Here is a 72,089-nt window from a genome sequence, read left to right on the forward strand (position 1 = left end):
AAGATTACATGACCTGTAAAACCAAATAAAGTATCCAAGAGGACTACGATTTTTTTTTTTTTTGAAAAAATAAACGAAACTTAAAAGGAAAAAAACTTGACCAGGAGCATTAGCCTACACCATGGTTGCCATGTACCTCTCTCCTCTCTTAAGATAGGGAGGACAGCAAACTGCTAACTTTTTCTGAAATTAAAGAGTGAAAATCGTTTGCAGTCACTGCAGCAGTGCAATGAGCATCGAGCAATTGGAAGCCCATTAAGATGTATGCCCAGATGCTTTTAACCATTGGATTCTCATTACACTTCGTCGCTCACTACAGACAATTTAAACCCAAAATTAAAAGGGGACTTGATGGAGGACAAAACGTAGGATAGGTGGTATTGAAATCTAGTACAGGAAAAATCGTCCTCACTCGCTTCCTATCTCCATGACCTTACTCCTTTACTGCCAATGTCGCACTCCCATCCCATGTGAGTATTGAGTATTCCATTTTACCAAAAAAAAAAATAATGAGTATTCCAGTGTTTGGATTTTGGGATTATAGATTCACAATATGAAGACAACCTAAACTATTTTCTAAATTTCTATTGTCTTTCTCAAGAGTGAGAAAAATATTAGAACTATACTAAAAACTGTTTTTTTTTTTTTTCTAATCTAGTTCACTTTGAAGTTGGATTGGAGTGAAGAGATCGGATCCAAATTCATTTTTTAAGCTTGAAAATTTCACTTCTCTTCCCTTTAATTACCACGTAAATATTACTTAATTTTCATTCTCTGAGGGATGAGAAATGATTTTTCCACTATTTCTACATAAACTTTATCTACTGCCTATAGTTGCAACCTCAATCAAAGAAATAGAAAGAATCTCAAAAGGTGCTGGATCTTAGGAGAATAGTATGAACCCAAAGAGAGTGAATTATTCTATTTCTCTTGCAGCTAAATTTTTTCTACAGTTTTTTTGGCTTTGACAAAGACATGAGAGGAAATGGAATTCACCTGGATGACATATGTCCCTAGGCTTTAAAACTTAAGCAAGTATAAAATGTGGTGATTCACCCACTCCCTTAGTTGTATAAATATCTCCAAGATTAACTTACACACTTGCCATTCCATCTCATGCATGCAAATCTCTCTCTCTCTCTCTCCAAATCCCTTCCCTTGTAGTTGTAGGTAACCATTCCACACCATCTCACACCTTCAATGGGGTGTGGGGAGAGCAACCTTTCTCAGTTCTTTCCATGTTTTTGATGTCTTTTATATCTATTTTTAGTTTTCCACATATTTGGGCCACCTTTGGCCTGATCCATTTTCGCTCTATCCAACTAATCCTTAAGGCATTGATTGTTTGATGAAGAAAAGAAAAAAAAATTTAAAAAAAAATAGTGGAAAACTTGTACATGTTGCCCATAAACTATTACAAATATGAGTTTTTATACGACGGGTTGAAAACTTACCAAACATTTATTCAAAAGCAACTATTATTGTCTACTAATATAATACTCAATTTTTTCTTAATACTCATTTCTAGGACTTCTACCAATACTTTGGCACTATTCATGGGAAAATTATTTTTTCCTCTCCTCTTATCCCTCTCATTTTCATAGAATTCTCCATTTTCCTTCTTTTTTCTTTTTTTTCACAAATCCTATTTTTTTAAAAGATTATATATTTCATTATTTTCTTTATAACCATTTTTTTGCCAATCTAACCCACAATATGAAAGATATTGATTTAGATGAATTTAAAATACATGGAGAATATCGAAAATGGGCACGAATAACTACTTATTGAGTGTATCGTTGCCACATGTCTAACATCAAAGAGCATTGAAAAAGACTTCATCTGGTCTGGAGTTGGGACTTGGGAGTAAAACAAACCCGACTAAGAAATCAATGGGTCCCACTGGTGGAAGACGATTTAATGTTAGAATTTAGAAACTTTGAGATGCATGCATGTGCATACACGGATGGACATTCATTTTTCCACCATACATCCTCTCTCTCTCTCTCTCTCTCTCTCTCTCTGCATGGATGCACTGATGGACAATATAGGACATTAATTTTCCACCATACTTTCTGTTTTAATTCATCTCTCTTTACATACATAGACGTATGGACATTCATTTTTGGCCATACATTCTTCTATTTTAATCCCCACCTCCCTCCCTCTCTCCCTATCTCTCCCTCTCCCTCCCTCTCCCCCTGTCTCCTCTTATATGGTTGCCATATTGTAGTCTCCCAATGATACCTTAATGGCCTCACTTTTCTATTTTCAGACCAAAAGAAATAAAAACATTTTTTTATTTTTTATTTTTTATTTTTTATGTTATCCTCCTTTTGGGAGAGGGTTCCTTGAACGCACACATTGAAGCATCTATAGGGTTGCACGAAAACAATAAAAAAAAAAAAAAAAAAACAGTAATAGGGCAGAATTTCCATTTTGAATGACGGTTAAAGCAGTCATTTCACCACTATGTCTTGGCACAAGATGGAATTGAGAAATTACCATTAACAATAACCCAAAAAGAACAAGATTCCGTAAACAACATAGAGGAAGAATGAAGAGAATATTTTATCAAGGCAATCGTATTTGTTCGATAGATATGCTCTCAGCACTTGAACCCACTTAGATCATATGTAGACAAATAGAAGCAGGCGACAGCAATGACACGATATGCACGTCGTCATGGAAAAATATGGGTACATATATTTTCAGACAAACCATTATATATAAAACCTGCAGAAAACGTATAGGTTCGGGGAAAGGATCCAGAATATTGGGTATCTGTCATTAAACCTGGTTGAATACTTTATAAATTGGGTGGAGTATCTAAAATTGTAACCAAAGAAGTTATTTCAGTAGTTGCGTCCAAAATGCACTGTCTTTTGGACTTCTTCTTTCTTTTTTCTTTTTTTTTTGTAGAAAAAATACTCCCCGATCACTTAGCTCCTACGCCAATGCGGGGACCAATAAAGAGGCACATATATAAACATAGGTGGTTTTTTAGGTCTCACATAGGTGGGGGTAATTTCGCCACCTTCTGTGTGGGCAATGCGACCCAAGCACTTTCATTGGTGGCCAAGATGAAGGCTTTATTGATTGCAATTGTTATATTGAGATGAACATTTGGGAAGACTAAAAGACATTTTTGGATTTAAAAAAATGATGTAATAATGACATAGGTTTGGTGCAAACCCTACTTAACTTGGGTGAAAGGAAAATTCTTCCAAAAACAGGAAGGGAAAATTACAAGACTAGTTAAAATCAAATTACCGATTCGAACTTTTCAATAAATTATCGAGAATAAAATGAGTATTACAAAACTACCTAAAATAGTGCCCTTAGTATACCAAATACCGTTTCTACCAAAAAAAAAAAATAAAAATATATATATATATATACCAAATAACGTAATAAATTATTGGTATCTAATCAAACCAAATTAAATTTGGTTAAATATCAATATGGTGTATGCATACCGAGCTGGTATTCGGTATGGATCAGTATAAGGTGTGGTATAAAAAAACATGTATATTGTACTAAATTGCTAATATTATACCAAACACCAGTAGCAAATATCAAATGGAATAGGTTTGATATAATATCAGTATAAGGATCTTGTACTAAGCCGAAATTCAATATGGTATTGGTATAGGGTATTTCCAATTTTCTCTACCAAAGCCTTCATATCCTTCTCTCTCAATTCCTTACAGGGATTACCACATACACGACCTCTGCCTAGCTCAGTTGGTGAGTTGTGGTGTGCAAAAAACCCATGCTCACTAGGAGGTCTCAAGTTTGAACCTCCTGACTGTTACCTATTTCCCTCCCTACCTACCAAAATAAATAAATTTATATCAGCTTCCATTGATATCTATATGACAGATTCTTTCCGACGATTGTGCCATGGTCATCGTTTCATTTGCATGAGAGGGATTAGGGGGAGCCCATAAACACATGGTAAATAAACACAAATATAGAATACACCTTAGCTGGTTGTGAGTTCGAGTCGACACATTCCACTATTGTTCATTAATCTTACAGAAGCACTGCTTATCGTATGGGAGCTTTGACCTGGATCTATGATCACTATCACAGATCACCCTTTTATATTCAAATAATTTGAGATTTCGGAGGATTTTGTTTATTTATTTATTCATTTTTTATTTTTATTGGTAAATGATTTGTATTAGAAAAGAAAAATACATAATATAGCAACCTAATAGACCCCTCTACAACAGGCCCTAAATTAGGATGGAAGGTCCAGACTAAGCAGTACAAACCTCTCCACAAACAAAAAATTGAAGAAAGGGAAAACAGAATCCCATTACATTCTATAATAAGTCCAAAATCTGAATCTCCTTTGACAAGAACCTGAAGATCATATGGGAAATAACCAAGTTGATTTATAGTTCACTCCAAACATTTCTTACCTCTTTTTTCACTAGAATCTCTCCCAACTGAATAATTTCCTTCTTCAACACCTGAACATGCCACGGTCCTCTGAACTCCCATTTATCAAATCTACAGCCAACTTAGAGTCAGACGGAACAGAAACTTCCAGAATTCCTTTGTCAATACACAAAGACAGCCCCCTGTTCCATAGATAAAATAGAAAGATCTTCGCTAATATGTGGGATGTCTTAGTTCTTTACAATACAGGGCTCCATAAGATGCCTTATCCTGAACAAGAGAACCATCACAATGTAAGGTAGCTATAATCAGAAATCAAACACATGCTTTCAGTACTTTCACAGTCCATAATCTATATGAGACATGGGACTAAATAATGTGGATGTCTTAGTTCATTACAACTCCACGAGTACTAAAGATAAAATAAAAAAGACATTTTTGAGGAGGAAAGCTAAATTCAAAAGATCATTGTGAAAAGACTATTTTGACCATAGTTCGAAACTTAGATAGTTAGACTCCGACAGATTGTTTCACAAAAAGCAAGTTTCACCACCTTAACTGCATCCTCATTAAACTCATGCCAAATCCAGTGAGCCTCATCACAGTTTGATTACACCTTCTATTTTGAGAGAATAATGAAACAATATCCTCCCAAATATGAACAGTAAAGGACATGCATAAACTAAGTGAGTTATGGCCTCCACACTTGCCTTTAAAGACGACAATTCAGATTCCAATTCAGAATCTGGGTAAATTAGTATAATAAAAGAAGTAATTTGGGAAATCCAAACTCAATACCGCGTACTTGTAATTTTCCCAAAAGAAAGTATTTGTAGATTATATATCATTCTTCTTAAGGATGGTGTTTGGGATCACGATCTTGGTATTTCCAATGCCTTGATTGAGGTGTGGGACAAATTACCAAGGATTCAGTTAAAACCAAGGGGAAGTGGAGATATGGTTCAGTGGACAACCAACTCCTCATGTTGCTTCACTTCATCTTCTGCTAGGAGCGTAGTTCATTCTATTGACCCGATTGTCTTGTGGTACAAAAATACTTTGATTTACCTTTGCTATTCAAAGACATTCTTTCAGAATCTGGAGAGTTATGATTAATTGCATTACCACCCAAGACATTCTTATACATAAGAATATTTCAATCCTTAATTTCTACTTTTATTAGAATTCTAGAAACTCACGAGTATTTTTTTCTGGATGTTCTTTTTCAAAGTTGGTTTGGGGAAGTATTCTTCGAAAGCTTTTGTTGACTCCCAGAACTATCCTTCCATTTGAAAAAGAATGAAGATGGATTTTGAATACTTTTAATGGTAAAACCTAACATGACTCTCTTGGTAAGTTGGCTTTTAGTGTGGCTTTATATCATATCGGATAGGAAAGAAACAAAATAAAATTGGTTACCACATCACGCACTTTGGAGCAAATTTGGGATGCTATTAGTATCTTTCTTTGACTCTTCCACTCCAGCTCCTCACTTCTAAGGCTTCACCCAATGTTCTATTGAGGCTTGAATATTTCTTAAAAGCTTTTCACAAAACCCTAGACTTGCTCTCAGCCTCAATCTCTTCTTCACTTCTCAACTCTTGATGATTTCACAAGGCTTGAAGAATCCCTCTAAAAAATGTTGCTTGATGGCTTTAATGAATGCTTCAAGGTTCTCTTCTTGGGTTCCTATTGTTGGAGGTTGTCTTATTCTCTCTTCTCTTTTGTAGGGTCTTCTCACCTTATTTTTGCACTCAGAAGACCTTATATGACACATGCATGAGACTTGAGAATAGAATTTTATGCAGCCATCTGAAAAGGGTTCCATCATTGTTATGTCTTTGAATAGTACCCAAATAAATTGACCATAACTTGCTAACTTGAATTCAGATTAACTTGGTTCTTGGGCTTAAAGAAAGGTGGGTCTTCTCGAGAAGGCTTTGCATGGTCTTAAATAATCTCCAAAGACCTGGTTTGATTCAGACAAGTCATTCTGAAAAATGGCTATTCCCAAAGTCAGGCTGACCACACTTTATTCACTAAGCGTGATAATGGTACCATTACAACCCTGATTGTTTATGCTGATGACATTGTGATAACTGGTGATAACAAAGCTAAGATAGCCAACCTGAAGACCTGTTTAGCCAAACAGTTTGAAATCAAAGACCTAGTACCCTTAAAGTACTTCATGGGGATTGAAGTGTCCACATCCAAGAAGGGTATAAATATATGCCAAAGGAAGTTTATCCTAAATCTATTGAAAAAAACAGTAATGTTAAGCTACAAACCTGCAAGTTCTCCTATTGTGCAGGATCACAAGCTGGAAAAAGATGTTGACCATTCTCTTGTTGATGCAGGAAAATATCAGAGGCTAGTTGGAAAGCTTATCTATTTATCTTTGACTTATTCATACATTATTTATGTAATGGGGGTGGTGAGTTAGTTCATGCATATTCTCAAGAGTGGGCACTTGGATGCAGTTTACCGCATTATTCGGTACTTGAAGTCCTCTCCAGGAAAAGGACTACTTTTGCCAAGCATACCTAAAGTCCTCTCTAGGAAAATGCTAGTTGGGAAGCTTATCTATTTGTCTTTGACTTATCCAGACATTACTTATGTAGTGGGGGTGGTGATTCAGTTTATGCATACTCCTAAGAGTGGGCACTTGGATGCAGTTTACCGCATTCTCCGGTACATGAAGTCCTCTCCAGGAAAATGACTACTTTTTGTCAAGCATACCCACATAAGGATAGAAGGCTTCATTGATACGGATTAGCCTGACTTAATATCTAACAAGAGATTTACATCAGGCTACTGTACATTTGTAGGTGAAAACCTTGTCACATGACGGAGTAAGAAACATGTGGTAGTTCGGTCTAGTGCAGAGGCAGAATTTAGAGCCATGGCTCATGGAGCGTATGAGCTTCTCTGATTGAGAAGGCTGGTCCAAGAGTTGAGATTTGATATTGAGACACCTATGAGGTTTTATTATGACAACAAGGCTGCCATAAGTATAGCCCACAACCCTATGCAATATGACAGAACAAAGCACATAGAGGTAGACAGACACTTCATTAAAGAGAAGATTGACTCTAGTTACATATGTACTCCTTTTGTGAGGACGAGAGATCAGCTGGCTGATATCTTCACAAATGGTCTTTTTCATCATTAGTGAGTACATTTTGCCTAGGTTAGAACTGAATTTTCATAGAGCTCACCTCCCTGTGATCAACCCATAGCTACACATGACCCGTGTGCTTGTGGTATTACTTTATTTCTCAATCAAGACCTTACACAATCCTTTAAGGATAATAAAATTTCACATAAGCCTAAATACAAGCTAGACAATGTGTAAACAATTAATCAAACCGGAGAGAATTTTGAGTTACCTCTTGTATGGTGCATGATATAAATACGCAATAAGAAATAGTATAAAAAGCATGCAAATTTAAAGTCACCACAATGAATGACCAATGATGTAGAAGACTTGTAGAAAATCTTAAGTTCTTCTTTGGAGATAATGCACAAAGACCAAACTTAAGTAATGATCACCCTTCCTCACCTTTTAGGTTTTGATAATAATACTCAATAGACAACTTAATTGTGTTTTTAATGAGCCATAATTGGGGTATTTATATGGGTGATTAAGGGTCGTAATTTATGTAAGAAGATAACCAAATTTGAGCAAAAGTGGTGTCTTAACAGACGCTTTTTATCTCTATTGGTAACTAGCAATAAGAGTTACCAGATCATATATCCATTGAGGCAATAGATCTATTGGAGTTTAAAAATATAACGGTTAAAAAACTCCTCAAACCATCTGGTAGGCATCCGATTAGCCGGAGAACTTACTAGGAGGCATCATGTAGGGTGCCAGTTGGGTCTGGTAGCTACCAATTGGCTAATGTTGCCAAGGACTGATGAGTGCTATATGTAAATCGAACTCTACTTGTAGTTACCAACATTCCTTTGATTTTTGCCTAACTGACTGTTGTTACTAAAACAATCATAGCTTTCTCATATAGAATCTGATTGACTTGATTCAAGTTGTGTTGGTTCTAGAACTCAAAGCTCTACATTTTTACAATATAAGGTGAATTTAAATTCTGTCATAAAAAATAAATAAAATGACCTTAAATAAGAACCTTGTTGTTAACTCAGTAAAGGGTGTGACTTGGCATTGCCAATATGCCTAGGGTCTTAAGATATTGTCAAAGGGCACCACTTAGGCACTGCTTGACAACGTTTCTATAGTTTATGTGCCTAGAAATGCCAGAAACATAAATTCACGTTCCTGGGAATAGAAATGGATTTTTAGGTGTTTGATAAACCTTGTTTCTAGAAATGTTTCTTATATATTTTTTATTTTATTTTTTTAAACAATATAATGCAAAAAATTTCTAATTTAATTTAAAAGGGATTTATAACTCTTTCCATTCCTCTATGCTTAATCTTCAGATGGCCATTGAAGTTGCTCGGGTTGCTCGAGCTCCTCTCCAAGCTCTGGAAGATGATTTTACCAGAAGAGTTCATATGAGGACTGTCGACGGAGACCCCTCTAGCAGGAATGGTGGTTAAATCAGGTGCTCTACGAATCAGACTCCGTTTGACCCTAAAGTTACAGGCTTGCAACTTTGAAATTTGAAGACGAAGACAATTCATGGATAGGAACCTATGAAGTTGAATATTTCCATTAATGGTGATGGAGTCCTTGTTCTGACTTCCAAGGGTTTAATCACTTGAACAATATTCATAAATGGTCTCCCAGGAAGATCGATTGAAAGCGCAAGCGTCAAATTGAGATTTCACAATGACGGGGAAGTCACCCTCCTATCTTCCGGCTCGCCTAGCTCTGTTTGCCCTTCTATCCACCTCCCCCTATTGCTTCTGGAAGTCCCGACGCCTCCACCGCCAAAGACTCTCCCTCTCCTCCTCCTCTCAAAGCACCAACACCCTTCACCCTACCCCTTCTAGAGGCAAGATCTTCTTCATCTCTCAAACCGAGACTTCTAAAACCCTAGCCCATCATCTCTTTGAATCAGAATCTCTAAGAGAAGAAGAAAGCGAAAGGCAGGAAGAAATCGAAATAGACTCCGAATTAGAATCTATACACAACAGAAGGCTCAACGAGCTCACGGGAGCTCCGACATGTTAACGATGGTCGGCTGGGAACGAAGGGAGACGGGTTGCAGAGGAGTAGCGTATGTTTGCTTCTTTTCTTACAATTAAGAAGAGTAGAAGGATGTACAAAGGGGTTGAGGGAATATTATTGGGCAAGGGCTAATTATTTTGGCCACAAGTCGTTTATGGAAATGCCGAAACGACTACAACTTGTTTCGTTTCTTTTGTTTCTTGAACAATAAATTGAAAAAAAAAATCTATTTCTACTTATAAAATAGGTGAAATGAAACGATTTTACCAAACGCTTTTTACCCCATTTCTCCATTTCTAAGAACCGAAAAATGTAGAAACATGTTCCTGGGAACGTTGTCAAACGGTACCTTAGAGTCATACTAGGTTACCTCATAATGCATGTATGCAAAATGTAATGCCTTGTGCAGTGCATGCAATGTGTGTGCTATTACATTAGGTTCATAATAGTGCAAGATTAGGGAAGAGAAAACCTCTGAGGCCAAACTATTAGGATTTGAACTTCTAGATTTTTTGGTAAAAAAAAATAAGGGTGCTCCATTGTAGTTATCATAGCCCCAAGGTCAAAGCCCCCATATAGCAAGCAATGTTTCTGTAAGACCAATGAGCAACAGTGGAGCGTGGCAACTAGAATCCATAACCTGTCGAATCGAGCGGTGATGGGGTAAGGGCTTCCTTCCACTAAGCTACTAACCATATTGGCATTTGAACTTCTAGATTTGGAAGAAACAAATTTGTACAAAATATGATAGTAGGTCCAACTCACTCAATATTGACTGAATAATGGCTTTTGATACTGACGCTTGAAGGTTTTACAAGAGTTCACTTATGGTAAACTGAGCAAGATTGAGTTCAAAGAAGTGCTTTTAGACATTCCACTAGGAATGGCTGCTGGGTTGAAGCGAGAATGAGTTGTGATCCTCGGGATCAATGGTGAGGACCTTAAAGAATTCATCAATAGCCGAAGATTTGAACCAGAGATAGTCTCTATATTCTCATAGATTGAAACAGTTGATGGATCAGTCTGTGATTATACTATCAAGGCATTGGAGCTGATCACAATTGATTATGGAATGCCACCTTCCATAGATTCTTAGGTACACTCTTTATCTTCATAACAGTTTCTATTCTAGTAATTGTTAGTTTAATTGATTATGTTATTCTCATATATATCTAGAAAGAGTGATGGGTGAACTTCGGAGACCAGCCCAAAAGTTCAGGAACTTCATATTATAGGAGATTGTTTCATGGGGATCGTAAAGGGTCTTCCCACATTTCATTCAAACCCGGTCATCACATTTACACTAAGCCATTTGAGAGTTACACTGAATAAGCCATTTGGGAGTTACGCCGAATAAATGGTCGAAACCCTAACTTTCTTATTTGGATCAAAATGACCTTGTAGCTTGGAAAATCTTTGGTCTATTGCCTACCCAAAACCAAAATGGAGAAGAAATGGGGTTAGGGAAGGTGTCTCCTTACCTTCAAAGGTAACCGAAAACAGTTGGGCAACTAAGAACCTTCCCACCTTACTTCCTCTTCTTCTCCTTTTTCTCCGCTTTTCTCTCCCTCTCCCACGTTTGCTTAGGTGAGAAATGAGCTTGGGAGCTCATTTCCACCTTGTATAGGTAGTGGCCTTAAGATTTAAGCCAATAGACAGATCTCGTGGACTCACTACCTTTGATCCACAAAGTGTGTAAGTCAAGAGGGTAGGTTCCATGTGGTGTGGGAGCATAGGTGGAATTTGCCACAACATGCATAGTGGGTCCCATCAATAATTAAAGCAGTTCAGTTCAGTATGACCCACCAGTTGATGCAACCGATAGGTGACTATCCAACTGGTGAGGTGCTGCTTGTGGTCTGTACAGTTGCTGCACTTATTGGTTTGCATCCTCTTGTGCCAATCCTTAGGGGTTTCCTAGGGATTTGTGCAAAATCTTTCTATATCATTTTTATTATACAAGGGGGTTGAGCGAGGAGGTGTTAGGTCACTCACCGCTTAGGCTTGGAAGGTTTAAATCACTTCCAGTTCGATCGGAAAGTCCTACACTAATGAGTAGGATCATTCTTTCCCTCCAAATAGTAGATTACTGTGATCTATAAATTATTGGTGTTGTCAAGATCTAGCACGAGATTTATTACAAAAGTTCAAATTTGATTGGATTAGGGCACAAGTGTAATATGTATACACATTGCATGTGGTTTTATCATGGTTTTTAACACAATGTAGTATGAGTCAATAGAGCAGTATAGCTGGCAGAGTGCTATGGTAGTGGTTATAGATGATTTAGTAATGATCAGGTAGAGTTAATAGTAACAGACAACAATTTAGCAGTACAGATTTTTTAATGGTAGGTTGACAATACTAAAGATATTTTAGGACTCAAGTACAAGTGTCTGTAGGGTCATTACTGAGTTATATAGTGGTTGGTAGAAGGTGGCAATATAAGGAATATTCTACATACATATTACATGGTGCACTCATAGGTTCATCCTAATATGGATATGTCCACTTCACATCCCAATTGAGCAGGCCAAGTGGTAGAATTGGAAAAGTATATAAATTGAGAATTTGTAGTGCTTCAAGTCTTCTGTCTAATGAAACTAGAATCATACTATTCCAAGTTCATATGAGGTAGATATGGGTTGTTCTGTATTAGTGCGCAAAAAAGAAGAAAATAGGTTATTTGAAGTGTTTGTGATTAGTCCAGGCGTTTACTAATGATGTGGAAGCATATGGTAGTATGTGGCAGCCTATTGGATAGTGCACAATGGACAATGTACAAGTGGTAAAATAGGCAGATGTGGCAGTTGTAGTTAAGCCAGTTTTAGAGGAATATTGTACAGACCAAATTGTAAATTTGGCAGTGGATGGTTGTAGAGCGTCAAGTCTACTTTCCAACGCAATTGTAGTTGCATCGAACCAACTCCATATGAGAGATTTATGATAATTGTCATACAATCACTTCAGAATACCAAAGTGTTCGATGAAATGTCTCAAAGAGTAGTTATGCATGTTTGAAAACAACTGGGCCACATATGATGTTGTGGCCGTAGTGGTGATGTGCACTTGATGTTTGGTGATGTCACGATATTCCATATGGCATGGTAACGATGGTCGAGGTGGCTTGGTGCTATAGTATGAGCTGGCCAAAAGGCATAACATATAGGGAAGGTGTCACGCCCTGTTCACATTGAACCAGACCTGTGATCAGGTTTCCTTCGGGTAATCCAAAACCACCAAGATCCTCTGATATAGTAACCACAACATAGTATGCCATGTATAATCATGGAATTATAATTAGGTAATTCAGCGGAAGTCTTGTCTTATATAAATATCTGTAAATCCCCATATACTCTTGATACCCAAATTGTTATACATAGTATATTCACATGTGGGCCCCTAGGCATGATAATTACACAAGAAATAACAATTTAACTATCGATAGCACAAAAGGGGGAATATACCAAAAGAATAAAAAAGAAGAACTATGTTTGGTGATAACTAATGTTGCCCCGTAACACAACTCTCGCACGAGCATCCAACTTCATAATCAAATCCTTCTAGGACCCACCAATCCCCCACTGGAGGTACGTCGATGGACCCTGGCACTTGTTCCTCTACTAGGTATCTTGCAAAATCATCTAAAAATGTGTGTACATGAGGGATGAGCTCACTAGCTCAGTAAATAGAAAAAAAAGACTCACACAAGCAATTGCAATTCAATGATACTATATACATGAGATTCATTTTAGTCATATCCACCTAAGAAACATTATTAGGTCATATGTTACATGCTACTCACAATCACAATGCGTGTATGCCTAGGTTTGAGATACGTGTTTTATCCCATGATACCCCCATAGGGTTGTCAGAGAAAGCCAGCCATGAGTACTTGAAAAAGTAAATCATACCCAAACCACAACAGAAAAGTAGATCGTGACCAAACCACAGCAGAAAATAAATGTAGTATGATTGGCCCTCTGAATGTATCACCAAGGTTACCGATTGTCCTAGTGATTACCCAAGCGTACTTCTAACTACCACGGCGGTCTGCGACTGATGCTTTCCCTCGGTGACAACCCAACACCTAAACCCCTGTTGGGAATGGTCATAACACTAGGGAATGTTAAATCCTAACCATGTGCTCTTATATGAGATAGTACGACTGAATAATACTTTCGTGTCATATTCCACGGTGCACCAATGCATTTGTTTCCAAACCGACTACAACATCTAGTTTAACAATTCAATAAATCCATGTAACTCCAGGTGAGAAACACTTATTTAAAATTCAAGGTAACACATTTCAATGCATAAATGCATCCTATAGTAGACAAGCAAATGTATGAAGATAGCATTCATAGATCCCATGATGATATATATAAGATGAGGATGATGAAATAAACATTCCCAAAATTAAGATCAATGTCCTCTCCCACTTACCTATTATTGTACAAGAATACACGCACACGATACGGGTAAGATCCGGCGTGTGAAGAAGAATGTCTCGAAACCTAACACAGATAAGAAATTTAGAATACGTCAATTTTAGAATTAAAAAAAGATGTAAGACATGGTCATGATGTGTTTAATAATGTGAAGAAACTTGTCGATGAGTTTGAGTTTAAACGGAGCTCTTTTAGACTACAGGTGGATCATACAGGTGGGTAGAGGATCCACCTGTGCAAACTGCCTAGGCAGACATCACCCAGACACAAACCAGCGGGTTTGGTACTCGCTGATCCTACCCACCGGTAGGACCATAGGGCTAACCCAAAACTGATGGGTGCTATCAACTGGTCTTGGTACCCGTCGATAGGTCCCCGAAGCCCAGGTAAGACCCGTGGGTTGTACCGACAGGTTTAGGTACCCACTGGTCTTACTCGCCTGTAGGCTCAAAAGCCCATGTAAGACTGGGGGGTCACACTTGTGGGTCTGGCTACCCGTCAGTGCTACCCACCATTGTTCAGTGGGTTTTGCAGAACTTCTTTTCTTCTTCATCCCACCTCTTGGGAATTCAATAGGGTTGTTTCAACCTCATGTCTCACATATTTTTTGCTTCATCCACTTGATTATACCATAGGTCTAAGTCCAATCAAGGTTTTTGGGAACAAAATCATACATTGGCTCAAGAAACCCCAAAAACTTAGGATCCTCTTTCCCAATTCAAAATGTCACCACAATACCTTCAAATCTTGGTTTCTTTTCTTAAACCTTTAAAGAAATCACATAAGATTTCTATTAACCCTTTGATTTGACCATACATAAGAGGGTTTCATCATATTCCAAGGGTTTATAGCATTACTTACCTCAATACGTTGATCTCAAGGCACCGATCACTATTCCGATGATGAAGAGACAAGATACGGCCTCGGAAATCAAGGGAGAACACTTTTTCCCTCTTCTTTACTCCTCTCACCAAACTCTTGCTGAAATCATAAATGGGAGAGAGAGAGAGAGAGAGAGAGAGAGAGAGAGAGAGATAAATGCTATTTATTCATTGGATTGTAAGTATCTACTAAGGTTTGTTTGGTTTTGTCCTTTTATAGACCAAAACACATTAAATTGCGATACCCGGCGAAATAGATGGCCTTATTGGGCCCGCGTGACTTCATTAACACGGGAAACCCGAAATACGCGTGCTCACCCAAGTTCAACTTGCTAGGGCCCACATTTCCCCTATATGTGGGTCACACTGGGGGGTTCACACCCACCAGTGACCACCCACCAGTTGGCCAAAACAAGACCAAATCTTACTGTATTTTGGTGAGAAATGGGTTCTTAGCGCGTATCTCACTCCCACCATCTGTCGTGGACCAAGTTCTCATCATCCAACAAGATATCATACATTTTTATTCGTACATGGCTTTATGATACGTGCAAGGGCACGGCTTAGGTTTGCGAATCACTTTGGGTACTGACTCAATCTTATTTGACCACCCCGCATTTGACGTCACCCTTGCTGTTATACACCATAGGGCACCCGATTCAATCCTTTTCGATCGGACCTTACATGACCAACCGAACCAACTGGTCAATAAGCCAGGCTTAGGGAGCAGGTCTCTATAGAAGGTATGAACGAGAGCTGTAGTATGCATGTTGCAAACAACAGCACATGATTGTGTGTACAATAGCATATGGCCTCTTGCACAACAAAACATGGCCAAGAACACAACATCATATAGTCCATGCATTAGAGGTTCAAAGGGGCCATAGACCCTTGGGCGTAGGCCATGAGGACAAGGCTATGGTATCATGATGTTGCAACATAAGACCAAGGGCAATATGTAGCAATGAGTGTCACTGCAACCATCCGAGGTTGGCTTGCTAGGAAGATAAGCCATATGCTACAATAAGAATGACAATGGGATATACCACATATATAGCAGCCATAACCCAACATCCAACCGTAACTAGCTTGTAGCACACCCAACGCATGCGCAAGGAGGGATCGAAGGCAACATATGGTGCACTTGACCTTTAACACGAAAAAATTGTTAAGTATTTGGGTGCTTGTAAGATATTCACTGTTTTGTCTCAGTAAAGGGGGCCAAACCATAGCTCTCAGTGAATAGGTTTATTTGTCAAGGGCTAATCAATAATTAACTAAAAGTTGGAGGACTAAGAATTTAATCTCAAGTTGTAGAGGGGTTTAGCTAGAATTAAAAAAGAGTTGAGAAGATGTCAGATCAATGGCGTAGGAAGAATTCGTGCGTCCAAGATGCTCTATCGATGGATTATGAAGAAGCACACTGACTAAGGCAAGGGGGATTCCTTTGGTCGGCTTGTAGTTGGTGCAGTGCAAATATGTCGTCGTGTGCGGCACTATAGGCTAGTGTAAGAAAAATCTAGTGTGGCATGTATAAAAAATGCAACAAAGATTTTGATTGATGTAATCTTGTGCTTCATGCTCCCGTTTTGATCCAAATTGCACAGCATTCGCTGGTTGTGCTCTCAATATGACTCAATGATCTAGATCAAACAGCCAAAAACCTAACCCACCCACCTTTTGTAGAAGGTCGAATGGTTGGGAGTCGGTCTGTGTGGGAAGACCCACCATAGGCTGAAACGCGGCCTAATATATTATCTCATGCCACGTGGTTCCATCATGAGATCTGCATCTAACGAAGGAGATGTGTCGTATCGTCAGTCGACCCCTGACATAAATTAATAGGTAGGTCAAACCCATGTTTCAAGAGGCCGATCTGATGGCTCTTGTGCATGCCATGATCCTGTGTTGTGCGGGTGGACCATAGAACCCCCCAAAGATTCCCTTTCTTTGTTTCTGATTACCTTAGACAAATATGAACATAAATTACTAATTAAGAGTCCGATTGGCTTGGTTCAAATTGTAGTTTTCTCAGAATTTTGTGCTTTGCATGACCAGAAGTTGAGAGAGCTTTAGAGTACCCTCGAGCCCAATGGAGGCTTGTGCAAGGGTGGTGAAGTATTGAAATCTTCCAACCACCCATATGGACATTCTTGAAGCGTAATTAAAGAATGAAGAATGTGTGGTGAGCTCCATTGAAGAAGTGAGTAGGTTTAAAGAGCGGGAGGAAGGAAAGAAGGAAGGAAGGAAAGAAGAGGGGAGGAAGGAAGGAGATTCCCCCCCCCTACTGGTAGAGCATCTCAAATGAACCTACATTGTCCTTTCAGAGCAGCTCTAAGGTAGTAGAGACTGAGATAGAGCATGGTTGTGAGAATTCTTAAACATCTGGTTTTTTCAATGATTTCCTATATGTATGTATATGCTAGAAATATGGGTATATTTTATTGACCTATTCTAGCCTGTGCGACATTGTAGGGCATCATTGTAAGCCTCTTAGTTCTATGCTAGAAAAATCTGAGTGTGGCTACTATCTGTTATAAGTGCAACTAAAGTATTGTATTGAGTAAATACAAAGCCCCAATGGAATTGCTTTGTGGATGTAGGCAATTTTTCGAACTATGTTATATGTTATGTTGTAGATGTGCCTTTGTGGATCGTACTTATATATTGCATATGGATTGTTTCATTTGTAGGATGGGTGTGTACACCGGTAGACCTTACCATAAAATTATATGCATGCTTGTGGTTGAGAGGCTAGGTGCATCACATGTTTGTGTGTATATTGGGATGTGAACTGTAAGTAGTGAATGGGAGCGTGTTAATAGTGAAGGCTTACATCACTTTCAGTGGGAGTGTGGTTGTGAAGAGTTGTAGGAAAACAGTACTGAGTGACAATGGTTTAAGACACCATAATTGGTCTCGATCCTAATAGGCCTGTTCTGGATAGAAACACCCTGGTTGTCATTAAAATATCATTTTTTTCTCATATTACTCTTCGTAGTTAATTGATCCAACGATACAGTATCAACCAAGAATAGAGATCAAATAGGGCCAATCTGATATGATTCCCCAAAGTACATAAGAGGGGATATTTTTGCAAATTATGTGCTGCATAACAAGGACATCAAGAGGTGAGCTAGAAAGTGAACATTGAGGAAAATGTGTTTGGAGTCCACTGATTCACCCCTCCTAGTGCCCATCCTTGATCAACAATATAAATGGAAAAGATAGCATACGTTACCAGGGTGCCCAATATGTGTAACCCTCTCTCCCTCCCCTTTTGAAAATGACTCGCACGCCCCTTGTACATCACCCCATTGTTTGAGCAGCTAACTACTAAGCAGCATGCCCAACCACCCTATTTTGTGTTGCTCTCTCTCCCTCCCCTTTGGAAATGATCACATTCCTAGGTGTTAAGACCTAGTCCGAACTGAAAAAAATTAAACTGAAAATAATATGTTTCAAGCTGGGGTTTTGTGAGATCGGAACCAAGTGGACCACACCGAAATCGATAAGACACAAAGTTGAACTTAAAAAACCGTACCAAAATGGATATAACTTGATAAGAAATTGATACCAACCCAAAATTCATAAGAAATCACATTTTTTTTTTTTCATACTTTTGAATATATGTACATGATAAGCTGTAATCAAATAGAGACCAAACTGATTAGAGAAACCGATAAGAAACCAAAATCGATGCACCCTTATTGGTTCATGTTTTGTTTTCATCATTCTCACATCGTAACCAAACCAAAATTGAGCCAAAGCTGATCTAAACCAAACGATTGACACCCTTATCCATGTCTCTTACATTAAGCCGCTAGCTCCAAAAAGCTAGCAGCATGCCCAATCCCTTTCCCTATATATATGGGGATAATGTTTTTCATGGGAGAGCTAACCTCCACCATCATTTGTCTCTCTCCTGTCCCATTTCATATGACCTATATGGGCAGCAGAGAGATTGTCAGGGGTGTTGGTGGAGGCTGCGCTCCTCCATAGAGAAAACTCATCCATCTATATGGGGAAAGTGTGCGGCCTACACCTACACTATTTGTGTCTATATACCTCCTCCCCAATAAGGGATAAATATGCTATTAGAAATGCAGGAGAGAGATAGACATTCTACCAAAAAAATAAGAAAGATGAGAGATATAGACACAAAGGGGCAAATATATATAGACCCACTCTTGGACATAAAACATTTCCCCATATGTATGCGAAAAAAAAGCTTGCTAAGGATGATACGCCTAACCCAACACACATGTCTATACTTCCCCATATATAAGGAACCTTTTCGTCAATTCTCTCGAATTGCACTAGTTTAAATGCTGAAATTAGCCTCGAATACTTTCTCTATTGCATAATTATTTACCAGGAAAAGATTCCTAAAAGACTGTATAACCTTTTACATAAGCGCAAGGACTAATGAGAGTAGTATTAAAAACATCAAAAAAAGTAAGATTTTCATCATACATGAGGGTCAAAGTAGCCATTTTCCCTTATCTTTTACATTAAAAAGGAAAAGATTTTACACCTATTATAGACTCTAGGGGTGTGGACTCGTCGTCGGAATCGACACGGAAAGCCGTCGACTTTCTGTCACCACCGGACGCGTTTCTTTTTCTTTTTCTGTTTCTGTTTCTGTTCACTCAACATGATACCACTCATCTCTCTATCTCTCTCTCTCATATTTCAATAACTCGATCGACCGTTATTACAAGCGGCACCGTTAACCCCAACCTTACGTCGCAGCCGACAGTCAAACGGAGCCTTTGGACCTAAAGAGAGCACAGGGAACCCTAATTAATTGACAGGTGTCTAAGATCATATCCCTCATTAATTCCATCTCGACAGCTAAGATCCGTCATAACTGATAAGATAGTCGATATCTTCGTATCCAAATTATCGCGTTATATTGTTAGCCAATTCTATAGATTCGGGAATTTCGATCATAACTGCCTAATCTAACGGCGAACTTGATAGGTCCAATCTCCGTCAGAGATTCGGTCCAGAGTCTTCATCGGATGCCACGTTGTATGATCTCACTGGTTGATTCTTTTTAAAACGTGTGAGTAAGACGTGGAAATTGTGTAGGACCCGGTAGCTTCACTGGCATTATCAAACCATAGGCGATAGGTTCGCGAGGGGAGATCGCTAACCATGGTTAGGGAGAGTGGAGAGATGATCGAGTGGTGTACGGCTTCTCTGTCTTTCTTATTCCGTGCGTTTATACTATATACAGCACCGACGCTGTGGAAATAAGAGTCGATCGTCTTCTCTCTCTTTTCTCAGAGGATCTGAAACCGACTCTCCGGTGGATTTTCGCCGGATCTGGTCGGAAACTTACTGCAAATCCATCGAACCCAAGTTGCCAGTGGTGGTTTCTGTTTGGAGATCATAGGTACCTCTTTGTCTGGTTCTTTCTCTCAGTTTCTTCGTCGACGGACGGTTGTAATTTTAGGTTCGGTTTCGCGTCCAAGATCGAAACGAGGATTGGTTTCGTGAGGGAATGTATGAAGAATGCTTAGCATTTTAGAGGTCCTAAGTGAGTAAAGGATAACTGTTGAGTTATTCTTTTATTTTTTTTGTTATCGTTTGTTGGAAAGAAGTTGGATTCAGTAGGGAAGTGTAGGGGTAGGATTCTTGTTCTCTCTTTCCTTTCACCTTTTCCTATCGTTCCACAGTATAGAATTCTTTGGGTAGGGTGATTCGTATGGTCTGGGATTTTGCTTTGTTTTTGCGTCTAGGATTTGAGCATTTTTGTGAGATAAGATTTGAGAGGAAAGGAGTTGAGCTGCAGAGAATAGCGATTTGAAGGGAGTTTTAAACTTAATTAAAGAGTGTTTGAGGGTTTTCGATCATTTTTTCAATAATGCATTGATAGAAATCGAAGAAGTTTCTGCAGTTTCGAGGCGATTCGGCTTATGTTTATTTATAGGAGTTTGAGAATCGTCGTCTTGTTTTGTGAGAAGAGTGGCAGCTATTAACAGTAGATTGATCAATTTTTCACCTACTCAGTAGTTGCTTTCGTCTTTATTTAAGACATTTAGTCATTTAGATCACACATCGGCGAAGGGGTGATCGGCCGAATCGAATCTGCAGTTTCTTCTTCTTTTTGCTTAAAGACGACATTGTTGTCTTCCACCTACCCTTTCGTCGATTACGATATTTGTGCTGGATACGGCAGTGGAAGTCATATCGCAATAGAGAGGTTTCTAATGGATTAGGAGGGCTGAGTTCAAGCTTCTATATGGGGTTGAAGAATTGTGAAGATCGATTTCACGATGTGCAGATTTGAGGAATCTGAGAACAAATCGGATTACGGGGTGGAGAAGAAGGAGGAAGGGAGACGGTGGCAGATGGGCTTCAAGTATCTAGGAGAGAGTAAAGTTGAGAAAACGAAGAGTTCTGTGATGCCTCGTTCGTGCATGAAGCTATGGATGATCCGGGCGACCACTACATTATTGCTCTGGACTTGCGTTGTTCAGTTGACGGCACTGGGGGAAATGTGGGGGCCGAGGGTTTTGAAGGGTTGGCCGTCTTGCTTTACCCCGGGTTCTCGTTTGGCCGCAGAAATATCTTCAGCTCCTGCAAAAATTTTATTGCCGCCCAAAAGTGAGTTCTTACTTTCCACTTCCCACTTAATCTTCTTCTTCTTCTTTTACTACTTATCAATGATCCTTTGATGTCCACAAGGATCAGCATTTTGAAATTTAGGTAAAACAGATCTTCAGTATTCTTGATGAAATCTCGCATACGCATCCTTTAGATACTATGATAAGGATTTCACAAATTTTCATTGAAATCCTCATGTCCACAAGGATCACCATCTTGAAATTTTGCGTTGGTGTCTTCTATTTATTATTTTATAATCGATAGATTTGGTAATTTCTCTGGTTCTTTTGAGTTTTATTTTTCTCAAATTTTAATTCTCCCTAATATGGCAACTTAGCCATGTGAGTATTGGCGATTTCTTCTTTGTTTTTTCCTTCCCCTCCCTTGAAATACAGTTGGGAGGTTGTTTCGTTCTGTCTTCTTATGTACTGCGATTGTTCACAGGATCCGAACTTAATCACTCTTTCCTCTGAAGGAATCATGAATAGGACGTCTGCCTTTTTCTCTTTTGTGAATTATGGTTTTATATTATTGAATTGGCCTATGGTTATTTCCATTTGTATTGTTCGGTCTGTCTATGAAAACATTTGTGTACGTACTTATTTTTCATCTGAAAGAAATTTTAATCTTGTATTTGACTGGTAGGACTTGTGTGGTCTTTATCGATCCTTTGTTTGGTCCATCATTTATGTTTATTCTCTAGTTTTTTCCCCTCTCGATTGGGGTTCACAAATTTTTCAGTTAATCTGATAGTTGGTAACTGCGGCAGGGTTTTACAAGAACAATGGTTATCTGATGGTTTCATGCAATGGAGGACTTAATCAGATGCGGTCAGCGGTGAGTACTATTTGTGGCACAATTATCATGCTTGGGCACTGCATGGTGAGACTACCTCTTATTTGTATATCTTGAATTTTGTATGCAGATATGTGACATGGTTGCAATTGCAAGATATTTGAATGTTACACTTATTGTGCCTGAGTTGGATAAAGCCTCCTTCTGGAATGATCCCAGGTCAGTTGACCATCTTCATTCTCTACTTTAAAGTTCTTGAACGCTTTGAGCCTTGGATATCTTTCAAAGTACAAATGAAGTTTTCACCCTCAATGATTGAATTACTGAATTTTTATGATGTTCAACATATTAACAGCATCCATCGTTTTATTCTGCAGTGAATTCCAGGACATATTTGATGTGGATCATTTCATTACATCCTTGAGAGGTGAGGTTCGGATTTTGAAAGAACTTCCGCCTAGGCTTAAGAGAAGAGTGGAGCTAGGAAGGGTACACTCAATGCCACCCATTAGTTGGTCTAACATTTCATACTATCTGTATCAGGTTTGTCTGCTCTGCTGTCTCCCTCATATCCTCAACACTTCAACTAGATGCTTTATGCATTTGTTTTTTGTTGGAAGATGTAACTAATGCTCTTAGTTGTTTGTCAACAGATTCTTCCTCTGATACAGAAGTACAAGGTTTTGCATTTAAACAAAACTGATTCTCGACTTGCTAATAATGGTCTACCAATAGATATTCAGAAGTTGCGTTGCCGAGTAAATTTCAATGCTTTGCGATTCACTCCTCAGATAGAGGAATTGGGTAGAAGAGTTATAAGGCTTCTGAGGCAAAGGGGTGCTTTCTTAGTCCTACATCTACGATATGAAATGGATATGCTAGCTTTCTCTGGATGTACTCAGGGTTGCAACGATGATGAGGTAGAAGAGTTGACAAGAATGAGGTAAGCCTTTTTCTTTAGCTTTGCAAACCAATTGTCAGGTTAAAGCTATATCTAGTATCCTTCTGAAACCTTTGGCCCTTGTCAGATATGCTTATCCTTGGTGGAAAGAAAAAGTGATAAACTCTGACCTGAAAAGGAAAGATGGTTTGTGCCCTCTTACTCCCGAGGAAACTGGTCTTATACTGAGGGCATTGGATGTTGATCGAGATATTCAGATTTATATTGCTGCTGGAGAAATATATGGTGGAGAAAGGAGGATGGCAAGTCTCAGGGCAGCATATCCAAATTTGGTCAGTAGTGGAAGCTAAGCAATTCCTTCACGTTAATGTTTGAATGTCTCCTGAGTCCAAGTTGTTACAGCTAGTTAAGTTTTGAATCACAGGTCAGGAAAGAGACGTTGTTGGAATCTTCGGATCTTAGGTTTTTTCAGAACCACTCCTCTCAAATGGCTGCATTGGACTATCTGGTTTCTCTTCAAAGTGATATCTTTGTTCCTACTTACGATGGAAATATGGCAAAAGTTGTTGAAGGCCATCGCAGGTACTGTGCTACTCGTCTTTTAATTGACACCTCCGGGTACTAGTATTCCCACTACTTTGAACATATTACTACATCTCTTCTTTCCTTATATTAGTGAAAAGCCTTCCTTCCTAACATAATGGATCTTCACAGAATGGTGATTATTTAATACTTTGACATCTAAGGTTCCTTGGTTTGTGTAATCAAGGGGTAGCCAAAGCATTAACTTTCTTCTCAGCATGGGGATTCTTTAATATCTTTGACATTTAATGTTCCTCAATTTGCGTAATCAAGGTGGTAGCCAAATCATTCACTTTTTTCGGTTGAGGGTAAAATCATTTTGAAGATTTAACTTTTATTTGATTTACTAGTGATTGCATTTGATTCAGGGTGTTGGGGGGTGGGGGATTGGTGGAGGAGTTTGAGTGATGTTGTAAATAAATCAACCTCAATGCTGAAGCCAACCAACATAATAACCTAACCTTAAGTTGGACTAGGTTTGAATGATAAATAACATGCAGTATCAGTATTATTGATTTTTTTCTTCACATCCAGTATTGCTTTCTTACCATGACCTAATGGTCTTTATTGATATTGGTGAGCAAATATATGTCATTCCCTAAGCACAAACTTGGATTGGATTGTTGAAACCTTGCCCTGAGCCCCATTGAGACCTTGAGTTGTGGTGTGATCCCCCTGGTTAAATAATGTTAGAGGTCTAACATCAAATGTAACTTTGGGCCTTGACCTGTCCCAAGTCCAACCTATTTTGGGAGACTGCTATAACTACTTCGGGAGTTGGCCATTGTGCCTTTTGTTTTGAAATTGCGAATCTTCTTTGATGATTTAAGAAGTTCTTCTTTCAGCTTATTGCATTAGAAATAAATCATGATGTCCGGATGACATTTGTTATTTTCTGTACTTTTCAGATTCTTGGGGTTCAAGAAGACAATTCTATTGGACAGGAAGCTTTTAGTTGATTTGATAGACCAATACAATGATGGATTACTGGGGTGGGAGAAATTCTCTTCTTTAGTGAAAGAAGTTCATTTAAATCGAATGGGGAACCCAACTAAAAGAGTTGTGATTCCTGATAGACCCAAAGAAGAGGATTATTTCTATGCGAATCCAGAAGAGTGTTTTCAAAGTGTTGAACCATTGGATAGCATTTGATCTTTACCTTGAGCAGGAGATTGTCACATTCAATTGTCATCCCCGCCTTTCTGGCCATTCTTTCAAGATTAATGATTCAGTTCCTTGTGCGAGAGAGGTATAAAAGTGGAGATGGTTTATCATTCATGGAAGCACGAAAGATAATGTAGGGGGCAATAGGTGCTTCGATGAAGTTCTTTACAGAAGCAGCTGCTTGATATTTATATATATATATATATATATATATTTCATATTCACAAATAATACAATTCTTGTATAGACATCACCCTTCCATTGCAGGGTAATAGCCAGATCAGCTGCAGTGTACAACAAATGGCTGAACTTTTTAGTGAGACTCGGGGGATCCATTCAAGCTCAGCCAATCTTCCTTTACGGCTTGTATTCTTTTTGGACTTAAAAGTCGTTGCAGGTTCTTGTTTTCATCTCATTCTGAATTTTCTCAGTTTGGTGATGGCTGAATTTTTTGCACCAGAGGGATTATGAAAGTTGTACATGCTTTGATACTCTTGGCAATAGAGGGAATGATACTGTTTCAACGATGAATTGTGGTCTAGTGAGTAGTCCCTTCTAATTATTAAAATGGTGTGGAAGAAGTCATGCTAATACAGGGTGGTGTATGGTTGAGAGAACCACAATAAAGCTAGAATTCTTTTGTGAAACTGATCCACTCAAACCCAAATGAGATTTAGAGAGGAATCTACTATTCTCAAATGTGATCAACGATGGTCCGTGGAATGGAGAAACTGCCAGAGACTTGTGTTCATCTACGGTAGCACTTGATACATCTTCTCATGGCCTTTTAAGTCCTTAAATTCTCCATATGTATTCTCCATCCATTATTACCTGCTTCAAAATCCAAATAGTCGGTCTGTTCTCAGCCACTAATCACTCCCACTTCCCACTCCCACGCATTGACGTTTGGATGCAGCACTAAATATTTGAATATTAATAAACAAGTGTCTTGGTCACACACGCAAATCAGCCTCATAAGTATACCCAAAAAATCCTTTGTTTTTCTTAGGGCCGTTTGATAATGTTTCAAGAAACACGTTATGTGTCAAAAAATGATAGAAATGGAATAAAAAATGTTTGATAAAACTGTTTTGTTTTACTTGTTTTCAGAAATAGAAATCGAAATTTTTTACCTATTTATGGTTTAAGAAACGACCCAAGCGAAACTAGTTTTTCACCGTTTCAAGAAACGACTTGTGGCCATTCTTTTCGTTGGTTAGGGGCCGTTTGATAACACTTCTATTCTTGGAGAGTGTTCTTTTACAGAAGTGTTCTTTTTCGATTCCATGCTGTGAAGACACTCTGGCGGAAGAGAAACAGCGTTTGGTAAAACTATTTCAGAAATGTCCTTAGAACAGGAAAAGAACAGAAACAACGTTTGACAAACACTTCTATTCCTTAAAGGACAATAATGAAAATTCACTTTTGAACAATGAAATCAATAATTACAAACATGCTATTATGGTCAAATTTAACTTAAATAAGGAAATAATTTGTTTATGAAATTATCTTTTAAAATACTATTACTTGAAGGAAATAATAAAATATAAGCATAAAGAGTTTCTACATTTATCTTAATAAAAAAACAAAAGTCTACTATTCAAGTTTATAGGAATTACAAAATAAAAATCATAGTTGCAAATCAGGGGTAACCCTTATCTACTGCCATCTGATTTGTAATTTGTATCCTTAGCTCATTCATCTGTCTTCCTTGTACACGTTGACTGGCCTGATGAATTGTAGTAGAAGTACCAGCAACATCACCATCTTCTTGTTCTCCGTGAACATTGACTACCCTGACTATTTCTTCATTAGGATCATAGTAGTCATCTTCCCCAAATTGTTGAAAAAGTGCATCTACTATTTGTTTAGATTTGATATAGTTATGAAGTCCACAACAAGCTATCACAATATAACTTTGGTAATTAAGTGAGAATTGAGGCATGCTTTATTAAAATAGGGAATCTTGATTTTAAAATCCCGAAACAACGCTCAATATGATTCCTTAAAGAAGAATGTCTATAATTAAACAATTCCTTAGTACTTCTGGGTTGTCTTCTTCCTCCATTATAATATGGTATATGATATCTCTCTCCTTTGAATGGTGTCAAATATCCATTCCTACTCTCATATCCTAAGTCTACAACGCAATACTTCCCTACAATATGATAAAGCAAGATATTAAAAGCATACACAATAATCATTTGCATACATGATAATTTGGGAATTGATATACCTTGGGGAGGATGAGGAAATTGCAAGGTAGGATCCTATAGGGCTCTATTGAATACACGACAATCATTTGCACTGCTTTTCCAACCCGCATATACAAAAGTGAATTTCATGTCAAACGAGCAGGCACACATCACATTTTGGGTTGTTATCCCCTTCCGTCCTCGATATGGGATCTGTTTTCCCTTGAGAACTATAGCAGTAACATGTGTACCATCTATGGCACCAATGCAATCCTAATTAAAATAATAAAAAAAAAAAACCAAAAACACTATTATGTGAAACAAACAACGATCATAAGTTAAAAATTGATGTAAACTTATTAGAAAGAAAATTTTCATTTTACCTTAAAATATGGCCACCATTTGTTGTTTGCAATTATTTCCATAGGAATCTCATCAAACGATGGGGCTTTGATATACTCCTTAGAAAGCTTAAGCACTCCTTGCAATACTTTGCCAAAGTAATAGCTGACAGTCTGTCCTGAATGTTGGAATCTCTCCTCAACTGCTCTATTAGTAGGACCTACACCTATTATTCTGAACATGAACATTGCCAATTGCTCATCTACCCTAATTTTTCAACTGTCTTGTAACCAACCACAACAGCGGTTTGCATGCCCATGCAACACCTCATGTACCCATGCTGCCCCTGTGAATGCACTATCCCTGCGTGGTTCTCTAGTGTATAAATCGCTGGAATAATGATATTGTACTATCAACAATGTTGCGAGAATCAATTCTTCTCCATCGTCGTCAGTAGAGGAGATTATTGGAGTATTATTGATATTTGCCATAACTGATTCAATATAAATTTTAAACTTGTTAGTATCATACAAATGTTTATCCCTAATAAATGTACCAAAAGATCTATAAAACCATAATCATCCAACATGCATAATTATCAGATGATGTAATAAGTATTTAAAACAAAAGACATCCAACAGAATTTTTGCTACAATAATAGTAAAATTTAACTAGCATATTTAGAAAAGTAGCATAAAGTGTAAATATCCATATTACACTTTTACATCAAGTGTACCTAACAAAATATATCGATCCTACTACAAAAGGTCTTAAATGTATTTCATTACAATCATCCATATTAAAAAAAAAATGTTAGATTATCATCCATCAATCTAACACATCAAAAGCCAATTGTTTCGTTTCATCCTTGAGAGTAATGAATAATTCTCTCCATTCCCGATCCACCAATATCCTCTTGCACGCCTTAATATGCAACTCTCTTGGGATATCATTCATGGTTTCCAATAATCTAACACAAGTAGAAGTGCTGAAATCTGTGGTATTTGGAGTGAGACCCATTGGAGTTGAGCTAGGGGTTGTAGTATTCTTGTTTGCTACTGATTCAACTAGGGTATGTATGGCACGTTCAATACTAGTTGTCTTACTCTTCTTCCTATATCCTGTAGTGTCCTATCAAGTCTTCTATTGACTCTAGGACGATCAGTTCCTAGATCTTGGCTTTCATAATAACCTGTTGGCAAGGTATTAGCCAATGGAGTAGTTGGAATTACATCTACATCTGCATCCACATCATCATCAACACCTCTTGATTCCTCTTCAAACCTGAAATCAGATTCATTCCCGAATCCTCCTCTCCCACTAGCATATGAATCCCCAAAAATTATACATAGTTCAGGCCAATGTCGTAGCCCATTCCTCCTAAACTTTGACCAATTAGGATTTGCCTGAAAATTTTACAAACTAACTATTAGATAAAATTACACCCAAGATTAAAAAATCATATAAAAATACAGTATACCTTGATTTATACATCTCAAACACTCTCATCTTCAACTGTACAGGTCCTCGTCATAGAATTCCAACCAAAACCTGTAGTATCCAGTAGTTTCTTGAAAGCGCTGTAATCGAATCGCATTTTATTCATCTTATTCCTTAATTGAACCATCGTAAATGGCCGATTAGTTTTTTCCTCAAGCCCTTTCTTGATATTGTTCCATCCACCTTTATTGAAAGTGCTGGAACTCTTGTTACCAACTTTCACTTGTTCAACCATTAATTTCAGGAGATAATCTTGTTCTCTTTGAGTCCATTTTGCTGCCTCGTTATTAGCTCTCGAAGTAGATGCCATTACTCTAAAAATAGAAACACATCTCGTTTGAGCCTAAAAATAGAAATACATGCCTTTGCTTACTCCTACCATATTATTCATTTCTCTCTCTCTCTCTCTCTCTCTCTCTCTCTCTCTCTTTGAAAATATGTTGACATTTTCTTATAGACAAACATATATTTAAAAAAATCCCCATCATACTGCCATTGAACAAAAAACAACTCATATTCCCTAAAGACATATCAAGTAGAGTTAAAATTTACAAGTAACTATGAGACCTAGCCACAGAACTTGCTTCAAAGTTAAAAAGAAGGCATGTTTAACTGAGAATTCTTGAATAGAAGAAAGTGTGTGCAATACATGCTAAAGCATAAAATCTGATGATTCCAAACAAAGAAAGAAAGAAACGAGAATTTTCTGGTATTTGTTTACATCAAGCTCAAGAACTTTAAATTGATCTTCATTGCTGCCCATCAAAATATAATACTCTAATCCTAATAAAAGCCCTCTTCCAGCTCCAAAATATCAATCTCATTAAGCACTGAAATTTACACAACCAACCTTCATCCAAACCACCCTTGCTAATTGCAACTTTACACTCTCAAAACCCTAAAGCTTTCAAGAAAATCAACACCATCAACACAGCACAACTTAAACAGTAAACATTCAACGAAAGTAACCCTCTTAGTCAAACCATAATTCAACCTTACAAGTTTTAGTTAGTAAGTACTGTAACACATTTACTTGGCAAAGGCAAAGAAAGAGGAGTTGAGAGAGAAGATTTTTCTTCCTTGCCACAATAATATAAATGGACAATCTTTCTTGATGATAAAATTTAACAGATAAATAAATAAGAATCTTAAGTTGGGCATCAGAACTACATTTTATCCCCAACTAATTATAAAGAACCAAATAGGAAGAACACATTGTGAAAAAAAATAAGTTGAATAGAATTTTATCTAGAAAGCAAATGTCTCATCTGTACTTATGACCCCATTAGTTGCATAAAATCACTGTATGATTTCTTTTCTTGATTCATACCTTGATCGAAGATGAGAATGATGAAATATGCTCAAATGGGTATTTTTCAGAAACCCATCACGATCAAAGTAAGTAACTACGAAACTTGAACAGTCAAGAACAGAGATCACCATAACCAGAAAGAAATAAAAAATTTACCAAACACATTTTCAGACTTACAAAAATCGCAATATTAGAGCAAGAAAATCTCCCAAATCACTGCAATTTACAGATGTCCCAAAATCCAAGCAAGAAACGAGAGTGAAATAAGAAACCCATATCAAGAAAAGAAGAAATGCTCAAAGATTTTAGCTCTATTAATTACTTGGAATATAAAGATGAAAAAATTAATCTTCTCTTCAAGCAACAAACCAGAGCATCAATGGTTGAAAACCCAGAAAGAAAAAAAAAGCAAATCCCCACCTTTTTTTTTTATTTGGGGTTGAACAAGATAGCAGGAAGAAAGAACGACATAGCGAGAGAGCGAGAGAGTGAGAAAACGAGAGAGAGAGAGAGAGAGAGAGAGAGAGAGAGAGAGAGAGAGAGAGAGAGAGAGAGAGAGAGAGAGAGAGCCTGTTGTAGGGAAGCGGCGACCCTTTTCTGGCTTCTTGCAAGGGAAGCAGCGGATTTGGGGATCTTTGATCAGGAATTGTTGGAAAAACAGTAAAGGGGTTTGTGAGGTTTTGGAGGGTTTTTGTTCTTTTAAGTTAGTAGAAGAATAGACAAAGTAACTTTTTTGTATTCTTGCAATGTACTCTTTAGTCATTCTTTTTCATTGGTTCATTCCGCAAAAATACAAAAATGAACCGGACGTGCCAAACATATATCTGTTCTATTTGCATTCCCGCAGAATAGAAGAACAACATAAACATTCTCCCAGAGTGTTATCAAACGGCCCCTTACTATCAACTTCCAGAAACATGATTATCAAACACCTTCAATTATGTTTCTGTTTCTAGAAATGGAAATTTATGTTTCTACTGTTTCTTGAAATAGAAATGGCAGAAACGTCATCAAACAGGCCCTTAGTCTTGCACTTCTTTGTTTATCCCCTGTGGAAGACGACATGTGGACTACTTTAAGTGAATGGCCAAGATGTGTTGTTGGTTGAAATTCTGGTGAAATCGTGGAATACTAGTGAACTGGTCCGTTCGAAGAACCAAACCGGACCAGGTGCTGTAGTGCATTAGGTTATTCAAACTCCCGCTTGACTCCCATTCTCACATGACACTCTCTCTCTCTCTCTCTCACCCCTCTCTCTCTCTCTCACACCTCTCTCTACTAAACGAAGAACCAGAATACTCGCATGAAGTATTCACCTTTGATTCAACAACTACAAACTCCCATTCTCGCACGACACACTCTCTCTCTCTCTCTCACCCAGGCCGATCAGATCAGATGGTGGGTTTTTTACATCATAGGGTAAGATAACAAGTTAACTTGTCATTTAAAAAATACCAACAGTGACACGTCTTCACTTGATGCTTGTGAGCTAACGGAATAGATTTAAGAGTCATTATTTTTTCAAAACAGGGTATGCAAGTATATTTGAGAATTTAGGGTGGTATCTCATTTAAGGTTTGAAAATAGGGGTGGTACAAGATAATTTTCCTTTTAAGTATATATAGGGACATGGATCGTTACAACTTCAGAGTAGTTTTCAACAAATGAAGGGGATTGTGCACAAATTGTCCAGACTCCAGTAGAGGAAGGGCTTTAATGAGGAGAGAGAGAGAGAGAGAGAGAGAGAGAGAGAGAGAGAGAGTTTGGTCCATAGGTGAAATGTGAGAGTACATATGAAGAAATTTGTATAACAGTGTGGTAGATAAATTTATGGACGAAAGAACCTTGCCAGTCAGGCGCAGAAAACACCAATGCGTAGGGTCAATGGGAGATATGTTGAAACGTGCACTGGACGAAAGTGGGCATTGGAATGGTCTTAGTTCCTGAATATTTAGGCAATAAAAAGAAAAAGAAGAAAAAAACAGACATTGAGATAGTTATGAAATCCATTGAGTTTCTATTACTTGACTGGACAACCCAAAATTCAATTATTTCAACTATTGCTTCTCTATGGTGCCAGTTTTTGCTTTATTGAATTTGCTTTATTAATAGGCTCACGATTCGACTTTGATTGTTATGAACTGATACCAGAACAAGTAGACAAGAGATCTCATTTTAACAACATAAAGATAACAACGAAAATGGCCCCCTCTTTAGTGAGATTATATGAGCAAATGCCTGCCAAAATATGTTATTGCTATGGGAGCCTGGACTATTACGGGAGGATATATATGGGCGAGAGAACCTTACTGATTAGGCATAGGAAACACCAGTGCACACCCTATCAAACATTAGTGTACTTCCTACCGGTCAGGCGTAGGAAACACCAATGCACAAGGTCAATGGGAGAGCACGCAGGAGCATCTCTAGCACACACACAGGAGTGGGGGTAGTGCAGTCATTTCACACTTGTTGTATTTGAGTGCTTCCTATGCACTTCTTTTTTTCATTTTTTTCTTACTTTTACTTATTGGGTCCATGTAGCAGACCCCATTAAGTTGGGCTAATGTTATGGTGGTTGTGGTCGTTGTTGTTCTCTCTCTCGTATATGTATTGTTGAAGGAAGATTTCTTACAAGGCCAAAAGAGACACCTGAAAAACACCTTCCTATCTTCAGTTCTTGCCATTGTTTTTATGCCAATGCAGAAGTGATGTGCTTCCAAAGTTCCATGACGTCTTTAATTCCCGATTTTGGCAGTATTCTGACTGCATATACTCCTTATGATCTCCCATCCCTTGGCAGGGACCTTCACCAAGAAGAGATCATATCCTTGGCTTGGACCCCTTCAATCTAAGACATGTTATTCTTCCTAAGAACAGAGAAAGGGGAGGGATTTTGACATCTCTTCGACTAGGGGTGTGAGATATACCTCCTCATCAACAGGTACAGTGGCTATTAGTATTTGAACATATTTATTAATTTCTTTTCGATCTATCTCTCTCTTTCTCTCTCTCTCTCTCTTCCCCCACACTGCTACAAAATCGTAGGCAATAATACTCTGATGATCGCAGAAGGAATATGTGGTGTTATATGTTTTGGTTTTATATGTACTTGTCTTGAGTATCCAAAATTTTGTCTCCCTATGTACGTAGCTAGCTAGCAAGATATCACAGGTGAGGGCTGTCGTTACCTGAAACCCACTTTCTAAGTCAGATTCAGCGCGGAATAGATTGCCCTCTCTACTCCTGATACTTTGATCACCCTCATTGAAACGTTTGTATAATCTTATGAACACCCTCGCCAGATCTATCATTGGTTTATTTGGGGTTGAAGATTCAAATTCCTTTACATTTTATCTTGAGCAATAATGACGTAGTAACACATACAATATTAGTTATTTTTCCAGCATCCAGCATGAGTAATTTCTTATTATCACGTGTTTGGATTAATGATGTGGCAATCCATGTATCATGTCATATGAAGCCCAGCGAATGCGATCTAATAGAAATGAATCATCATGATCTGTTAATTATAGCATTCATGGGTTGTGTTATTTGGTATTTTGAACTATGATTCAGAAAAAGAGGGAGGGTGAGGGGACATAACTTTTGAAGCCTATCAAAATAGATAGGAATTCTTGATACAATACAATGTATCATCTAGCACTCACAGATGTCTCCATTATCTTCCCTAAGAAATTTGGGGGAGCTTCTTAAAAGCCCGTGGTAGAAACCTTGGCTATGCGCAATTTTAAATGCCAATAATAATTGCCACATGACATTTTTGATGGGAGACAACTTTAGTGGAAAAGTATATATTTAGTCACCCCGCACATTGTTGAGTTTAAGATATATTGCAAATAGATATTTGAAAATAAAGGTTATAGAGATGTGCATAGTAGTGGTTGGAGTAATGTAAGCGTGCTAATCTAGATTCTAGACTCTGCTCTATTTAATAATTAGAATTGAGTGGTAAAACAATAATAATCATTCAAAAAATAAGAGATGAAAAATCAAGATCACATAGCATGGACGTGAATTAACCACTTAAGTCGTTTTATTTCCTAAATCAAAAATCACGACCACATATCAGACTTATAGGGTATTAGATCAACCCTTTGTGCAGTTGAAATATGATCATTGGTCGGTCACATAAATAACAATTTTCTACCTAATCTGGTGATATGAAACCAATATTTGAATGTAATTACTAAGAAATAATTGAATTTTGTATCTAAATATTTAACCACACATGCAAGTTTACTAGTATATATATATATAGAGGGTAAAGTGTTCTCTATGGGGAGGAAGTGTGGACCCTGCGTCTAGACACAGAGAGGCGAAATGACTAGCCTACTACTCCCCATGAAATAGAAAATGATACTTCCTCGTCTACTCCCATTGGCCTTCGCACACATGTAGAAACCACACTCACCCATAGGAAACACTACCCCCTTATTTTGGTAGAACTCTCTCTCTCTCTCTCTCTCTCTCTCTCTCTATCTATATATATATATATATATATATATATGTTCGAGAGTGGCCCTTGTGCCACAGACATAGGGGGCTTGCAATGAAGATAGTTCCCATCCTGGGGGCGCACGCCCCGATGTTTGGGTGTAGGGTGCTCTCGGATAGGAAACACTTGTCCATATATGGGGGAAGTGAATAAACCTAAAAGGCAGCGTGAGCCCAATGTCTAGACACAAGGGAGGGCGAAATGATCGGCCCACCCTCATGAAAAGGTGAAAATTTCGTCATTGTTGGTGCTTTCGCACGTGGTCCCATTGGCCCATTGTGCTAGTATAGAGGGCCACAATGCCTTTTTTTTGGAGAACCCTCTCCATATATATATATATAAGAGAGAGAGAGAGAGAGAGAGAGAGAGAGAGAGAGAACACTACTTGCACGGCCATTGCACCAGGATGTAGACCAATGGGAGGCCGCGTGGAGGCATCTTCAATGCATGGCGTGGGGGAGGCAATGTAATCTTTTTAGGCACACCTATGTCTAAGCATAGACAGATGCAAGTGGATAGCTTTATTTTTCTATATATATATATATATATATATTCATCCACCTCCTCACATTTGCAAATAAATTATATAAATAGTTAAAAAAAAAATTGAAAACTACTTAAAAGATTATAAATATGAATGGTGAAGAATTGAGTGTTGATGAGGGTGATTGCCCACTTTGAAAATTTGGGAGTTTGGAGAATCATTTGCAAGATGAAGTGCCACATCATGGGCCAGAATCTGAGCTCTCCCCCCTCCAAATTGTCTTTTCTATAGTCAAAATCAATATATGAGATATTTTCCTTGGACCTAACTTTTTTATTTCTATTTCGTGTCTAGTTCTAATGACTAATCAACAAATAAATGTAATCCGACACTTTGGTTTTGGTAAAAAGGATCTGTGGTCCCTTACATATCGCTGGTTGCAAAAATGTCTCCCCTCCTCAGCCATGGAGATTGCTTCTCTCCACTGGTCACAGTTTTATGTCATGTGGAAGATTGGTTGGTGAGAGTTTGTGTGCATAAGATTCATTATCTTTTGGATTTAGCTTTTATTCACTTCGACAATGATTTGACGTTATACTTAGTACTTGGCATAGAAAGCCGAAGATACGCTTCTCCAGTCCAATCATAAGCTTAGATATCTTATGGATGAAGAGATTTTCTTTTCACCATGTACGGAGTTAAGAGTAACTGGGTCCGAACATTTTTCTATCAGTATCTATTCATATATTTTCACTCAAAAAGATACCATGATGTGGTGAAATAAAACTTTAGATGAGACCTAAAGAAGTAATTAACCTTGATTACAGCTTCTATCCTTTTGATCGCAGCAAGTGCATTCAGCATTCTTAGGTTTTAGTCTTGTTTGTCACATTCAAAGATGATGGGAAATCAATCAAAAAGCATTATAGAGTTGTAAGAGTTGTTTTGGTCAAATTGATAATCTGAATACCGTTGACCTTTAAATACCATTTTTTTATATTTCTTTTCCTCACCATTGATGATGGTCCCATATTGGATGATCCTAAACTAACCCCAAAGTCAAAGTGCTCATCGAAGTTTCAAGCATCATCTTCAACACATCACTGGAAAATGATTCCAAAAAATCAATCAGAAATTAATGTGAATCAGAAACCAAGTATGTGAGCTCTGAGGTGGCACACAATAGAATGAATAGTTAATCAGAGTACGAGATCCAAGAGAGGAGTTAATGAACCATCCAAGACCTACAGCTTCTCCTTCCGATCCAATAAGTTGTTGTCTGGCCCTCTAAGCCTCCTCGGTGTAAGTGGTACTTGTCCACCAATCTCATGGGTTTTGGGTGTATGGATAATTATTGAGTGATTACTCTATGCAGTTAGTGCGGTAGTGTGGTGAACATTAGATAGCTAAGAGTATCTGGGCATGCACCTCGAGGTCCTCTCGATATCACTGCATTCATTGTAAAGGATGTTTTTGTTAATATTGTATCGGGTTCTTCTCTAGCACGTTACATTGTGTAGTGCAGATTCAAGAGCTGGGAGTCCTTAGATATGCAACCGAAGGCCTGGACACATAGTTCAAGGTGTTCACAGTCCTTAGATTTGCGTTACATGGCTTGTTGCACGACAAGGATCTGAAGGTGTGGAAACGATTTGGATTGTCCCACTGGTAGGGTCAAACATTCATACATTCATTAATGGAGAGGCGTAGATCATTACTTGAAACTCCACAAGTGCAAAGCCTCCACGCGATCTTAACCCTTTTACTGTGAGTCCTTCTTACATGTATAACTTTGCGTTCCCTTTGAGTTCAAGCTCCTCCTCAATCATTAGGGTTTTCACAAAACCCTAATTACCACTCAATTACTAGTATAGAGATTAAACCGTTATTGAGAGGGAGAGAAGCACGACTATATATAAGATGAGAGAATTAGAATCCTATATCGCTTTAGTTTTTTGAGTCCATGTCTATCTTCAACCAAAATCCCTATTAGTTTAGAATTGTAGATAAACCCAACTTTGTCTTAGAGATTTCTTACTTGGAGTCAAGCACTCATAAAACCAATCTTATAATTATTAATAAGATATTAAATAATAAGTAATATAATAATTCATTCTTCCTAACAGGATCTCCATGACTCCTCACGATAACTAATTGACTATCTCAACCCACAAAATTAGTTATTGGTTTTAAGGGATGGTGTTCTCTATCTGAGAGCGTGTCTCCCAATGCCTGTACAAGACAGTCAGTATTTTTGTTTTGATCTAATTTAAGGGGATCATTTTACAAAAAAAAAAAAAGAGAGAAACAGACACAAGAGTGTAGACACGGGTACACAACATCAGTGCCCAAGTCTCAAGATAGGATGAGAGCCTAATGATCAATCCAAGTTTAAATTAGTAACCATAAGCAGCGCAACCCAAAAAGGGGGAGGAGGAGGAGGAGCTATTGATCTAATATATTATATTATACAACTAATTAACTTTACACGGCTTCTTGACTTCCAAGTATATAACTATTTTCAAGCATAGACAGACGATCCTATTAGGTACATGACAACTAATTCAAAATGTTATTCTAAGCATGTGTGCCTCTTGTGTTCCAAGGCCGGATGGCTTCTATGGCCATTTTTATCACAAGGTATGGCCTCAAATTTCCCAAGAAGTTATTGATGTGGTCCATTCCTCACAACATTAACCAAACATATATCTCTTTAATTCTTAAAAGTCCAAAACCCATCTTCGGTGAATGAATTTCGTCCAAGAAACCTTTGTTACTACATATACAAAGTTATCTCTAAACTCTTTGTCTCTCGTCTCATTCATTTTTGTGATAAAAATGTCTCAGATAATGAAGTATAAGACCACTGTTTGGATGGAAAGTATTCTTGAATTGCAGAAGACAAACTGTTGGAGCAAATCGACACTGATGTTGAAGCAAACGAACCAAAATAGGTTGAGTCGTATCAAAAGATGATACTCTCCTTAAAGTCTGAAACGCCCTCTACAGAAGTACAATTGGAGATTCATGTGTTTTACCTCTAAGATAAAACAACCTCTGAATTTTGTCTGATTGTACACAGACTTTGATCTCACTAAGTATGCAACGGTAAAAAATGATAAGAATCTTTTGACCCACACCTACACCCCACGGTTAGGCTTGGCACCCACACGATTCAAAAGCACCCTTGAAAACCCCCACACACATGAAAAGTGGGAGAGTTCCTCTCCAAAAAGCTTGCACCCTTAAGTAACAAGTCTATATATATGCCCATATTTCCACTCCTTTCAAACCAATGGGGGACTAAACACCTTGGCCTTTAGGACAAGACTTTGGCTTTTGTTTATGAGTTTTGAATTTTTTTTATTGAAAACTTCACTCCAACACTTATGAGCTCAAAACCCAAAAATTAAAGTAAAAGTAAGAAGATAAAACTTAAACAAGGGGATATATCACAATTTTGAAACTTTGTATTTTATTATATAAAGTAAATACTTAAATATATAAATACAACAATTTTCTTGAGAATCTCATCTCTCTCAATCAGAATGGTTTCAAAGGCTGTTAATTACATCCATGACGGTGTCCTATTTAGCCATGACCTTTTGCATTGTATTCTCAATAAATGGAGAGGCCGCTTTGATTGGAGTTAAACTAGATATAAGCAAGGCATATGACCACCTTGAATGGAATTTTCTTCGGTAGGTACTTAAAGCCTACGATTTCCACTCTCAATGAATCTAAAGTGTTTATGTTTTGTATGGAGACCTCACAACTCACAATACTCCTCAATGGCTCTCTTTAATTTTTCTTTCCATTTAAGGGCCTTCATCAAAGTGATCCGTATTGTAATTATTTATTTTTTGTAGCTTTTGTCGTATTATCTCACCATGGTTAAGCCTGATTTTCTTTTGAGTGTTGCTTGGATTGCTCCACCCCCTAATTTCATTAAAACTAAAGTGGATGGCTCTTGTTTAGGAACTCAAGGACCTACTAGGATTGGTGCAATATTTCATGATAAGGTTGGATTTTCTGAGTATGTTGTCAATGCGTACATTCTCTTATTTGGCTGAAGCATTGGCAGTTTTCTTCAAGCGATGCAAATTGCTATCTCTTTTGGTTTCTTGAACCTTATTATTAATGGTGATAATTTGATGTCACACACTTGCTTAATGGTTCCTATCATGATGCTTTTGGCGTATTTCTCATATTATCTAGGACTACTATCATCTTAAAATCCGCCTCAGGCACTCAAGTAAATAGTTAAAAATTTAAAAACTACTTAAAAGATTATGAGTATGACTGGGTATGAAGATTTTATTGTGCAAACGCCTCCCACCTCCTCTCTCTCAAAAAAAAAAAAGTGTTGACATAGATGATTGCCATCTTCGACAATTTGGTCCCCCCTTCAATTTGGAGGATCATTTGTAAGCTAAAGTGTCACCTCATCTCCCTCTCACCCCCCCTCCCCTGTCAATTTGGAGAATCATTTGAAGGTTTAAGTGTCACCTCATCTCTCCGACCCCCTAGAAAAAAATTTTGTCTACTCTCCAATGCCATGGAGATTTCTTCCCTCCATGGGCCAAGGTTTCGAGTGGCTCATTAGTTGGTTTGTGTGTATAGCATTCATTATCTTTTGAGTTCAGTTTTTTATTCGCCATAGATGAAAATAGATCTCTTCACTTCAATGATAATTTGACGTTAAGCTTAGTTTCTAGAAAGAATAAATATCATTTATTATTAACTCTCGTTCTCTGTTACATAAAGAAGGTCGTAGATAAACTTCTTCAGTCCAATAATAGGGTTAGAGATCTTATGAACGAAGAAGTTCTCTTCTCACTATAGGGTTAGATTAATTGGGTCCTTATATTTTTCATCAATATATATATATATATTTATATGTTTTTGTTTATTTTTCATCCAAAAAGATAGTGTGATGTGGTGAAATAAGTCTTTTGATAAAAAAGTAACTTTAATTAGAGCTTGCATCCTTTTAGTCGCAGTTAGGTCATTCTTTAAGTTGTAGCACTGAGCGTCACATTCAGAGAAGAGAAGAGGGAATCAATCAAAAAGCAGTATAGAGGTAGAGGTGTTGTGGTCAAATCTATAAGGGAAGAGGTTAGGAAATTAGCGGCTCAATCAATGGGCGGGCTGGAAGGAAAGGGTTAGGAAAATTTTCCATCGGAGGGAAAAGAGGCTGACACAGTGCTGGACACAATGCTAGTTTGCCCAACCTTTTTGACGATATTCCTTTTTCTCACCACTGAAGATGGCAATATGTATGCATAAGCTGCCTCTGTTGGATGATATATTCTAAAACACAATAATCATAATTTCTTAAAAGCAAGTGCTTATTGACGTTTCAAGCATCATCATTGTCATCATTACATACATGTTCTTCTTCTATAAATCAATATTTCTTTAATTATATTAAAAAATTAATTTTTAAGAATAAAGAATTCTATCCACTAGTGTGTACCTACATTTTAATACAATAATTACAAAAAGATTATGGCACTAATAGTGTTTGCTCACACTCTCCCATTAGCCACGCCTGCTAGCATGTACATACTAGGGATCTTAGTAAGAGAGTAGCATTAATGATCTATCTAAGAGGTAGAGCTACTCTTACAGATCCAAGAAGTTATTGTCTGGGCCTTTGACCTTTTAGTTGGGAGCATAGTTAACAAATTTGGATTCGGGAATTATTCGGACGGAGAATTATTCGGAATAATTCGGATGATTAATTGAAGGATTTGGTCAAAAAAGCGGTCAAAAAAGCTTATTGGGTTTTTTTTTTTTTAAATTGTTTTTTATTGTTTTTTGTTTTTTTTTTAAATAATGTTTACATAAACCGAATAATTCGGTTTAATTCGGATTCGGTCCGAATTATTCGCGATTTATATTCAGTTTTGAAAAAGTCACGAATTTTAAAGAATTTTATTTTTAATTCGGATTCGGTCCGAATTTTTGATAAAATTCAGAAAAATTCGGTTCGACCGAATAATTCGCGAATTATTCGGCCGAATTGATAACTCTGGTTGGGAGTGTACTTGTCAACTAGTCTCACGCAGGGTCTTTGGCTGTATGGATTAACCCAATTGACTACCTCCACCCACATAAATAGTTTATTTATCCCCAAGGGACCTTTTTTTTCCCATTTATTAATTACTTCAGTTGGCGAACTAGTACTACTCCAAAAGCCAAATAAGAGAAGAAAAATTTTATAAGAATCATCCACGACACCACAATAGCTTTTCCGGCCGCCAAACAAACATTAGTGCTCAAGTCTCAAGATAAGATGAGAGCTTGAATGATGATCAATCCAAGTTTCTATAATTAATAAAGATGAGCAGCGTAACCCACAGAGGAGGAGCTATTGGTCTAATATATTATACTATACAACTAAGCTTGGCTTCTAATTATCTAACTATTTTCAAGTCCTGAATCAGTTTCCTTATTAGTGTTTTAGGTGATTTCGAGAGACGGAATGATGATCGTATTAGATAAATATGATAGATGATGGATGACCATGAAAACCACCATCACATTATGTGACCCTCCCTCTCTATCCACTTCTTCCCCCCTCTCCCTAACTATTGTTTGGGGTCATGAGGGGCCACGGTGAAAAGATTCTCATTCACCATGGCCTTAAGGAAAGGACATGAAAACAAACGCCTGGGGTGTTTGTGCAGCATTATTATTATTCGGGAAAAGGAGTCTATTCCCAGAGAAGAAGAAATAAATAAGCTACCATCAAAACACACTATCTCAAGGTTTGGGGAAGCCAACAACGTTAGATGGGAGTATGCTTTAGGCCAGGGCTAACGACTTTCACCCCCAGGCGCCGCTAAGGGAAGGGCTGCACCAAGGTGCATAGCCCCCGAGCCTAAACATAGACCCCTGCAAAATTATTGGTCTGCTCTTAACAAAAGATAAAAATTCCACCCCTGGCGATGTTTTCATGTGTACTCTCATTGGACCCTATGTTGGTGTAGAAGTCTTAAAGGCAGTGTAACCTTTGTACTTAAATATAGTAAGGGACGAAAAAATTGTCCTACCTCTTATGAAAGACAAAAATCCTACTCATGCCGATGTATCCACTAGTGCTCCCATTGATCCCTGCTAATGTAAGGACCACACACCATTTAGGAACCCTCTCCCTTATTTATTTTCTACCTTTCTGATTAATGTTCTAGGTGAGTGTCAGAAGATCATGTATGTTTGTTGGTGACTACTTATCTTCTAACTACTAAGTAATGTTTGCCATAACCATGTAATATTATAGGTTTTATATATAGCGACAGATGATCATGAGATCACAATCCCCTTAATTCTTATTACGTTATCCGTGTCATATCAGTCTTTCCTCTTCCTCTTATATAGAAAACCAATGAGTACGGAAAAATGGGATATAATTTATGCGCATCTCGCTACCAAAGATGTAAGTCCTTAATGATAATTAAGAATCATATTTATGTTTAAATCTTTGAATCCATGTAGTCAATCCCATTTATTTAGGATAATGCTAAGTTATTGTTGTATCGAAGTTTAACCCTTTCCCTTTAAATAGGGAACCCTATCACTGACAACTATGGATTGCTACCCTCAAGGCAACGAGAAATGGTGAAGAGAAGATGGAGTTAGAGAGAACTCTAATATTATAATACCTCTAGAAGTAGTCACTAGATTTATCACAAAAATAAATAAACATATAAATGCTATTTGTATGTGTATAAAGATACTTGTCCACATATGGAAATCTCCCTATACGTGTCCAGATGTGCCTGTCTACGTATAGACATCTGTAAATAGAGCTATATCATGTGTACATTATAAAAGATGTCTTTTCATGTAGGTGGGTATGTACGAATAGGTGTCTAATGTTAATTAGTTGTATGTGAAGCAGAACTCAAGAGGTGCAAAAAAGGTAAGTACCCCTTGACCACACCATAACAACTTCGGCCATGGTTTAGTTTAGCGTCATTCAAAAGCATCCTAAGAAACCTTACACACATGAGAAGGAGGAGAGTTCCTCTCCAAAGGGTTTACACCTTTAAAAAACTAGACTATATATGCTCTCAATTATACTCCTTTCAAACTAACGTTGGATTAAACACCTTGATTTTTTAGCACAAAACTTTGACTTTTGTTCAAAATTTATGAATAAAAATTCAAAAATTTTTCCCTCCAACACTTCTAAGTTCAAAACTCAAATTCAAAAGTAAAAGGAAAAGTAAAATTAGGGATTATCATTTTGAAACTTTACTTGGATACAAACTATATATACTTATATAAGTACAATATAGCCTTTCCGATCCAAGAAGTTATAGTCTGGGCATCCAGCCTTCTCGGTGGGAGTGGTACTTGTCAACAAGTCTCACACTGGGTCTTTGGGTGTATGGATAATCACATGACTACCTCAGGTCCTCAACTCACAAAAAAGTTCATGGACAAGAGAACACTTTTGCTTGCATGGGCACTGCACCAATGCGTAGACCCATGGGAAGTTGTGTAGAGACATCTTCTTTACATGAGGTAAGGGATGATGCTGTTTTTTCACATTCCAAGTGGATAGTTTTCTTTTTCCCATAATTTATTTATCCCACAAAAGACTTCTGCTTTCCATTTATCAATTAATTGGTGGACTAGTACTAGGGGTGCAAGAGGGCCAGGTTGGGCCGGGCTTCTTAATACCCTAGCCCAACCCTAAGTCCCTTTAACTGGTCCCAAACCCGCTCTGACCCTGACTTAGGATTACAAAACTTTAACCCAGGCCCAACCCTTCAGGGTTCAGGCTTACCCTTACCCGCCCTGATTGGCGTTGATTTATCAAGGTTGGGTCGGGATGACCCTAACTCTAGTTTTGCAATCAAGAGCCAAGTATACCCTGACCCTAACCTCGCAAAATATGAAATAACTAAAAAATAAAAATATTCATAATAAAGAAGAGTAAAAAAAAAAAACACAAAATCACAAATTACTTGTCATGAGGAGAACATCCTAATGCAAACATTCAAACAATACAAATAACTACAACTATTATGGTAAACAAAGAGGCTATCATCCTAAGAAAGCAAATAATCTAAAAAATTTCAATTATTTGTCATGACAAACAAAGAGGTCATCCTAATAAGGAAAACAATCCGATGATCTTAAAACCCTTGTCATGTTAAACAAAGAGGTGAATATTCTAAAAAAATAAAAAGTCCAAAGTCAACATCAGTGGCAAAAAACAAGGCCGGCGGCTAAAAGTTCGGATAAAAAAATCATGGTTAGGTTCAGGGCGGATTGGGCGGGCCAAAGACATCAATTCTTATCCGCCTTGACCCAGGGTTAGGCCGCTCAGGGCCAAAATTTTTAGACTGGTACTTGTTCGGGATCAGGGCAGGCCAAGGGCGGATTCGAGCCGTCAAGGCCAAACTTGCATCCTAACTAGTATTCCAAAATCCTAATAAGAAAAGAAATTTTTTATTTAGAGCCATGACATTGCATCCCCGGCCGGCACACAACGTCAGTTAACCAAATCTCAAGATAAGATGAGAGTGCCTAATGATCAATCCAACAGGTTTCCATTATTAATTAATAAAAATAAGCAGCGCAACCCACAGGGAGGATGAGCTATTAATCTAACACTATAGTGTACAAACATTAATAATAATAATAATAATAATAATAATTATTATTATTATTATTATTATTATTAATGGAAACCTGTTGGATTATTATTATTATTATTATTATTATTATTATTATTATTATTATATTTTTGTGAAAGTATACAGCTAATTAATGTTACCACAACTTGGTTTCTAAGTATATAACTATTTTCAAGCCCTGAATCATGAGATCATAATCCCCTTAGTTCTTATTACGTTATCCTGCTTGTCATATTTGTCTTTCCCCCTCCTCTTCTTATATTGAAATAGAATTATGAGGAGAGTATAGAAAAATGAGATATAATCGTGGGGTACATTATCGAATACGTCCTTAATAATATAAGTAAGTATAGTATTAAAGTTTAAACCTTTCCCTTTAAACAGGGAGAATATTCTGTCAATGACTACTGAGGACTAGTTCCCTTGGACGATGAGAAATAGTGGAGACAAGGTGGAGGAAGAGAGAATCCAATCTTCTTTTTAATTTTTTTTATTTATTTATTTTTTGTGAATAAGAAAATCCAATTGATTTGTATCTTTAGAAAAGAATAGGAATATATATATATATATATATATTGGGAAAGAGAGAGATGCCCATTCACATGCATAGTGAAGCATATGTTGGTTAGCTCCAGACATGCATACATATAATAAAACAACTCTCATGTGCAAAGAAAATAGAATGCGAACTTTAGTGTTTGTAGACATTGATGATATTGGCATGTACACTGGTCTAGAATCTAGGAGTATTTATCCATTTATTCCTTTTACATCTCTATTGTTGGTTTTTTAGGGAAAATGATTTTGTTATGTCCTTAATTACTTAGAAACCCTTTCCATCATGCCATATTTTGAGTCATGCAAAAGGAAAGCTTAATTAACTTAGGCCACCTGACCTTTTGTTAGATGGATGGTAGAATTAGTTTGATCTGTTTTAAATTTGGAGAGATGCATTCCTAAAAATATAAACAACACAAATAAGCTAGCTCATTGACAGGAGAATGACTTTTCATCCACTTGGTATGTAGTAAACAAAGTTTTATAAAATATATTTTTCAATAACACAGTCTCATGAGTCACATCATCAATACATGTTGGATTATACAATTGAAAAAGTTCATAAAAGCTATTATGTAGGCATCATTTGGTTGCAAGGATAATTAAAAAGAAAGGAAGTAAAATTTTCAAACTTGAAAAAAACTTTCGTAAATTACCCCATGTTAATGTATCTAACTCCAAATCATTCCATATTTAGTTATTAAATTTCACTTTACTTTACATTAAAGTCCATTTGATTTAAAATATAAGATAAAAATTACTTGTAAAATGTATTATTACTAGATATAATAAGAAATTTAAATACCTTATTTGAATATATGGTAAAATGATAACAAAGATTTCTTTCTTAGGCTAGAAAATTTTCACTTTCCTTCCCTTTAAATCCCTTGTAGTCAAATATGGTTATAACTGATTTATTTTTCCTTTTTGGATATTACATATATAACTGAATCGAAGCTTGCTCTTTATCTATCCAATGGTTCGAGTTAACTACACCAACCCTCTGATTCCAATGTGTCTAGTGCATGGTAGGTAGTCCTAATAGTTGACAGTCACATAAGAAAGTATAAATATATCAAACAAGGCTACGTTACCCATGCTAGTCCACTAATAAGCTTGTGAGGACAACCTAAGTTTTTGCCATATATCATATCATGAGATCTAAATTTTGGACAGTAGATCTCAAGGTCTCTAACATATGTATCAAGTTTCATTTCAAACAGAATTTGTCAAGTGACAAAATAAAGAATTCAATTTAAGGACTAAAAAGGGATGCATGGCCATAATATATGGCTAAAAATATATGTATGAATGTCAGTATATAAGTGGACATTTGATGGAATAGGCCCTAAAATCTGACTTGTGTCTAATCTAATCCTAGACCTATCAATCCAACAGTCCAATTTTCCTTATAATCTCATTATGAGGCTAAAATTGGTGAGCCACCTTATAAACTTATCACGTCAGTCCGTCTAAAACAACTTTTTGCCTAAGAATAATAAAATAAATCATATATTTTATGTAACTTTAAATTCTTTCCCCCTGTATACTAGCGAATTTATATATACTTATATTAAGCTCAATAGTTGATCCAATAGAGGCTATATATGACCTGTGTGGCATCACAATCTTTGATAAAATTGCATAGAAACTTCTTGTGGTGAAAGAAAGAACGCAATGATAAGTCAAGGTGGATTTTTCCACTGCGTCTTTATTTTACTTATCTTAAAGCCTCTTGATTCTAATGTGGATCTCCAGAACTTTAACTTTACATTAATCTCTGCTTTTTTTCTCATCCACAAAAAACAATATCATTAGAAAGGAGAATACACCACAAAACCTCTTCTTGGATGTTCATAGTTAAATCATCCATGATGAGTCCAAATAAATAAGGGCTTAAGCCTGATCCTTGATGTAACCCAATTGTAATTGAAAATTCATTATTTTTATCTCCCGCAGTTCTCATGCTTGTCACAATGCTTTCATTCATATCTTTAATTAGATCAACCTATTTACTCGACAATATTCTCTTCTTGAATGCATGCCAGATTAACTATCTTATGAGGAAGCATCAGTAAAGGCATCATTTTGCATTTCATTGAAGACAAGACGGTCATTTTACCCTTATGTGTCTAAGCAGAGAGTTCATACTCCCTCACAAAACTGTATCTCCAAAATGTAAATTGTTGAAAATTTGAAATCTACTTAAAAAATTATAAATATGAATCGGGTTTGAAGAATTGAGTGCTGATTTAGATGATTGCCCACTTAGACAAGTTGGAATTTGGAAATCATTTGTAAGCTGAAGTGCCACATTCAGGGTCATAATCGTGAGAGTTCTCTCTCCCCTCTTGTAAAGGTCAATATGTAATAGATGTATTTTCTTTGGACTTGACTTAACTTTTTTATTTCTATCTCGTGTCTAGCTATAATGAATAATTGTAATTGAAAATTTTGATTTTGGCAAAAAAGAACTATGATTCCTTGGATGTCCGAGATTGCCGCCTAATAACACTACCATGGCCATCTCCCCACCCCTCCCCCTCCCCCTCCCCCCCCCCCCCTCCCCCCAATTGTCTGCCCTCGACGACAATGGAGATTGCTTCTCTCCATGAGCCATAGTTTTATGTCATATGGTAAATTGGATGGTGACAGAACTTTGTGTGCAAAAGATTCATTATCTTTTGGATTTGGTTTTTATTCATCATGGGTGAAACTAGAACCTCTTCACTTTAGAAAGAATAAGTATCATTCATTACTAATTCTCGTTCTCGATTATATAGAGAAGGTCAAAGATACACTTCTCCGATTCAATCAAGGGTTAGAGATCTTATGGACGAAGAGATTTTCTCTTAACTATAGGGAGTTCAGAGAAACTGGGTCCTTATATTTTTCATTAATATTTATATATAGGGTAATTTACATCAACCTCCTCTCACATTTTCCTATATTACGTCCTCCCCCTCAAAATTATTTTATTATATTTAAACCCAAAAAACTAACACCATGAGAATCTTTTGAGGGTCAGTCTGTTAAGTGGATCTAATTTTATTGAAAATCCCATTTTGCCCTTATTGTGTTCAACATACCCCCACTTTTGAGTCTTCTCTTACTCTTCTCTCACTTGGGCATCTCTTAATTTCTCTTGGATTCCCATAGTGAGTAGTGACTATAGACCATTTACAGGTGACAGAGAAAGAGAATGTTGTTCATCCAATAAGTGAGGTGAACGAGAAGAGCCCATTTGGGTCTCTCTCGCCGGAGGAGTTCTATGCACACCACTCTGTCTCTCGCTCCTCCCAATATATCAACAACGCCCGTGGCATGAAACTCTTCACCCAGTCTTAGATCCCTCTTCCACCCAAAAGGATCCACGACATCGTTGCCATCGTTTATGGTTACACCGCAGAGTCAAGATGGTTCGTCTAGCTCACCTCCACCCTCTTCGCCAAGTCCGGTTTCGCCACTTGCGCAGACCATCAAGGTCACGGCCTCTCCGAAGGCCTCCCTTACCATATCCCCAAGATCAACACCGTCGTCAACGACTGCATCTCATTTTTTACTCCTTTCGCTCTCTTTACCCATCGTCTCTCCCCTCCTTCCTCTACTCTGAGTCATTTGGCGGAGCCTGAAGGATGTCATTCCTATTAATAACAACAAATAGGATCTTGCCATATAATCATTGAATCACAAAATTAAACTATAAGGGTCAACGCATACCGTTCACCATCGACTGTGAAGAATTTGTCGCCATTATATTCTTCTTGTATCTTTATTCATGTAATTCCAATCACGAACACAATGGATCTTCTAGGTTTCTCCCACTAGCTCCCCTTAATACTCTCTTGGTGATTAAACCAATAATGAGATTGACGTTAGAGTAGGAGGAGGACCTAGAGTCCTATTAAATAAAGTTTTGCACCCTCCCATCAAGGTGTGCAAATAGGGTAGGATTTTTTTCCTAATTTGACGAGGTGTGAGTTTCCTATTTGGAATCCAATTCTATGAGATTAGTATCGGTCAATTACCTAATTGGTATATGGGACAATAATAGAGAATACTCTTACAATCTCCCACTTGAACCATATGACCACATAATTATAATCTCAAACATAATTTGGATTCTAACATCATACTACAGTATTTGAAAGTAAATCCATCAACTTTATGTCATCATAATCATAATACCATATTTGAACAAAACTACTAATGTGGATCATGGCGGTTATACATCATATAACGACATACTCCCTTCTATAGTCACAACACTAATAACTTCATCCAAACAGGTGCAAAAGTAGAGAATAGACTAGAAAAGTCTATAACTAAATGGTTCAACATAATATCTCACATATATAAAATAAAATGTATACACACAATAATAAAGTGAGAAATATTCAGAAACGGCAAATATCATGATCATTTAAATAAATAAGTAAAAATGTCTAACATAATATAACCATTACATCAAACTTTACATAAAACCATGTCCATTACAAGATCCATAAAGTGTTTAGGCGCTAATGCCTTGGTCATAGGATCAGCTATCATCAGATTTGTCTTGATGTGTGTAATAGACACTTCTTGTTTCTGAACTGATTCCTTCACAAAATTGTATTTTACTCCAATATACTTCGCTCTACTTGAATGTTTATCATTCTTGGAGTAATATACGGCAACAACATTGTCACAATACATTCTCAGCAGCTTCGAAATGGTGTCGACAACCGAAGTCCTGAGATAAAGTTTCATAATCAAATTGCCATAGATGTAGCCTCAAAGTGCGCCACAAACTCTGCTTCCATAGTAGAAGTAGAGACACAAGTCTGTTTCTTGGACTTCCAAGAAATCGCCCCACCAGTAAGTAGAAAGATGTATCCTAATGTAGATTTCCTACTGTCAAGGCATCCTGCATAATCAGAGTCCGAATATCCGATCACTTATAACTGATCAGATGCTCTGTAAGTAAGCATATACTCCCTAGTCCCCTTTAAATACCTCATCACCTTTTTTACTACAACACAATGATCCATGCCAGGATTACTCACATATCTGCCTAACATACTAACAGCAAAACTGATGTTTGGACGAATACAAGTCATTGCATACATAAGACTTCCTACTGTGGAAGAATAGGGAATATCCTTCATTTGTGCTCTTTTCAAATCATTCTTTGGGCATTGATTTAGACTGAACTTATCTCCTTTGATAATGGGAAAAACACCTGATTTGTAATTCATCATGCCATATCTTTCCAAAACTTTATCAATATAGGTTTTCTGTGATAGCCTAAGTATCCGACGAGATCTATCATGAAATATCTTAATGCTGATAACGAAAGAAGCTAAACCTATATCTTTTATTTCAAAATTCTTAGAAAGAAAGGTCTTTGTATCACTCAACAAACCAAAATCATTATTAGCAAGTAAAATATCATCTACATATAAGACCAGAAATATAAATTTACTCCCACTAAGTTTCAGATATATATACCTATCAAAGATATTCTCAACAAATTCGAAGGAAACAATGATATGGTTAAATTTAATATACTACTGTTTGGAAGCTTGTTTAAGTCCGTATATGGATTTCTTAAGTTTGCACACTAGTTTTTCTTTTCCTTGATCACTAAATCCCTCAGGTTGGTTCATGTAGACTTCCTCATCTAAATCCCCATTCAAGAATGCAGTTTTCACATCCATTTGGTAAAGCTCTAGATCATAATGAGCGACTAATGCCAATATGATTCTCAGAGAATACTTCTTAGAGACAGGAGAGAAGGTTTCATGGTAATCAATGCCTTCTTTCTGAGTGAGTCCCTTTGCAACTAGTCTAGCTTTATGTCTCTTAATATTACCCTTTGAGTTACGTTTGGTTTTAAATACCCATTTACAACCCATCGCCATAAAACCCGTTGGTAATTGAACAAGATCTCAGACATCATTGCCACTCATGGACTTCATCTCATCTTTCATGGTATCTACCCATTTAAGAGAATTATTATCGTTTATGGTCTGTGAAAAGGTTAATGGGTCATTCTTGATTCCAATATCAAACTTTGATTCTTGGAGATATACTATATAGTCATCAGGAATAGCAGACCTTCGAACCCTCTGAGGTCTTCCTTGAATTTTCAGTTGAGAAACATTCATAGTATTATCAATGGTAACTACATAATAGAGTGATACATCTTCAATAGTTTGTTGTTCTATATGATCATTTTCAATAGTTACCTGTGGGATAACATCATCATGATGAATATGTATATCTTCTATAGTTTGTTATTCCACTAGATCATTATAAACAGTCACCCGTGGAACCACAATGTTATTACAATGTACATAAATCGGTAAAGAAATTTGATGTTCTTCAAATACCATATTACGTGGTTTCTCACTCGCACTAATATTACCATCCTTTAAGAATTTAGCAGTTCGAGTTTCTACAATTCTAGTACTATGCGTTGGTTCATAAAACCTATAACCCTTTGACCACTGACAATAACCAATAAAGTAACAACTTATGGTTTTAGGGTCAATTTTTCTTTCATGTGGATTGTACAATCTAGCTTCAGCAGGACAACCCCATATATGTAAATGTCCTAAACTAGGTTTCCTTCCATTCCATAACTCGTAAGGAGTTTTAGGAACTGACTTACTAGGAACCCGATTCAAGATATACACAGCTATTTTTAATGCTTCGCTCCATAAGAATTCAGGCGATGAGGAGTTGTTCATCATGCTACGTACCATATCTATGATGGTACGATTATGTCTTTCTGTAACCCCATTTTGTTCAGATGTACCGGGAGTTGTGTATTCGGGGGTTATACCCTTCAACTTAAGGAATCGGGCAAATGGTCTTTCACTTTGCCCTACATCAGTATGTCTACCATAATATTCACCCCCTCTATCAGATCTCACAGTTTTAATATTTCTGTCTAACTTATTTTTGACTTCAGCACAGAACACTTCAAAAGCATTTAAAGCATCAGATTTTTCTTTTAATAAGTAGACATAATAGTATCATGAGTAATCATCAATGAAGCTGATGAAATAATTTTCACCAGTTATACAAGGATCAAAATGACCACAAATGTCAGTGTGTATCAATTCTAGAAGTGAATTGATCCTTTTGGCAGCAAATTTATTTGTCTTAGATTGCTTACCTTTGATGCAATCTATACAAGTGGTGAAGTCAGTGAAGTCTAGATTTGACAATATTTGATGTTTCACTAACCTCTCTATTCAAGGTCTAGAAATATGACCTAAACGTCCATGCCATAGGGATGAGGAATCATCATTGTTGGATTTACGCTTTGATCGAACATTCACATGCAGTGCAATAATGGATTTAGAAAAATTAGAATCCAAATTAAATTTATAAAGACTCATATAAATATCCAGTGCAAACTAGATTGGTGTATTGAAAAACATTTACAACCTTATCACCAAAAGTAAACTTAAAATCTTCACAATTAAGTCTCGATAATGAAACTAAATTTCCAGAAATAGAAGGAACATAAAGAGTATCCATAAGGTCCAACTAGAATCCGGTGTCCAATATGATTCTATAAGTGCCGATGGATCGAACTTCAGACTCTTATCGGTTTCCCATGTAGACGACGCTCTCACTTTGATTTGGTTTCTGGGTTGTGAGAAAGTCCTACATACAATTAGAAATATGACAAGTTGCTCTTGAATCAATCCACCAAGTATTACAAGGAACATCAATAGGATTGGTTTGAAAACATACTAGGATAGAATCATTACCTTCTTTTCGAACCAAGTCTTGCGTTTCTGACAGTCTTTCTGAAGGTGTCCTACTTTCTTACAGAAGAAACACTTCAACTTGTTAGTTTTCTTTTCCTTGTCATCAGACTTTGGATTGGAAGCTTTCTTTAATGCATTGTTCTTTTTAAAATTTTCTCTCTTCTTTTTATTTTGGTTGGATACAAAATTGACCACCTGGCCTCCCTCGTCATTCAATCTCCTATTCTCTTGGACACACATACTCTGAAGTTCATTCAGAGTCCACTTATCTTTATTTGTATTGTAGTGGATTTTGAATGCTCCAAAACGAGGAGGAAGTGAAGTTAGAATGATTTGGACAAGACAACCTTCATTCATTATCAATTCGAGGGGTTTTAGTTGTAAATAATTACCATTTCAGATATATGGTCCCCTATCCCATTAGTACCAGTATACTTCATTGTTACTAGTTTGGTCATCAAAGTCCCAGCCAAAGATTTATCAGCAGTAGCAAAACGGTTCTCTACATTGATTAGGTATTCCTTTGCATTTTCAGAAGTTGATATGGAGTTTTTGAAAGTCTTGCTAATCGTCTTCTTGATATATAAAAGCCAAAGACGGTTGGAACGCTCCCACCAATTATGTAATGTAACATCATCATCAGTGCTCTTTTCAGTGAAAGCAGCAGGTTGTTGGGTCCCGATTAACACTGAGAGGAGGGGTGAATCAGTGTGCCAAATATTTTTTTATTTTTCAACTGTACCCCTGATGTGGCAATCACTATTTACACTTCAATAGCACAGTCTATTGATACTGCCCAGAGCTGCTATGTATACTACTGACCATTCTTACTGTTGCATGAAACTTACTCATATAGCCTGTATTGCTGCTCAGAGTTGTCTCATAAACCTCACACAGTAATTACTGTCACATACATACACAGTCGTATGCACATCCACACTGCACCACCAACTGGTCAGGTCTACCAGATGTATACACCCATTCTGCAGCCAAGCACTCCAATCCATAATACAAATAAGAGCACATACATCCACAACACAAGAAATACGTGCTTCGGCCAGTTGCCTACATGCACGGAGTAATACCCACTGTCGGGCTCAGCATTTACTCAATACTAATTATGAATGCACCCACAGCCAAGGGAACGCATTCTCAGTTTCTACCAATGACATACAATGGCTAAGTCTTCACCCTAGTTTTCTCAGAATGATCTGAGAGGCCGCACCCATGGAAAATAGGTTTAGGTAGTTGTACCTACCAAGGAACACATAGCCCCTATTTCCAGCACCCACTAAACACCAATAAAATAAAGTTGGGCTTATAACAATGCCCTATAGTGAAGCACTCATACATGTAAATTTCCCCCAAATAGACTACAACTATCACTTAGGCATTTTATCAAATATCTTGCCTACAATGATTTATAATAATGATAATTTGGCAAAAGTGAGGTTACTTTGGCAAAGAGTAACCGTTGGAGATGCAATAATGTCGATCTCCACTTGATGTGGACCACAATCACGTTGTCTCCGTGCTGCCAATGCTTCAACCCTGGTTGGCACTTGGGTTTCTTGAAGCGACTCACAAGAACCAAATTCTAGGTTCTTCTTCTTCCTTTTCTCCTTGTCTTTACTTTCATAGAGCAACAATGGCATTCACATTCACATTCACACACACACAAAGAGAGGGAAAAACTTCTTCTCTATTTCCCTTTTCTTCTCTTGTCTTCTATTTTTTTTTCTTGGCAACAACCAATAGAGCTTGCTACCTTGGTTTCCAGTAGCTTCCTAAGCCTCTAATGGGGGCTATGGATGAAGTGCAAGAGGATGGAGGTCTTTCATTCAAACCCTTAGCCTTCCACGAGCTTCAACTCCTTTTTCCAACCACCTTAGCAACCCCTCTACCTGATTTCTTCCCTCTGGTATGTAGAGCTCGGAGAGATGAAGAATCTTCAACTTGAATCACCCAAATCAGAGTTAAAATGAGGGAGATATGACAATTTGAAGTTGGAGCAATAAGATAGCCAGAAATAGAATCTTTGTAGGGGTAGCGTAGGCTACACCGGCAGTGCACGCAATCGATGCGTAGATCTGGCCGTAGATCTCATCAAAAGGTTTCTCTTAATCGGAGCCGTCTGATTAAACCAACGAACAATAGATCTAAACCGTAGGTTTTGAATCTCAATGACGTATGCACTGACATTGTCAGACGCGTTATCGATCACTGATTGGTGGTGTAGCACGTTTCACAGTACGCTGTCGGTTAACTTTAATAAAGCTCCATCAATATTGACCGTTAGATCGGAACCGATCTGATATGATTGGCTCAGATCAAGATATGGAGAATCTCTTTATAGATTCTATGCACAAGCGCTACACACAATTAAGACTCAATATGGTGAAGCGCCACACCATCATATCTAATACACTTCACCAATGAGAAGCCTCGGATAAGCATCTTCAACGCAAGCTCTTGCACGAACCGTCAGATCTGAATCTGACCGTCGTGGTTCAATGTGAACCGTGTATTAAGGATCCCTCTGATTCTCTTATATACACATAAGCCCTTGCTTCTATAAACTTTAATGCCAAAAACCCCTTACCAACTCAGACCTTTAAAACCTTGAAATTACATAAAAGCCCCTGAAATTTCAAAATTAAAATCCAGAAAATCCACCCAACACCGAGAGCATCTATTGATTTTCTAGTTTGGATTTTCGAACCGGCTTCACGGAAACACTTATAACTTTTTCATACGATATCCGATCGAGATGAAATGAAGTGCGTTGGAACCGTAACTAGACGATCTACGACTTTTCAGAATACTCAATCATCTGACTCAGCCATGTAAAAAGATCAAAATGCCCCTAGACCTTTCCAATGATGCATCTTTCTCATACGGAATCGGAATGCGATGAAATTAGAACCGTTGGAAAGATTGGATTTTTGTTGTATTGTTACATGTAGAACACTTCCTTTAAAAAATTCATCTTCAATGCTGAAACTATCATTGACTGCCACAAATGCCATAACTTCTTCATACGGTATCAGAATGTGACAAAATCAAATGCACTGGACTAGGTAAATTACAATCTATCTTTTTCATGAAGAACCGATCTTCCAAAAATATCATTTTCATTACCGAAAATTCCCCCGAGCATAAATAGGTCAATTTTGCCAGTTTTGACCCAGAAAAACCCGCACCACCTATTAAGGATGTATTAAACCACTCCATGCATACCAAGAGACTATGTTATCTCATCGATGACACTGTACACTACCATGTCATCATTTTCATCCACGTCACCTAAACTGGCCACATCATCATTGCCACGTGGCCGAGTTGTTAACAAGGACAACCATAAAACAACACAGGTTTCTCATTATGCAAGGCATAATCATGATCCATGGCAGCAAGGTAATAAATAAGTTCTTTATGTCAGTCATTAAAGTTTGATCCATTCAGAAGTGACACGTTATTCGAAATAGAGATAGGTGTTGAACCTATGAATAAGAATAAATAATGCATACATATCAATCATCATGCTTTGAGTTTCAGTAGTAGAATATTAAAATTTTAGAAAAGCAACCTATTGCATCATTCCAATCTATCATGTGGGATTGAGATGGCAACATGCTAATGGTTCACTTTACATTAGATGGAAGACATCATTAGAGTAAAATATTGAAGTCATCAAAATGATCAAATAAAATGTATACCTGTGGATATTCCCATCCCATTTAACTGTTAAACTATTATATATAGATCAATGCAGTCAATCAAGAATGTATATCTGTGGAAATTCCTATTCTATCTTGACCGTTACATAACGATCATCATAAGACCCTAAAATTTGAAATTTAAATTGAATGTGTGATACGATTATGTTTAAGACCAATATATATATAATTATTGTGATAAAAAAAATGTGTACCTATGGATACTCCCATTCAACTTAATCACATAATCATTAATGCCCCAAACGCATTTAAATTTGAGAATTATACACTTTCAATTTAAATTTAACATAAATTGTCATCCAAGCATCATAGGTATTCTAAAATAATGCATAAAGACATAGACAACATATATTTTTATCTATTTCTACCATAAAAGTATTCTAAAAATCATAGAAATTCAGTTAGCAATATAGAGCATAAGTAGAAATAGATGTACAATTTATAAAATAAGTACAAACTTAAGTAGAGAGTACAAAGAAACCATATCTATTATGAATAGAATCAGGCATAAAGAGAAGATGAGCTTACATAATGGGTTAATTTCATTAAATCCCATAATATGGGCTTTCATAATGGGTTTAGTTTATTAAACTCCACATATGGGTTTTTTTTTTTTAGTAGGGTGCCACAAACCCAAAACCCTAAATTACATTATACAAAATAAACCCTTGGGTAAAGCATAACAAATAAACCCTAATTTACAATTAGAATTTAAATCTTTTCAATACTTGTAAGTCCCATGTAAATAACATAAAGGAGAATTTGTAATTGTCCGTATAATATTGATCATGAATCATATGGATTAATATCAAAATTAATACAATTCATCACATTCAAGCCGATCTGATCAATCGGATCATACTAACATAATATGGGTCGAGTACTGTTCATAAACAGTACCGTGAACAAGAATACTCGGGCTCATGCAACAGAACTGTGTGTCGTTCATAACAGTGCCATGAATAGTAATGGCACTGTTCATGAACAGTAATCGACACTATTCATGAACAGTATCGGCGTTGTTCATGAACAGTAATCATCACTATTCATGAACAGCGCCGTGAACAGTATCGACGCTATTGAACCATACCCCACCCAACTACTTTAACATAGAATGGGTATTGTTCATGAACAGTACCAAATACTATTCATGAACAGTACTCTCCATGTGATTCAAGAACGCATAAGCGTAATCATACAGCTCTGATACCACTTGAAGGATGTTATTCTTATTAATAACAATAGATAGGATCTTACCATACAATCATTGAATCACAAAACTAAACTATAAAGGTTGATCCATACCGTTCACCATCGACTGAGAAGAATTTACCGTCATTATATTCTTCTTGTATCTTTATTCATGTAATCCTAATCACGAACACAATGGATCCTCTAGGTTTCTCACTTGTTCCCCTTAATGCTCTCTTGGTGATGAAACCAATAATGAGATTGGCGTTAGAGTAGGAGGAGGACCTAGAATCCTATTAAATACAGTTTTGCACCCTCCCATCAAGGTATGCAAATAGGGTAGGACTCTTTTCTCTAATTTGATAAGGAGTGGATTTCCTATTTGGAATCCAATTCTATGAGATTAGTATTAGTCAATTACCTAATTGGTATATGAGACAATAATAGAGAATATTCTCTTGAATATTCTTACAGAGCCATCACTCTCCTCATCCACCTAGGCAAGAAAAGCAAGCCATGGGAAGGTGTCGTCCTAAACGGCGCCATGTGTGGAGTAAGCGATAAGTTCAAGCCTCCATAGCAATTGAAGCACTTTCTATCTCTGGCGATAGCATTGGTGCCGACGTGGCAGGTTGTCCCTACTAGGGGGACTATTGTGGAAGTGTCGTTCAAGGAGGAGTGGAAGAGGAAGCTGGTGATGGCTTCCTAAGAGGAGACCCGGGGAGACCTCGGGCAGCGATGGCGAAGGAGTTGCTGAGGGTGTCAAGTGAGTTGCAAGGGAGGCTCCAGGAAGTGGATCTGCCGATGCTAATTGTTCATGGTGAGGATCATGTGGTGTGCGGCCCTGCTTGCTTGGAGGAGTTGTATCGACAGTATGTTGAACACAATAAGGACAAAATGGGAGTTCAATAAAATTGTATCCACTTAACAAAATGACCCTCAAAAGATTTTCACGGCATTAGTTTTTTGGGTTTAAATGTAATAAACGAATTTTGAGGGGAGAAGATGTAATATAAACAAACGCGAGGGGAGGTTGATGTAAATTGCCCTTATGTATATTTTCACCAAAAAAAATAAGTGTGATATGATGAAATAAAACTTTGGGGGAAAAGAACCTTGCCAATTTGGGCTTTTCCTACCTAGACTGGTGCAGGTGAGAAAAGACTGTGCTACCCTTCTATGCTGTGCGCTGAAGATACTCCTGCCCCCTTCTTCCCCTCCCAATGGTCTGCGAGTCCGGTGTTTCCCATGCCAACTTGTAGGGTTCTATTACCCTACAACATTGGACAAGAAATAACCTTGATAAGAGCTCGTATCCTTCTGAGCGCAGCTAGCGTATTCTCCAGGTTTTAGCCTTCCGTCACATTTCAAATAAGAGGGGGAAATCAAAAGGCATTATATAGAGCTTGAGTTGTTTTGGTCAAACACCATTAGATATTTCTTTTCCTCACCATTGAAGGTGTTATATATTCATAAGCTGTCACAATTGGATGATTCTAAAACACAACCATCATATGAGTAAAGCAAAAGTCAAGTGGTCTTCCACGTTTCAAGCATCATCTTCAAAACATCACTGGAAAAATGATTCTGATATTTCGATCTGAAATCAATGTGAATCGAAAACGAAGTTTGTGAGTTCTGGGTTGAGTATTAGATCAAGGGTTAAATCGTTAGAAATTTTAATTTTTTTTCTAAGAAAAAATAAAAAGTGACATCCAATTCAATACAGATCAATTTCCACCGATACTGATTCAACTCCCGGGATTTAAAACCCTATATGAGAGAGAGAGAGACGTACAACTTCTTTTCTGATCCAAGAAGTCATCGGCCGGGCTTTTGACCTTCTCATGGGAGTGGGTACTTGTCAACTAGTCTCACGGAAGGGATCTAGATCTTTTCTAACCTCTCTAATCATACATAGGCACGTTTAGGGCTTCATACCATCTGGGATTGTGTGCTTTCAAATATAGGATGTGTGCATGTATCTGATTGAAAAGGAGTTGAATTCTAATAGAGGGTCTGTGGGTGTATGGATCACTTGGCTACCAGAAAAAAAATATATATCTTGACCCACAAAGTGGGATTTTGTATCTTATAAAGGAAAGGTGCCGTTTCCCACAATCTGTGCTTGTCTGAGTAGCTAGAGGGCCGTGCAACTAAACAACTTTCTTTTTTCCCAAAATTTTATCAAGAACCATGACACTACCATAGCTTTCCCAGTCGCCAAAGAACATTAGTGCCCAAGTCTCAAGATAAGATGAGAGTCTGACCATCAATCCAAGTTTCCATTATTAATAAAGATAAGCAACGCAACACACAAAGGAGGAGGAGCTATTGATCTAATATTATAGTATACAACTAATTAAGCTTGGCTTCTAAGTATATGCAAGTATTTTCAAGCCCTGATGAATCATTTTCCTTACTAGTGTTTTAGGTGCAGTCGAGTGAGAGACAGATGATCATAATAGGTGAATATGAAAATGATGACCTTGAAAATCAGCATCACCTTTTGTGATTGGTCTGCAGCATTATTATTATTCCTTGCCTTTTTTGATCAATTTAAATTATAGAAATTGTGGTTGGCTTCTAAATAAATATTTCAAGTCAAAGAATAAATTCATATTCCTTCATTGGCGTTGTCGGTGAGTGACATATGATCATGTATGTTTGTTTGGTGAGTAACCACTAACCACCCTATCTTGTAACTGCTAATTAATGTTAGCCATAACCATGTGTCACACTACTATGTGTTATATATATAATGACAGATGATCATGAGATCATAGTCCCATTAATTCTTTTTAGGTTATCTCGCTTGTCATATCTGTCTTTCCTCTTCCTTTTATAGGGAAGCATTTTCTTTGGGGGAGTGCAATTCTTGTGCATGCATGAAAATCAATGGAAATATACGAGAAAACATCCATAAAGATCATTTGATGGGAGAAAGGCTAATCATTTCACGCCCCCCCCCCTCCATGTATCTAAGCACAGGGTTCACACTCTCCTATAGAAATCATTTTCCTTCTTATATAGAAAAAGAATGAGTAAAGAAATATGAGATATAATTTTGGTGCTGTCTCGAAGTGGGGTTCATTACCAAACGCGTCTTTAATAATATAATTAAGAATTATATTAAAATTTGAACCTGCTTCGAATCTAAATAGGGGATAAAGTTTAGTTGTTGGATTAAGTTTAAACTTTTCCCTTAAAATAGGGAGATTCTGTCACTGACAACTGTGGATTGGTGCCCTCAAGACAATGGGAAATGGTGAAAGAAGGTGGAGTTAGAGAGAAAATCCATTATTATAATCACCACTACTAGTTATCACTAGAGAAACTAATAGAAAAAATTAGTGCCATATGATCTTCAACCAGCAGATTTCATGATTTAGAATTTTTAACGATACATTGGGAGAGTGAAATGCCCATTCATCACATGCATGTTGGTTAGCTCCAGACATGCATATATGTAAGCTAACTTAATAATGTATAATGTGCATAGGAAATAGAATGCCAACTAGTGTTTGTAGACATTGATCTCATGATATTAGTATGTACTGGTCTAGAATCCTAGTATTTTTTTTCCCTTGGGGAAACTGTTTTGCTTCCAACTAGTGTTGGCCTTGGGGAAACTGTTTTGTTTACTTATAAGCCTTTCCATGATGCCATATTTTGATTCATATATGCAGGAGGAAAGCTTAATTAACTTAGGCCAACCGACCTTTGTGGATGGGTAGTAGAATGAGTTTGACATGTTTCAAATTTAGAGAGATGCATTATTAAATATTAAACAAAATAATTAGGCTAGCACATTGACAAAGAATGAAAATTGCATCCTCCGATTGTGTAGCAAGAGCACTTTCATCATTTCATACACAATATCAAAAATTTTATATTATATATATTTTTCAATAGCATACAGTTTTGATCACATTTTACATTGGATCATACATATCATCAATAGGGGTGCAAGATTGGCTCTGACAGCCTGAACCCATCCTTGACCCGTCCTGATCCCAAATAAGTATCGCCCCAAAAATTTTGGCACAGAGGGCCGGCCCAACCCTGAAATTTCTAACCCTGAGTCAAGGTCAGGGTAGGTAAGGGTTGATGTCTTTGGCCCGCCCAGCCCGCCCTGAACCTGGCCCTGATTTTTTTACCCTGACTTTTGGTCCTGATTTTGGCCTGATCCGGCCATGGTTTTTGCCCCTAATGTTGACTTTGGATTTTTTGTTTTCTTAGGATGTTCTTCTCTTTGTTTAACATGACAAGGGTTTTGAGATATTCGGATTGTTTGCCTTATTAAGATGATCTATTTGTTTATCATGACAAATAATTGAATTTTTTTGGATTATTTTCTTTCTTAGGATGATCTCCTCTTTATTTACCATAATAGTTGGATTTATATGTATTGTTTGAATAGTTTGCTTTATAGTAATTTGTGACTTTGTGCTTTTTTTTTAAATTCCCTTTTGTTATGAATTTTATTTATTTCATATTTTGCAGGGTCAGGATTATGGTATTCCTGGCCCTTGATGGCAAACCAGGGTCAATCAGGGTCAAGGTCAAGGTCATCCCAGCCCGATCCTAAAAAATCAGGGCCAATCAAGGCGGGTAAGGGTTGGGCCTGGATTGAGGTTTTGGGGCCCTGAGTAAGGATCAGGATGGGTTTGGGCCCAGTTAAGGGGATTCAGGGTTGGACTAGGGTTTTAAGAAGCCCAGCCCAACCCGGCCCTATTGCACTCCTAATCATCAATACATGTTGGGCCATACAATTGATAAAATTCATAAAAATTAATATATATAATAGATTTTTATTTTTTTTTTCCTTTTTGGATATTACATACAATGAAATCAAAGCTTACACTTTATCCATCTAATGGTTTGGGTTGGCTACATCAACCCACTATGCGGATTTGCGACTTGTTTCTTGTCCATATCTTGACCATTATCTCAAAAGGAGTACCCTCAAATAATAGGTTCCCTATCTTATCTAATGAACTATACAAGACCGAATATAGCATTAGATGTTGGAAAATTAAGTCAACATACTTATGATCCAGGTACAGAGCATTGTAATTATAACATCATAAATTTTGAGGCAATAGAACCTCAGTGTTAGGACTTGATTGATAAGAGGGGTACTGGACTGCATACTATAAACTTCATATATACAACAGTTTCAGGGAGAGAAACTGGCAAATTTACTGGCCAAGTAGGTGGGATAAAGTGGTCCAAAGTGGTGGAAATGATCCCACCCTAGGCAAACTAGGGAAGGCAAAGGATTAGACTGCTGGGAAGCCAAAAAGAAAGCAATTGGCAGGCTATCGCTGGCAAACCGGTGAGCCAGTTTGGGTGGCAGAATGCTAAAATTTGGGTATTTCCTCTGTGGGTTCCACCCCTTTGCAGTGTAATTCTACCCACTTTTATCCTATGTAGGGGCATGTTTAAGGGTTCTAATGCACCAAATTTCATGTGAAACCATGGAGTCTATGATTTGTTATTGCATTTTAAATATTTACAAAAAATGGGTTATTTATAAAGTTCATAGCCAAATAGACCCTAAGGTCTGTTTTAGCTATAAATAGGCCAAGAGAGGGGGGGCGGTTGCTATTCATATTGCTGCTGTATTCGGATGAAACCAAAGAGGAAAGAAAAGAAGAAAGAAGGAAAAGAGGAAGGAAGAAGGGAGGAGGGTGCTGCCACTGTTGTTGTTGCTGCACCTACTTCTCTGCTGTTGTTACTGCTTCTCCCTACCTGCTGCCAAGAGAGATGAAAGACTACCAAAGATGCTACCACAGTAAGGGAAGAAGTCTGGAGCTGAACAGCTGCATCTGGGCATCACCTACCATGCCTGTCAACCTCATAACCCCCAGGGAGGTAATTTACCATAACTCACCCTAGTAATTTCATCTAGGGTAGAATTAGGCCAGGGGTAGGGTTAGTCAATAATTCACATTGGAAGTGGGAATTTTTCTGTGGGAACCGAATATAGTCTCCCAAAACAAAAGCTCTAATTCCTGGACCCTAATTGGGACACAATTGACTGCAGGGTTGTCCTAGAAACCCTAGGTCATAGGGCTTTTCCCAATTGGGCTAAATTGACAGTAATTGAGAGTGAGAATGACCTCCACATGATTCTAATTCTGCTTAGAAGTGGGTAGAAGTTGTAGTTGGTACACCTAGGATGAAAATTGGGTAAGTTGGAACCCAACTGACCCTGTGCCTGGTGTTGGAAAACCAAACCAGACTTGGGTAATGGTTTTATAAATTATAAATTATTTAAATGAAGCATATATGACAGAATTTAGGTGAAGGAATTGGCCGACAGAATTCTGTTGAGAGGAAGGCAAAAATTCTATTGTCAAAGGGCCTATTTTATCAGGGAACCAGCTTGCCGATTTGGCCTTGACAACACTACTGTTTTAGGTTATAGAAGGACTTGAATACCTGACAGTGTGCGCTATGTTAGGGAACTTCACCCAAATGTATTTAAAGGCTATGGAGGGTATAAACAACTCCGAATAAGTAATTAGTGATCTAATATTTGTAGGTCAGTTCCAATAGTCCAAAAATAGATTTATTGGCTATGAGGGTTGGGTGAATGACTTATATAGGCATCGAAATCTGAGCTAGTATGTTGGCTTAGCCAGTTGGAGGGAATACTGACCTGTGATTAGTATACTCCTTATTAGCTAAGTGTAGATTTCGGTACGAAAATTCAGCTAGATTATAGGAAGTGAATTAATAAATGATTATTAAAATAAAATTAACCTCAAATAGGACTTGTTAATTAAGGAACCTAAAATACCTACTGGGATACGAGTGATCGGGAATTCAGCGAAAGAACACCAGATTTGGGTATCAGGTGAGTGGATGATTGTTTTATTTTATGGAATGTTTTTATACTTTTATGTTTTGCTTGTTCATGTGTAATGTGACGGATTCCTTTTTTTGGATTTATTTTATATGAAATATATATTGCACATGTGGCATAGTTTTACAGAATTGGATGTGATCAAGGCTTTATAGATAGTAGTTTTATAGTTGTGTGGTAATGGTTGTAACATTGACGATCTGAGGCACGGTGTGGCCGAGGTGTAAATTCTGATACCATGGGCTCAGAGGTCAATTCCATAGTTATAACCACAAATGTGTAATTAGATGCTATGGTTGTGATGGATGCATGTAAATGCATATGATTAGGATCACATCCCAGTGCTACAATAGGGGGTAAGGTATTGGTTAATCCCACTTGGTGGTAGGTCTCAGAGGACTACTATGCCCAGATATGATGTATTGTATCTTGAAAGGACATAGCATGGTATGACGTACTATACATATGGTTGTCAAACAACATGGGAGACTGATGACGATGTGGGATTCCGAGACTATGGCTGTCAGGGGTTAATATTGAATATCTAGGAGTTAATTGGGGACCGAGGCTCTTTTCAGGACTAGTTGACTCTTGCTTGCAACTAGCTTGTATCTTTAAGGTCCAATGTACAGGGTAGGGGATACCACCTACATTGCTTACAGCACTTATACCTATATATTGAGACTTAATTAATAACTAGAATGGAATTTAAAATAATAAATAAATCATGTGGATTATGCAAATAGGGCATTTGGTATGATATGTGTGAGCATGTGTAGCATCATGATATGTGTGTGTGTGTGTGCTTACTTGCTCACTCCTCGCTGGGCTTGTGAAGCTCATCCTTCATTGATATATGTTTTTAGATGAGAGTCGGAGCTGAGACAGACAAATGATCAGTATGGTTGTGAGGCTGTGTCAGCGACACAGATTAAAGATTGATGGGATTATATTTTTATTTGTTTATTTATTATTTTTATTATTGGATTATAAGAATTATTTATTAACATTGTATCTTGTGGAATTCATCATTGTGGGTCTCTATTAATAATTATCATGGTAGATTGGTCACCACATATATGCTTTCTATGGATTGTATATGTGTACTATGATTATGATAGGTATTCTTGAGTGGTGGGTATGGTTATTTAACTGCATCCGTGGTCTTAGATATGGTCGGATGATTGGGTTGGGAATCCAGTGTCGCATACCTTAGCCAAATTGAGGCAAGGTGTGATAGTAATGCTTTAATAAGATTGATAAGCATGTACTGCCATCATCTTGCTTATCAATGACGGAGTTGATAATGTAACAGATAATATCTCTTAACTACTTTAAAGTTTAAAATCGTATCTGAGGATCGATTGTTGGAAAGAAATTCGTTGCTTTTTCAATCCTATAAAAGATGTTTGTACTTTGAATCTTAACTTTCCTAAGTTGGGCTTCCATGTGCTAGTCTATGGGATCCGGGGCTGTCGGTTCTTAAACTGGGCTTCCATGTGCTAGTCTATGGGTTCCGGGGTTGTCGGTTCCTAGACTGGGCTTCCATGTGCCAGTCTATGGGATATGGAGCTGTTGATTGTAGGAAAGAAATTTGTTGCTCTCTCAATCCTGCAACAGATGTTAGTATTTGACTTTTCCTAGGTTGGGCTTCCATGTGCCAGTTTATGGAATTGACCAACGAGATCGGGTCACTTGGGGCCGATTCAATGAGATTGGGCAGCCTGGGGCTGGTCTAATAAGATTGGGCCACTTGGGGCCAATTCACTGAGGTTAGGCCACCTGGGGCCGATTCAATGAGATTGGGCCTCCTGGGGCCAGTTCAATGAGATTTTTTCTTTCTTGATTTTTTCCTTTTGACCTTTGATTTGGACTCTTGAATTTGAAATGTGGAATTGGAATCTTGATTTTTTTTTTCTTTTCACATGAATTTGATTTGAATGTGCTTTGAATTTTACTTTTCACATGAATTTGATTTGCATTTGATTTTACCTTTCACATGAATTTGATTTGGATGTGCTTTGAATTTATTTGCAAATTTTACCTTTCTTGTGGCATGAATTTGATTTGAATGTGACTTGAATGTGCTTTTAACATAATTTGATTTGCAAATTTTACCTTTCCTATGACATGAATTTGATTTGAATGTGACTTGAATGTGCTTTGGATTTTACCTTCCATATGAATATGATTTGAATTTTACCTTCCACATGAATGTGATTTGAATTTTACCTTCCACATGAATTTGATTTGGATCTTGTATCTTGTGGTAAGAATCTTTGAGTTACACCTTGGAATTGGAATCTTAAAGATTCTTTTTTTTTTTTAATCCGAATTTTGAACCATAAAATGGTCCCACCTACTCACTTCTCATTCCGATTTTTCCGGGTTGAGAGCTAATTATGGGTGGGTGAGCTCGGGTTTTTGGATTTCTTTGAAGGTTTGAAGATCGTTTGAAGTTCTTTGCATTTTGTCGAATTTCTTCGAACTCTAGAATAGTGCTTATAAATCGGTTAAAGGGGACAAAAGGCTATGGTATACACTATAGTGGGAATTCTACAATATTAAAAGGGTACTACCATATGTATGCAAATTGGATTTCAGATACTAAGGAATCCTTATTAGTGGATTTTTATTTATACTAGAGGTGGAGTGATTTCTTGAAAATTAGTAAAGCAAACTTGTGGAATAGTGTCCACCATAGAGGCTGAATTCACAAACTTGGCAAAAGCTGGTACGAAGCTAAATAACTAAGAAATCTAATGGTTGCTATTCCTTTGTAGTCCAAATTAGTGGGATACCCTACTTTTAAAACCTAGTTTACTTATACGGTTGACCCAGTTTAACCATGCAGAACCCGAACCAGAGAGGGTTAAGGCAGGTTCCCTATGGACCATGATGGCAAGGGTGACTTTGAACACAGGTTGGTCAAACAAGTCCGAGTCAGTGCCAAAGGAGACGGGTGTACCCAAGCCGTGTACATGCATGTATTATAAAGTCATGTACTAGTAATGCTGGTATGTAGCCGTATCCTAAAGTGTATATGTATTATATATCTTGTGTCGAGAGTGAGATACATACTGAGAGTCGAATTCCATCGAAATCTCAATTGTTTGGCTAAGTTTTGACCAACAAGTGGGCGGTCACAGGTGGGTGAACCTGCCCACCAGTGTGACCCACCCATGTGGTTACTAAATATTGTCTAGTATAAATAATAGTTATTGTTTTTTCCCATTTAATGCCTTAAAGAGTGGGTGATAAAAGTAAAGAAAAGAGAGAAAAAAAAAGGAAGAAAAGAGAACGAAGAAGAAGGAAAAGAAAAAGAGGAAGAAATGATTTTAAGCGATGCCGAGGTTTGATCTTCTCTTTCCAGCACCGAAAAAGTGGGCCCTAACACAAGACCTATGATTTGAGGTGAGTGAAGGCTATACTTCTTAAACTTTCACAAAACCCCAAGTGAAACCCTTAATTTGGGTAGAGTTCCATGAGATCTTGTTAATCCCACTTGAGATGATGAATCTGTCTATGTGTTGATTTTGAAAGTTTAAAGAAGTGTTTACAAGATTTGAGAAGCATTAGTGATTTCTTGAGTTAAGAGGTGATTTTGTGGTTTTGGAAGAGTTCTTGAGCAAAGAATGTAAGATTGTTTTTCAATCATTAAATCTAACTTAGATCTAGGTTAGAATCAACTTATGAGACCTTAGATGTATGCAAAATGTGATTGGAACAGTCACATTTGGTTTTTCCAAGGTTGAGGAATGTTTTAAGAGAGAAAATCAATTTTTGCACCAACAAGTGGACGAAGACCGGCAATCGAACCCGCCCACCTGTAAGGGCCAGCCTATTGGGGCAGAACCTTAATTCCAATAGGTGGGCAAGGATCGGTGGGTTATCTGACCCGCCTATTAAACCAGTGGGCGAAGACCGATGGGCTATCTGGCCCGTCTATTGAACCGGTGGGCAAAAACCAATGGGCTATCTGGCCCACCTGTTGGTCCACCAGTCAGATTTTTTAGCCCAATTGGGCCCAAAACAGGCGAACAACCTTCTTTTATAATTTTAAACAGGATTTAAACATTAAACCTCGTTATTTTTTACCCCAAGATAGTGAAATGCTAACCTCATTCGCTTATGATAGGTTCCACTAGAATTTATGTTTCTCACGCCGAATCTCACCTATACCGAACGTGAGCTTTTGTACCCAATAAGTAAGTAGGGAGAGGACATTTGACTTTATTTTAAGGTAAGTTTTTACATCATTAAATTACATCTAGACTAGCCAGGTCATCATGTAAATTTTGTGTAGATTAATCATCCTCGTATGCCATTCGCACGCATTGCTTGTGCATTCTAAACAAATGATTTATGATATGTGTTGTACTTTACATTCTCAATGCTAAATGATTGATGTGGTTATATGATGAATGGTTGGATTACTATGCGTGATGCATTATTAGACTAGACGCCGTAGTCGGTTTAGAAACGAGTGCATTGGTGGCCTGTGGTATGGGATGCGGTGGTACTATGCAATCGTATTTTGTCATATAGAAGCATGCGGTTTAGGATTATCATTCCCTATGCTACGGTCCTTCCCAACAGGGGTTGAAGTGTTAGGTTATCACTTGAGGGAAAGCAGTGGTGACGATTGTCAGGTCACTATGGCGGTTAGACATACGCCCGGTTGGTCATTAGGACAATCGACAACCTCAGTGGTATATTCAAGAGGGTCAATCGTACTGCTTTTAAATTACCGTGGTCGGCACTTTTACATTTCTGTCATTTACTTTTATGTTGAGAGTCGGTAGTCAGTATATTTTACTTTTCTGAGTACTCACGATTGGCCTTCTCCGAAAACCCTATAGGCGTATCGCGAGATGGAATTCACGACTCGTACCCGGGGCATACGCGCACTGTAATTGTGAGTAGCACATAACCTAAGACTTAGTAATGTTGTTTAGGTGGATAAGATATAAAATGAATTGCATTGCATATAGTGGATATGGATGTGAATGTTTGTGCAGTCTTTCTTTTCACTTACTGAGCTAATAAGCTCGTCCCACATGCACACCTCTTTTAAATGATGTTGCAAGTCACTCGCCTGAAGATCAGGAGTCAGACCCCACAGTCGAGTTTCCTGTTAAGGATTGGTGGGTTCCTGAGGAGTATGAGCACAGTGCTGATTGTATGTGCGAGGGCTGTGCTGTGGGACAGCAGTAATGACACCGTACAGGATTTCACGTTTTGATTTTTGATGACCTCTCCTTTTGTGTACTTGATATGTAAATTGTTATTCTTTTTATGTAAATACCATGCCTGCGGGCCCACATGTACTTAGCTATATACTACAATTTGGGTATCAAGTATATTGAGGATATTTACAAGTAATTTAAGTCTTTCGTTGAATTTTTGAACACTTATCTTAGATATGGGTATGTTGTGGTGAGGTACTGTATCAGATGATTTGATTCTGGCAGGTTTTAGGTTAACCGGAGTTAACTCGGTCACCGATCCAGTTCTGTGTGAACAGGACGTGACAACGGTGGTATCAGAGCGTGATGCTCTATCCAATCACAGCATACCATTTAGAACCCATAGAATCTATAATAGGAGATGGGGTTGGGTAAATGTAAAACACTTTAAAGAATTAAAAGCCAAAAAAAAAAAATTCATGATCATATGGGAAATAGAGGCATACAACCAACAAGTGTAAATCAAATATCATTGTACCAACAATTAATGGTAAGTGATTCAAAATTGTTCACAAGTATGGAACAAAGTGAAGAGAATCATAGAAACCCAAAAAAAAAAAAAAATTTAAGAAACCTAACACAAAAGAGATGGATTTTCATAGAAATGAGATGGAATTGCAAGCATATACAAGTTTTCATGATCTTTCCAACAATGTAAGTGCAAATCAAGGATAAGAAATCCCAATTGAGTTGTTAGTTGGGGAGAAAAGAGAAGAAGTAGAAGAAAACCCCAAATTGGAGGAATTAGGGCAAGGTTTGGGATTTTCTCCCATAGATTGGTTAGTACAGACCAAAACTATGAATGAGTCACAAAGGAAGCATCATATTCTCATGGAATGACTATTCTATAGAAAGAGACATGAAAGAAGTCAAGTTTTGGGAAGTATGGATGGATTCAACACCCAAAATATATGTTTCCAAGAAGATAAATTGAGAAGAGACTTACTTGAGAGTGAGAGGTGCTTGAATCTTTCAAAATCCACGGAATCGTTGAATGAAATCATGAGTGGATGCACCAAGTAACCCTCCAAAATCGCCTTGATTTGAGCTTAAGAGTAGAAGATATAAGAGATGAAGAACGAAGAGGCCTAAAAGCCCTTTAAAGCCGCCTCAGGTTGGACCGACTGCCCCGACCTGAGTCGCCCATCGGTGGTCCCCATCGGTAGGGAAACAATAATAATAATAATAATAGTAGAAATAATAATAATACATTATTAATAATAATAAAGGAAAAAAAATCGAAAGGGAGGCTGCACCCCCTACACCCCCACTATGCAGGGGGGCCTCCTGCCCCCCTTGCAATCGCCACGGCCCGCTAACCGGTAACAGAGACCGCCGTCCTATTTGTCGAAGAGCTAGCACCGTACTCTTGGGGCTAAGATGTGGTAAGACATCATACACTACAATACCCCGTATTTTGGCATATGATTATGTGGCCAGGTTGAAAGTTTAAGGTCAATCTACGAGTGTGTGAACCATAGAGTGAAATTGATTTCATGGGCTATGTCAAAGAATGAGAAATGATTATGTGCTTATGTAAATTCTAAGGTACTTAACTAATATTTTGTGTACGATATGATTCAAGTGCAAGGACACGATGGTACGCACTAGATCTGGTAACAATGCTCGAGGCACCTCACGTGGTCCTCGTCCTATCGGTCGACCACCAAATCCTTGAAGGTCCCACTCAGTGGGGCGAACCCCACTTCCACAACCTCAAGAAATCCTTAACCA

The 72,089-nt window shown here is 37.5% G+C and overlaps 2 protein-coding genes and 1 pseudogene across 2 annotated transcripts; 2 read left to right on the forward strand and 1 right to left on the reverse strand.

The window, feature by feature from the left end:
- Positions 1–20,055: 20,055 nt before the first annotated feature.
- Positions 20,056–25,488, forward strand: LOC122070698 (rhamnogalacturonan I rhamnosyltransferase 1-like). The gene is made up of 8 exons (XM_042634913.1): positions 20,056–21,515; positions 22,285–22,352; positions 22,441–22,529; positions 22,688–22,853; positions 22,964–23,253; positions 23,339–23,543; positions 23,636–23,793; positions 24,702–25,488. Exons 1-8 carry the CDS (start codon positions 21,185–21,187, stop codon positions 24,943–24,945), a joined length of 1,551 nt encoding a protein of 516 aa, XP_042490847.1. The 5' UTR covers positions 20,056–21,184; the 3' UTR covers positions 24,946–25,488.
- Positions 25,489–28,561: 3,073 nt separating this feature from the next.
- LOC122070689 (uncharacterized protein At2g29880-like) lies at positions 28,562–29,304 on the reverse strand. The gene is made up of 2 exons (XM_042634891.1): positions 28,996–29,304; positions 28,562–28,900 (listed from the first exon to the last, which is right to left on the reverse strand). The coding sequence occupies exons 1-2, from the start codon at positions 29,302–29,304 to the stop codon at positions 28,562–28,564; spliced, it is 648 nt and encodes a 215-aa protein (XP_042490825.1).
- A 14,480-nt stretch (positions 29,305–43,784) lies between these two features.
- Positions 43,785–59,141, forward strand: LOC122070693 (annotated as a pseudogene).
- The last annotated feature ends 12,948 nt before the right edge of the window (positions 59,142–72,089 follow it).

The sequence above is a fragment of the Macadamia integrifolia genome, unplaced genomic scaffold (assembly GCF_013358625.1).
Source record: "Macadamia integrifolia cultivar HAES 741 unplaced genomic scaffold, SCU_Mint_v3 scaffold976, whole genome shotgun sequence".
Classification (NCBI taxonomy): domain Eukaryota; kingdom Viridiplantae; phylum Streptophyta; class Magnoliopsida; order Proteales; family Proteaceae; genus Macadamia; species Macadamia integrifolia.

What these genes read in the sequence shown, in the direction of transcription:
- LOC122070689 (XM_042634891.1), bottom strand. Translation starts at nt 29,304, where the DNA reads ATGGCATCTACTTCGAGAGCTAATAACGAGGCAGCAAAATGGACTCAA. An exon ending in GTACAGTTGAAGATGAGAGT is followed by an intron (nt 28,901 to 28,995) that starts GTTTGAGATGTA and finishes TAAAATTTTCAG; the next exon opens with GCAAATCCTAATTGGTCAAA.
- LOC122070698 (XM_042634913.1), top strand. Translation starts at nt 21,185, where the DNA reads ATGTGCAGATTTGAGGAATCTGAGAACAAATCGGATTACGGGGTGGAG. An exon ending in TTTCATACTATCTGTATCAG is followed by an intron (nt 22,854 to 22,963) that starts GTTTGTCTGCTC and finishes GTTTGTCAACAG; the next exon opens with ATTCTTCCTCTGATACAGAA. An exon ending in GGGCAGCATATCCAAATTTG is followed by an intron (nt 23,544 to 23,635) that starts GTCAGTAGTGGA and finishes TTTGAATCACAG; the next exon opens with GTCAGGAAAGAGACGTTGTT.